This window comes from Mus caroli, unplaced genomic scaffold (assembly GCF_978045245.1).
Source record: "Mus caroli unplaced genomic scaffold, Mus_caroli_1 scaffold_18, whole genome shotgun sequence".
NCBI lineage: Eukaryota > Metazoa > Chordata > Mammalia > Rodentia > Muridae > Mus > Mus caroli.
In genome coordinates, this window is record NW_028227273.1 from 46391411 (window position 1) to 46461256 (window position 69846).

Genomic DNA, 69846 nt, shown 5'->3' on the forward strand with positions numbered 1-69846 from the left:
GCAGGCATTTTTCCTGGTTCCCAGACACTAGGCTCCTGACACGAGGCTGCATCCCTCCATAGATTTGTGGCCATTACTCACATAAGGGCAATGTCCCAAGCCTCCTCCACAGGTAGAGGACGTGACCTGTGGTCATGTAGCCTCAAGACACATCTCCATTTTAATGAGGTACCTAAAGGCCTGGAGGCTTAGCCAATAAACTCTCCTTTCCAGACACTCCTCCCTGTAAAAGGTATTTAACCTCATGCCCACCCCTGAGAAAGTGGGGTATGGTTTTATTTATCCACTTTCCACCATGACAATAAATGTCTTAAAACCATGGACTGCCTCTTTTTGTAGGGATCCACAGTGGGGAGCAATGGAACAGGCCATCTAATCTCCCACAGAAGGTCTCTCAGCGCTCCCAGCTACAGCTTCCACCAAGCCAAGCTAGGTGCCTACAAACCAAGGACTCTATCCCCGTGGGATCCAGCTGGAGGACCCTCTTTCCCCTTTGGCCCTGGGCTAGATCCAGCCTGTGGGTCCCATTCCATTCTCAACTCTTCTGTGGCTCCCAGCGGCACCTGGGTGCCCAAGAGCCTGAGCACCAGACAACCCTGGCCTCCTTGCAGGTTCAAGGACCCCAGAGCCAGTTCTGGCTGTTCCCAGAACCTCAGGCTGAGCTCCCCTACCCTTGGAGCAGTGTCCCACAGCTTCTCCATAGCCTGACACTCACCGGGCACCTGTGTGGGGTAAGTGCAGTCAAAACTCCCGTATCCCACCTCCCCAAGTACCCGAGCCCTGTGGTTGAGTGGACTCGGGACCCCTTAACCCTACAGTCAGGCCCTTACTAAACTATGTTAAGATAAACTTTAAATCATGAAAGGAAGGCAGGGCTGGAGAAATGGCTCAGTGGGCAAGGGTGAGGTCCTGAGTTCAGATCCCTCATACTCACATAAAAATGCTGCATCTGGAACCCCAGTGCTGGAAGCTACAGATAGGCAAACCCCTATATGGCCAGCCAGTCTACCCAAAGTAGGGAGCTTCAGGTTTAGTGAGAGACACTCTCTCAAGGTGATTAGGTAGACCATGATAGAACAGGACATCTGTGACTGTATGGGTGTTACATGGACGGACACACACACACACTCTGGAAGGCACAAAAATTAATTTCTGTTAATATGCTTGAAGTTCCTGTAAAGTAAAACAAAGATAGAATGGGAGAGTTGGAGGAAGACATGGTGCCTTGGATATGCTGTGACAGAAAGCTACTGTCAGGGAGAGAGAGAGAGAGAGAGAGAGAGAGAGAGAGAGAGAGAGAGAGAGAGAGAGAGAGAGAGAGGGCTGCTTAGCTACTTATCTTCAGCCTCCCAAACAGTTCCGTTGCCACTCAGCACAGACGAGCTGTCAAAATGATATCTCACCCCAACGCCTTCCTAGTGGGCCCCACACCCCAAAGCTCCAAAGAGCCCCCATCACAGATCATCCTTCTGCCTACAGTGGGGGCAGCTTAGGGTAACTCACCTGGTGGAAGCACTAACAGGGAGACCCTGTGCAGGGTCTGGGGTCCTGCAGCTCCCTCCACCACACAACCATACTCCCCTGTGTCCTCCTCCTGCAGGGTCACCATTTCCACCTGCAGGAGCCCCCCACCCAGGTCAGTGAGGAATATGCGCCCATTTCCCGGAGCTCTTCGGTCCACCGCTGAGGTCACTAGTGGGTGGCAGTCTTCCTGCAAGAACTGGCACCACAACTTGAGAGCCCTCACATCCTGGAGCCGGTAGTGGCACTGCACTAGAATGGATGACCCCACCGGTGCCTGTAACACCTCGGGATGACTGTCAGCTGAGCCTTGGTCTGCGGAAGGAAAAGATGTGGGAGTGAGGGTTGGATAGAAGCAAGCATGGTTCCTAGCCCACTCCCCCACATAGGGACTTGGGGATCCAGAGGGGGTAGCTATGGCATCTGTGATACTGGTGAAGGAGGCATGGCTACATCTGCACCTTACCTGCTAGTCCCAGGAGCAGCAGCAGCAGTAGCAGGTAGCAGTCCATGGCTGGGCAGTAGTAGGTTCTGAGGGTGGCCTCCTCTCTAAAACTGCAGGCCCCTGGGGGCAGGAAACATCTGTCTCATACAGTCACGTGGGCGCTCCAGCTATCCAGAGAGGCCGACAGTTACACTGGGAAATGTTACAGGGAACTTTTCCATAGATTTCTTGGCTCAAGGTTCAGAAGGCCCTGAGAGACGGGTAGGCAAGTGAGGGAGAGGTTGGAAGAAGCGGGTCTGATAACCCACCAAAGAGAATGGAGAGAGGACCCAGCAACCAGAGGGCAGGAGAATAAGGAGAGTTAATCTTCAGTCTTCTACACAGATCCAAAGAAAGAGCCAGGAGGGAGAAAATTAAGAGCTGTCCATGTGGCCCAGGGCCATCTGATTCTCAAGTCTTTATGGGTAATTCTCCCGTCCTGGCTCTACTTATACACATACCACCCCAGCTCCCAGGGGACCCCTCACTCCCTCACCACAACCTCTTCCCTAGAAACCCCTGGACCTGTCTTTGCCTGTGTCTTTCAAACCCACCCCCTCAGTTCCAGGAAGGATGATTTTTTCTTCAGAGGCTACAGACCATACTCTTTCCTCTTGCTGTTCTGCACCCACCCATCACCTGGCAGCAGGGATCTTCCCTTTCTTACGTGTTCTTCCTGTGTTCATAACTTTTCTTTCACATTGTTCATCTCTTAATCCATCAAGCTTCTAGTATCTGCATACTCTTCTTCCTTCCCTTCTAGGATCTTCATTTTTCTTTTGGAGATAGGGTCTCATGGAGCCCAGGCTAGCCTCAAAGTTGTTAGGTAGCCAAGGGTGACCTTGAACTTCTGGTCCGCTGACTCTACCTCCCGAGTGTGGGAATTTCAGACTTACATCTCCACCTGGGGTTGTGTGCTGCTGGAGATGGAACCCTGGGCTGTGTGCATGTGAGCGAGCCCTGTACCAATGGGGGATATAGCTCCAGCCCCTTTTCCACTCTCTCATTTTTAAAAAGAGATTTATTTACTTTTATTTCACATGTGTAATTGTTTTGCCTTTATGACATCAGGAGAAGGTGTCATATTCCTGGGAACTGGAGTTGCAGATAGTTGTAAACTGCCACGTGGGTGCCGAGACCTGAGCCTGGGTCCTCTGCGAGGGCAGCAAATGCTATTAACTATTGTGCCTTCTCTCTTTTACCCAATTTTCCTTGACAATTTTAATTTAGAAGTTCTCTTTCTTACTTTTCAAGTGTCATTATTTTTCTGCAAGCAGACTACTTTGGTGCCACAAATACTGTGTTGTCCATGAATATTTCTACCGTCCTACATGGTCCTGACAGTGCGTGCAAAGCCCTTGTGCTTTGGTATGGGCGGGCGTTGGATGTCCCGCAGGAGCTAGAGACTGAGAAACACCCAGAGAGACTTGTATCCTTTACTTTCCTCCCTAAGAACATTTATACTGCAGAATAATGGTGTCTGTCTGGGTCTGTCTCTGCCACTTTCTAAAGAGGAAGAAGTGTCAAGGAGCCAGTGTATTACTGACAAAATAATTCTGAGGGAGGGAAAGTTTATTGGGGTTCACCATCTTAGGGGATGCTGGCCTGTTATGACAGGCATGGCAATAGAAGCATGGGGTATCTGGCCACAGCATGGAGGCAGTCTGGAAGCAAAGGGTGAGTAGAAGCAGGGCCTGTCTGCTGTGACTCCTTCAGATTCCATATCCCTTTGCCCCCAGCACCACCTGAGTGTTTGTTTGTGAATGTGTGTGTGTGTTTGTGAATGTGTGTGTGTGTTTGTTTGTGAATGTGTGTGTGTATGTGTGTGTGTTATGCATTGGGGAGGTGGAGGTGTGCCTGAGGTCAGAAGAGGACTCCAGATCTCCTGGAGCTGGAGTTACAGGCAATTGTAAGCAGCCTAATCTGGGTACTGAGAACTAAACTCAGGTCCTCTATAAGAACACCAAGTGCTCGTAACCACTGAGCCTTTTCTGGTGTGAATGTCTGGCTCCCAGTTGGTGGATTGCAGAGGATATTGGCTTAGACACTGTTCTTTCGCTGTGAAGAGACACCGGGACCAAGGCAACTGTCCCAAAGGGAAGCATTTCACTGGGGGCTGGCTTACAGTTTAGAGTGTTAGTCCATGACCACCATGGCAGGAGACAGACAGTGTGACACTGGAGCTGGAACTGAAAGCTTTAGATCCCCATCAGCAGGCAGGAGAGAGAGAGAGAGAGAGAGAGAGAGAGAGAGAGAGAGAGAGAGAGAGAGAGAGAGAGAGAGAGAGAGAGAAGAAGGAGAAGGAGAAGGAGAAGGAGAAGGAGAAGGAGAAGGAGAAGGAGAAGGAGAAGGAGAAGGAGAAGGAGAAGGAGAAGAAGAAGAAGAAGAAGAAGAAGAAGAAGAAGGAGAAGAAGGAGAAGAAGGAGAAGAAGGAGAAGAAGGAGAAGAAGGAGAAGAGGGAGAAGAGGGAGAAGAAGGAGAAGAAGGAGAAGAAGGAGAAGAAGAAGAAGAAGAAGAAGAGGAAGAAGAAGAAGAAGAAGAAAGAAAGAAAGAAAGAAAGAAAGAAAGAAAGAAAGAAAGAAAGAAAGAAGAGGAGGAGGATGAGGAAGATGAGGATGAGAAGAAGAGGAGGAGGAGGAGGGAGGGGGAGGAGGAGGGGAGGAGGAGGAGAAGAAGAAGAAGAAGAAGAAGAAGAAGAAGAAGAAGAAGAAGAAGAAGAAGAAGAAGAAGAAGAAGAGGAAGAAGAAGAAGAAGAAGAAGAGGAAGAAGACGACGAAGACGAAGAGGAGGAGAAGGAGAAGAGGAAGAGGAAGAGGAAGAGGAAGAGGAAGAGGAAGAGGAAGAGGAAGAGGGAGCCGGGTGGTGGTGGCACACGCCTTTAATCCCAGCGCTCAGGAGGCAGAGGCAGGCGGATTTCTGAGTTCGAGGCCAGCCTGGTCTACAGAGTGAGTTCCAGGACAGCCAGGGCTACACAGAGAAACCCTGTCTCGAAAAACCAAAAAAAAAAAAAAAAAAGAAGAGGAAGAGGAAGAGGAAGAGGAAGAGGAGGAGGAGGAGGTAACACCACTCCTCTGACAAGGCCACACCTTCTACCCCCTCCCCAAACAGTTCACTCCCTGGTGACTAAGCATTCAAATATATGAGCCTATGTGGGCCATTCTCAGAGGGACAAGGAACTGTGGCCTTGTTGGAGAAAGTGTGTCACTGGGGGTGGGCTCTGAGATTTCAGAAGTCCATGCCAGGCCTAGTCTGTCTGTCTCTCTCTGTCTCTCTGCCCCCCACCCCACTTGCTTATAAACCACATGCTAAGTTCTCAGTTACTGCTCCCACCATGGTGATCAAGGAAGGACTAAGCCTCTGAAACTGTAGTAAGCCCCAATTAGATGCTTCCTTTGGTAAGTCGCCTTGGTCATGATGTCTCTTCACAGCAATAGGACAACAGCAACTAAGACACCATCTCTCCAGCCCCCGCTAAAAATAATTTTTAAGCCCCAGTGAAATAGTCAAGGGGAGAGTTGGTTGGCTCATTGCTTGTTTGCCCAATTTAGTTTTACAATCAACCAACTGTTTTGGGTTGAAGAACCTGATTACTACAAGTTGTCAAGAGGCGGAGATGAAACTGAAGCCCGTGAATGTATCTACCTTCCAGTTCATGGTGATTCTTAGCTCAAGGGAGGGCATACCAATGGTCACGCTAACCCAGAGGCGGGCATCTCAGACATGATAGGGTAGGTAAAGAGTGAAAAGCAAGCTTGAAGAGGAGGGCAGCCACCCTGCTCCAGTGCCAGGCAAATCTCAGAGAGCCTCTCGGGCCCACTTTATAGCCCTGTGCTCAAAGTGCAGGCAGCCAAAAGGGCTGAGTAGACTGGGCTGGATCTGGGAGGATGAGTCAACTGCCTTAGGCCACAACGAGTCAGAGAAGCCCAAAATGTACAGGCTGACCCAGAGCTACAGTCCAGGGTTAGCAGAGAAGCCCGAGTAGGTGTGACAAGGCAGGGATGGAACCCAGAAGGGCAATGTGGGAGTGAGGCTGGAGCATGCATACCATGAAGGACTTTTCCCATAATTCCAAGCTCATGTTAGATGGTAAAGCACACACATGTCACCATGGCCACAGGGATTCCTGGGTGTCTACTTCTGAGGCCTAATAGAAAGCTTGGGTCTGTGGCCAGCTTGATCCCTCCACACTCTGGTTCACCAGGGAGTTTCTACCCTGATCCCTCTAACTCTCGCCCAGGATGTTGGTGCATGTGTGTTGGTTGATTTTGACAGTCAACTTAACCCGATCTGGAATCCTCTGGCAAGACTGTCCCAAAGAGAGGTTGTCTAGATGACTTTGGTGTTGTGGGGGATTGTCTTTACAGTGAGCAGAGGTGGGAAGACCCAGCCTGAGTTTGGACTCTATTGTTTTCTGGAGTGGGCCTGGAACTGCACAAGGGAAGAAAGCTCAGTAAACATGGGCACATGAAGCAGGCAAAATAGATGCATTCGCTTCTCTCTACGTTCAACTGAAGATGTGATGTGTGTAGTTGCTTGAGTTTGCCTCAACTTCCCCAAATTGATGGACTGTAACTTGGAATTATAAGCGAAACAAGCCCTTTCCTCCCTCTGTTGCTTTTGGTCAAGGTGCTATATCACAGCATCAGAGATGAAAGGAACAGGGTTAAAGAGACTCACACAGGCCTGACTGTCCCCTTTGCCTCAAATTCTTTCTCTTCACAATTCCCTCATGTATTTGCTAACATCCTTTGCATGTCCCCTTTGTCCTGCTCAAAGTGGCACATCCCGTATCCTTTGCACCCGGATTTATTTTTAAGTTTCCCTCAACACATTTTGCCTTTGGATATAACCCACATTATTGTGTTTATTACTACGCACCAGCTCCTCTCCCTAGAGCAAGAGCTCCAAGGGCAGAGTCTATGCTGTATCTCTGGGGCTCAGATAATGCTCAAAACAACATGTCGAAATGCTCTTAGCCACAAACACACTAGCAGGATAGAGCTGGAGAGAGAGGTGCCATGAATGTGAAGGAAAACTTGATCTTCAGGCTCTACTAGAGATGAGGACTAAGCCCCCCTCATTCCCTGAGCCTCCATTTTCCTCTCAGTACTTCTAGGGCTGTGACATATCTGTTCCCAGCTCAGATACTGTGACTTAGTCTTTGCCATTTCTCCAGAGGGGAAGTTGCAGATGGAAGCACAGCTCTGGGAGGTGAAAGATGAGTCAGTGGCTTGCATGTCCCCGAGTAGCAGAAGTAGGGACAAGAGGACGAAGCCAGGAGCTGGGAGGGGGCAACTGTAACCCAAGGGTAACCAATGAAGACAGTCCTACCAGGGGAGGAATAGGAAGATGACCAGCTATCCCACACAAGGACTTGGTGATCAAATGTAGGGAAGGAAGGGAAGTGAGGATAGAAAGACTGGAGCCCATGAGACGGAAGGCATGGCACCCGAAATGGTTACTTTTAATTGTCATCACAACACAATCCAGAATCATCAAAGAAAGTCTCAAAGAAGGGTGAGTAGATGAAATTGACCTGTGGGCATGTCTAAGGGGGTTGTCTAGATTACATGCTGATTGCTGTGGAAAGACCTAGCCCACTGTGGGTAGCACCATTCCCTAGGCAGGGGCTCCTGGCCTATAAGTGGTAACAGTACAGAGAGGAGCTGAGCATAAGCAGGCAGGTCTGCATCTGTTCTTTTTCTGCTCTTGACTGTGGATGTGTTTTAGGTTCCTGCTGCCTTGACTTCCCTTCGGAGATGAGCTGTAATCTAGAATTATGAGTTAAAATAAACATTGTCTCACCTAAATTGGTTTTTTGTCACTATTTTATCACAGGCTATTTTATTACAGCAACAGAAATGAAGCTAAGATAATTTATTACCTTTCCCTCCTTTTCCTCATCCAGGCATATAATCTGACTCTGGGAATTATCTTAGTAGTAAGCTCTTGCGTAGCATGCACAAAACCATGAGTTTAGTCCCAGCCCTGAGAAAGAAGACCTTTATGAGGCACAGAACTGTGGGACAGTGGACTGTGCCAGGAAACTTGGTAAGGTAAAGCAGGTCTGGGACCCAGGCTCTCAGGTACCCCCCCTGCTCCCTTCTAGATTCCTGGCCCGGAGCATGTGTCTAAACTCTCCATGTTGGTCACGTAGCCAACATGTTTGGAGGTCTCCCTGCTAATGAGATACCTAGAGGCCCCGAGGGCTTAGCCAATAAGCTTTCCTTCCCAGATATTAATTGTAGCCTCCCCATCCTTGAAGCAGGCTGATTCAGACTTTGCTGCCACTGAATATGAGATCACCTGGGGTGTAGCCTATGAGATCACCTGGGGTGTAGACTTAGATGGCTATATTGTTATGTCAACTACTGCTGCTCTTCTCTGAGACTTTGCTACCTGCTGAGAGACCCTTGAGACATTCCCAAGACACACACATCCTATCCTGCATGTCACCTACAGGCTGGCTCCAGGCACCAAGAATGGATTGGCGGGGGGATGGGCCTCCCCCCTTTTAAGCACAGTCTCTTAGTAAACTCGTAGGCCTTGATCAGAGAAAACTTGTCTTGGCTTCATTATTTTCTCGCCGGCTAGTCTTTCTCTTTTTCAGCCCCAGCCTGCCTTCCAGGAATACCTGGTTCATGTAGGCCGTGGGCCGGCTTACTACTACTACAGATATTCCTTTCTGCAAAAGGTATTTAATCTCTGGTCCACCCTGAGGAGTTGGTATGCATCTATTTTCCACAACGAACAGTCAATAAACAGTATGGATAAACATGGACTGTCTCTTTCATTGAGAAGCACCATTGGGAGCACGGAGAAAGCCTTTGACTACAAAGACACTGCCTAAATCTTCCACAGAAGGCCTCTATGTGCTTCCAAACAACTGCTGCTAAGCTAAGGACTTTCACTGACATCTAAGCCAGAATTCCCTGTTCCCCCAGCCCCATGTTTATTGTTGTTCTCAGCCTGTGGGCCCCCAAGGGTCCCAGCCTCATCAAGGGCCCATGGACTCCCATTCCTTCATTCCCAACTCCTCTGTGGCACCTCAGTGGCGACTGGATTCCCAGGAGTCAGAGAACCCCAACTTCGACCTGCTACATCTCAGACTGCATTCTCCCACTCCCTGAGTGGTGTCTCAGCACTTCCCTAAAGCCCAAGGGGGTAGAACGGGGAGACACAGGCAAGCACTCCCTGGGTTTCACCTCCCCAGCAGCTGTACCCAACACCTCAGCAGTGGGGCAGAACATAGACCCACACAGAACCATCTAAAAGAGTAGGCAGTCCTGGGTTGGTGTGTGGAGAATGTTTAATGTCCAAAGTGCAGAAGTTGACAGACAACCATCCAGCTGTCTTCCCCACTCAATACAGATGTACACACCAGTATTCCTGCTCCCAGGATAGGTGGGCTTGAGGCAGAGGCAGCCTCTGAAGCAAAAGTAGCAGAAACAGAAGTCTTGCTGGAGGAGGGGAGAGCATGCAGGCTGGATTGACTCCTGGCTGGACTTAAGCTGTAGTTCTCCTCCCACTCAGAATTCTCTCACGTACCTCCGGGTCCTGCAACAGATACCTCTCAAGGCTCCCATCGCTCCCCCCATCCATGCCCAATGTCCCCCTTGGCTTGCCCCACTCACCAGTGAGGATCTGAAGTTGGTGCCCAGCATCTTGGCCACAGTCCAGCCCTCTGACCACAGGTGTTTCCGGCTTCTGCCTGCCCCTGGCCACAGCCCAGAGGATGCTGGCTGCAAGAAACTTGCTCAGGAGAACACAGGCCAGGAGGAGAAGAATGGAGGTGGGTGGGAAGGAGGTCTCTTGATTCCTTGGAAAGAGGAGGAAGATGGTAGGCTAGAGATGACCCACAGGATGAAACCTGCCTGTGGAGAAGGAATAGGGAGAATCCAGGAATTCCTAGGAGTTCGGGGAGGGGCTTCATGTGTCTCAGGGGACTCGGTTGTCAATTTTAGGATCTACTTCCCCAATGAGCTCTTCTGCATAGGATTCTGTGGTGATGTGGTTGGTGCACAGGTATGGGGCTGAACAAGTACTCAGGGGTTGTCCAACACACTTCTATATTTGTGCATCAGAATGGACCATCCAGAATAGATTCTGGTCCTTCCAAAGAAGTGGGGCTTCAGTTTTAAGCTAAAGTACTGAGATTTATTGCTGAATTTTAGGGACCTGTGGGATCCCTGAATGTACTTTTGTGAGTTGCTACAAAGGGCTCCAATTTCTCAATATCTAGCCCCAAAACATCAATATGCTAGTGGGTAGAAGGGGTACTTAGACAAGGCTATATCTTGTCCTTTGCTGATCTGTTTGCCCTGGGACCTCCATCCGCAGTCACTGCCAGGGGTCTAAGAAGGGACCACTACTGTACCTGGAGGTGCTGTGTTCCACTTGGGCACCCTCGAAACTCTCTGACTCCTCGGGGACCCAGAGATCTCCGGCATCTTGGTCATCTAGAGGGTCTGTGATAGACAAACATTGAGGTCACAGCCCTCTATCCATTTAGGCCACTGCTGGTGGTGGAGGGGAGAGACCCTGCATATGCAGTGAAATCCTCAGGGTTCCAGTCTTGTGTAAATCAGGTCATTAGCCTCTGGTCGATTCCCTATCCTTTGCTGTAGGTAGCCGGTAGCGGTAGTGGGGAGGGGAGGCAGAGGCAGGAGGGAGGACACCAGGGAGGGCTGGACATGTAGCTCAGTTGATAGAATGCTTGCCTACTGTGCATAAAGCCCTAGGTTTGATCCCTAACACAAGAGTCAGGAATGATGACACAGGGTTCCTGTGAACCTAGCACTTGGAAAAGATAGGAAGATCAGAAGTTCAAGGTCACCCTCTGCTAGAGATTGAGTTTGAGGCCAGGCTGGACTACATAAGACCCTGACTCATACATAAGAGGGGCTGCTGGGAGCACCTCCTTAACGGTGGCCAGGTTAGAACTCAGCCTAGTACCTGGCACCCGACTGGCATCAACTCTCACAGCAATTCTCATCTTATTGCTTGCCCATGAAGAGCGAATGAATATTGGGAGGCCTGAAAATCTTCTGCAAGTCAGGCATGGTGACCTCAGCACTAAGGAACTGAGACAAGAGGATGGAGAGTGCTCCATTAGCCTGTCCCAAAACAAAAGAAAACAACCCAAAACTTTACACTACTGGCACTACCACCAAACCATATGAAAATGTTATGTAAAGTATGGGGTATAGGGCTGGGTCAAGTCTATTGAACCAGACCCCAAGAAGTTATATCTCTTGGACCCCTCTTTAGGAGGGTGGTGGAGGTAGGGTTTATTAAAACCTACAGTCTCCCCACCTCAGACAAATACTGAGTCTAGATATTCAATTCCATTGTAGAGGCCACAGTGTGGGCAGAGACCCAGAGTCTGGAAGCAGCTTGCCTATGGGCCTCTGCTAGTCCTGTAGACTAGGCAGAAGTCTGGACTCCTTTTTAAGGGGCCTGCTCCTCTCTCCTCACCACAACTCAGTTCAGAGCATCCGAAAGACACCACCATTTCTCTTCAAATCTATTCTTCTGGGGTGCTTAGGATGGAGTCTGTATATGTTAGGTAACAGCCGTACCCCAGGATCTCCTTTGAGAGATGAGGCAAGGGAGGCTGGTAGAGAGACAGACAGCACATTGCCCGGTACAATCAAGAGGTGTTTTTTCTGCACCAGGTTAACGAGTGGATGGGTTGATCTACTACTCTTTAAGAACCACACACACAGTGCTCACATACTAATGGGATGCCAATTAGATTAGCTGGTTCAAGGACACAAGGCTGGGACTAACCCAGTGTCTTGATATAAACTAAAGAAAGATGCCCTTCCAGCAGATGGGACAGCTCTGTACTGGGCAGTATGGCGTGCCTTGAAGAGGGCACACTGGAGTTTAGCTCCCACGTACAGTGAGTGTGCTAGAGTCATGATACAGTGAGTATTCTAGGACCATGGGATCCATGCAGTATATTTTCCTAAGAGCAGGGAGATGGTGATAGCCCTTCACATATATGCCTGAACTTGGGTGCTGTAAAACAATTTCCTCTGAACTGAAACATGTCCTCATGGGGGGAGGAGAGAAGGCCAGGGGAGGAGAGAAGGCCATATAACTCAAAGAGTAAGGAAAGCATACAAGGCTCAGGTACCTCGTAGAACTTTATAGGATTTATACACATACCCCAAGATTATATCTGTCATTACAGTTGTCAGAAGAGGAGACTCTAACTAGGACCTGCAAGATGCTCAGGAGCTCCAAGGATGTAGGGAGCCCCAGGGATGCAGGGAGCCCCAGGGATACAAGGAGCCCTAGGGATGTGGGAAGCTCCAGGGAATGCAGGGAGCCCCAGGGATGCAGGGAGCCTCAGGGATGCAGGGAGCCCCAGGGATGCAGGGAGCCCCAGGGATGCAGGGAGCCCCAGGGATGCAGGGAGCCTCAGGGATGCAGGGAGCCCCAGGGAATGCAGGAAGCCCCAGGGATGCAGGGAGCCCCAGGGATGCGGGGAGCACAAAGGTTGCTGTTTTTTTTTTTTATTCATAATACATGCTGGGATGATGTTTCTTTTAGATGACACAGTTGTTTTTGAGTTACCTGTAAATAAACCATTGCCAGGCACCTACAAGTAGCCCCAGTATACTCACAAATTCACTAAGCTAGACCTGGACTGAATCATTTCTTATACCTATTTGTGATGGCTTATCTGGGATGGGCATTTATTTATGTCCCCCTGAAAAAGTCCCACAACAATAAGACCTGGCCCAAGGACCAGCCAAAGGTGCACCCAGCTACTGTGTACTCACCCTCTAGCACCTCCACCAGGACCTTCTGCAGGACCTCAGCCTCTCGCCCTCGGAGGCTCTGACACTGGTAAAGGCCAGCGTCACCGGCTTGGAGGTTCTTCAGAGTGATGGTGACGGTTCCAGCAAGGGTGTCATCTGCGATGACTGTGCTCCCATTCCGCTTCTTCAGGAAGGCCAGCAGCCACACACCGTGTGTGCTCACCACACGCTGGCATGGGCCCTCCTCACCCAGCTGCCGACACCAGGCCTTCCGTCTCCCCCAGTGCTTCAAGGCGTCATAAGTACATGACACCCTCAAGGACTGGCCAGCCATGCCCTGCAGCACCGTGGTGTTGAGGGCTTGGGACAGCGCTGCAGAGGAGACAGCCACTTGCTTGGAAGCAGTTCCAGGAGCACAGTGAGCACAGCGTGTGCATGGTTATGAGGATAAGCTCTGGTTCTTGGGTACCTTCCACTTTTTGTTGGAAACAGAATATCTCATGCGTGTGCAAGATGGTTAATGACTGACTCCCTGACGGGCTCTAGAATCATCTAGGGGCAAACCTGTGAGCTTGCCTGTGAGGGATTTTCTAGGTCAGGTTAGCCTATAGGAACATGAATGAGAGAATATCTGGACTCAGTTCTTTTGTGTAAGAAGATCCACCCTGACCTATGGGCAGTAACATTCGTGGGCCAAAATCCCTAGCTATGTCTAAAGGACAAAGAGAAACCAGAGGCTGCGTGTATCTCTCAGCTTCCTGACTGAGCGTGCAATGTACAGCTGCCTCTGGCCACCATGTGTCCCCTCCAGGATGGAGTGTATCCCCGATGCTACAAGCCAAAATGGACCCTTCCTTTGCTGAGCTGCTTTTGTTAAGATGTTTTCTCACAGCAACCAAACAATAACTAACACAGTATAGAAATTCACACCGTGGACCAAGCCGGCCTGTGTGCTCCTAGGGATCTGACTATCTCTGCCTCTCGTGTCTCTGTTCTTGGGAGACAGGCATGTGACACTGTAACTGGCTTTTCTCGTGCGTCCTGTGAATCCAGTCACAGATCCTCATGCTTGCAAGTCAAGTATCCTGCTGGCTAAGACGTGTCTTGCTCTTGAAATCCCTCTGGTTCTATTTAAGACATCTTCCGTCTGGTCTTATGGGAACAGGATGTCTATTTTGCCCTCTTCATCTCGGGAGAGCAAGGTTAATGGATCCTTGGAGCTCAAGCTGGTTCCCTGAGGGTTGGGATGGCCCCCTCCTTGATCCTACCTTACTGTCTGCTCCTCAGTCATCCATACTTAATGCCTCTTTCCTAAGTTTGAACTCAGCTTCCCTATTTCTGTGGCTCTGTTCCTCTTTTAAGAAGGACTTGTCTCAGGGCTATTTTGAGGGGAGACATGAGACTGCTATTTTGGGGATCCTTTTGGGGGTAGAGGACATGGCATTGGAGCACCCAAGTTATGGCCAGGGCAGGGGGACAAGGGTTCAGCCAAACTTTCTACCTCTTGCATCTTGTCTCCAGCTATTACTGAGATGGGAACATGAAAGGGGGAATTAGGGAGCTGATGGCCTGCCTTTCAGAGCTAGAGACCTCAGTCTGCCTAGAGACAGGCTAAGGTTCCCTACCTCTCCTTCCACTTCCAGCTGAGATGCTGCAGGGACAAGATGCAGGGCAGCCTCTTCTCCTACCTGGGTTTGTCCATGGCTTTGCAGGAACAGGAGGCACCCAGGCCACACTGGAACGAGTCAGTCCATTACAGGTGAGGATACACTGATAAAGCCTACAGCATCCTCAGCTCCCACAGAGCGCTGTGGTCGAATCTGGGAGGAGCTCCAGGAAGACGCAAATCCTAGTCTGCCTTTCTCTCTTCTCTCCCATTCTGCCCCTCCACTTATGGTTTAAGTGCTTCTTGAGTGTTTAAGGGCTCTTGGCAGTGTCTTAACGAGTCCCCTACCTCATAACTAGTGCCACTCTCACAGCTCCTTCAGTGATTAATTCCAGCTGCCCTTGTTACCCTTCCTATAGGTGAGTATTAATTTCGGGGAGGATGTGTGAAGAACATGAGCCAGTGGGGAAGAAAAGCAGAGTCAAAGCAGGACCCTGGAGTGTACCAGGACTCCAGCCTCCATTACAGTTCCCCCTCCATGCCACCCCGCCCCCACACCCCAGCCATCTGCTCAAGGAAGGTGAGGAAAAGGCAGTGTTGCTGAAGGCAGGTCCCTCCTGTGGTCCCACCTGTGATCAGCAGCAGGAGAAACTGGTGAAGAGGTCCCATGGCACCTTTCCTTTGCCAGCAGCCAGCCGGAGGGGACCTTGTGCAAGATCTTGATTTTCCCTTGAAGTGCAGAAAAGAGATGACCAAGCCAGTCAGGCTCAGCCCACAGGAACTGTGCTCCTGGATTGAGCAACAATCAGGACTAGGGTAGGCGCTGTGATTCAAGGAGGGAGAAGGGCATGAGGGAGGGAGGAAGGAAAGGAGGTTTCTACAGTAAAGGTCAGCTGCCTTCCCGCAAGGCTGGCATGGGTGGCCCTGCATTGCTGGCGCCAGGCAGTCTTTTAGGTTGTTCTATCTCCTTGCAGAGCCTCACTTGGGGGGTCATTACCCTGACGCTGTAGTCAGGGTTTCTGCCATCTCCACTGGTCCCAGCCTCCCCCAGAATGGAGGACAGCGGCTTCTTAGGAGGCTGGCATGCCACCAGAACACAACTCTATTGTGTAAGGCAGCAGGTAAGGATACTGATCAGTGCCAGAGTTCCCATTTGCTGTGTGTTCGCTCAGGCCTGTAACTTTTCTGTGCTTCATACCATGCATCTGTAAGGTGGGGCTATTGGTGATAAGCAAGTTTATCCCGGGGCTAAAGGTGGTTCCCTACAATCCAGGGTCCAGATACACAGAAGTCCTCAGCAAGGGTTAACTGTGTCTATTACCCCAATCAGCAGGGGATAGGGAAACAGCCAATCTCTGGTGTGTTTCAAGAATCACCTTCCCTGGGGAAATGTAAACAACATCTACTCCCCCCTCATAAGATCTCAGCCACAAACTAAAGTAAGATTCCACCAAGATTCACCCTGCCTTAGTCCATGTTCTATTGCTGTGAGTGAAGAGACACCATGACCAAGGCAACTGTTATAAAAGAAAGCATTTAACTGGGCCTGGCTTACAGTTTCAGAGGCTTAGTCCATTATCATCACGGCTGGCAGCATGACAACATGCAGGCAGGTGCTGGAGCAATAGCTGAGAGCTACATCCTAATCTGTAGGCAGAAAGGGAGAAGGAGAGAGAAAGAGAGAGCACTTTTGCTTGCCCCCCCCACCCCCAGTTTCCTCTGAAGAGCTGAGTGTCCCCTCAGTGCATACATGTCCACGCAGCCCAGTCTTAACTTCTGACCATCCAGTGACACGGTCTCAGCACTTCCTGGAGTTCTAGAGGACAGGGATTCCATGGATGAGGCTCCCCACAAGGGATGGTCCAGGCACAGGGTCCTGCATGTACCAAGGCACAAAGGTATCTAGCAAGTTAGGGGTGGAGCTCAGAAGATCTGAGGGCATCCCCAGCCTGGAAACGGAGCTGTGCCAGAGGTCATGAGCTAAGAAGCCAGGAGACTGGAGGTGCATTACCTGGCTCTTTCTGGTCTCTTTCTGGTCTCACTATCGTGTCTATTTATTCCTCTTTTATGGTCAGGGAGTACACCTGGGGTGGGAACTCTTAGGGAATAGAAGACAGAACTCTACAACAGGACAAACAATCTAATGCACAGAGTGGTCCTAAATCACTGGACAGGAACCATTCTTGGTGTGTGTGTGTGTGTGTGTGTGTGTGTGTGTGCTTGTGTGAGTTTGACGAAGTCAGAGGTGTCTTCCTCAGACACCATCTATTAAGATCTAGGTAAAATGTTAAGGCCTAGGTGGAATGTTAACATTTTATGCTGTTACTAATATTATAAGGAAACTTTCTCCTGTGTTGTTTCTGCTGTTACTAGGAAACTTTTTCATGTCTAAGTTGATTACATATTCTGTTACGTTTTGTGCCCTAGGAAAGCAGTCACGATAGTAGTCAGTATAACTGCTTTTTGTAGTTATTACCCATAATAAGCTTGGACCTGAACCACCCATCCAGCAGCACTTCCTGCACCTGTGTATAAGCTTTTATGATATTTGCATTCATAAGCTGCTCCTGGGACAGACCCCAACATCAGAGAGACACCTGCACCAGTATAAGAAACTATTCGGAATAAGACTTCCATTTTGACTAGGGGTCGAGTAAAGTTTAATTTCCCAAGACCTCCCTGGAAACTGACATCCTACTTGGCAGAAAGAGAAATGCACATGGGTAACAGACATCCTGGCTGGCAAGTTAAGACATGAATATTAGACAAGTCCCCTGCCACAGTTGAATACCCCAACCAATGGGAGCAAGATAAGTGTACAGCAAGGACATGTTCCAAAGGAAACCCCCTATTCCTAAATCCAGATAGGTGGCATAACTTGGCATAGATGTTGTTTGTTGATTTTAGGCTTAAAAACCCTATAAGATCTTAACTCAATGCCACAGTTGAGTTCCCGAGCCCGAATCTTGGCACTGATCAATCAGTCCTGGGGCATATGCTCAATGAACTATCCCTATCTAAACTGAAATAGGTCTGTTTGTGAGGCAACGCCTGGACACCAATACCATCTACCTCATCTTTTGAGGCAGAGTCTCTTACTTGGCATGAAATTCACCAACTGGGCTATACTGTCTGGTCAGTGAGCCCCAGGGATTCACCTATCTCTATCTATCACCTGCCCAGATCTAGGATTATATATACACACTACTACACCTGTGTCCTTTTTACTCCAGTGACTGCATCTAACCATAATTTTATATATAGTGGATACAAACTGATAATCCCGAGATTCACCAGAGAAAACCAATTCCACCATTTTCAGCCAGATTTGAAAAAAGTTATAGTAGATATTAAATACTGACCAAGAGATGGACTTTGGTCAGGACCATTTCCTGGAATTTCCCAGATAAATCCCCCAAGACAAGTGTTGCAGGGGTTTATAAGACCAAACCTACAGGCCACTGTACTTTCCCAAGGGGCGTTGTTATTTTCCAAAGAACTACAATTCCCAGCATTCCAAGAAGTTACTGGGTCCTTGGGCAGGTAGGGCTTATTGGTTAATTTTGAGCATTACACAATATATTTAATGATATATCATAACACAACATATTTAATGACCTAAGACTATGAGGACGAAATACTTTTTAGCCTATTAGCTATATAAAATACAGTTATTTTATGAGTTTTTCCATCAAGACCTATCCACCACTTGTTGCACATTTTGTGTTAGGTGTATCTGTCACCAAGTATCTTCCTATGAAACAATGAGAAAAACACACAATGTTTTCACCTGGCTCTTTTTTTTTTTCTTTTTTTCTTTTTTTGAAGATTTATTTATTTATTTATTTATTTATTTATTTATTTATTTATTATATGTGTGTACACTGTAGCTGTCTTCAGACACTCCAGAAGAGGGCATCAGATTTTGGTTACGGATGGTTGTAAGCCACCATGTGGTTGCTGGGATTTGAACACAGGACCTTTGGAAAAGCAGTCGGTGCTCTTAACTGCTGAGCCATCTCACCAGCCCTCTTTTTTTTTCTTTATGTCTGTCTGTCTGTATTTATTTATTTTTATTAGCTATTTTCTTTATTTACATTTCAAATGTTATCTCCTTTCCTGGTTTCCCCTCCAAAAGCCCATATCCCCCTCCCTCCTCCCCTTGCTCCCCAACCCACCCACTGCTGCTTCATGGCCCTGGCATTCCCTTATACTGGGGCATAGAACTGTCACAGGATCAAGGGCTTCTCCTCCCACTGATGACAGACTAGACTAGGCCATTCTCTGCTACTTATGCAGCTAGAGCCAACAATCTGAACTAACCCTCAGAATTCCCTGGGATTAAACCACCAACCGAAGAAAACACATGGTGGGCCTCACCTGGCTCTTTATGTGGGCTCTGGAGAGTGAACTCAGGTCCTCTCGCTTGCAAAGGAACTACTTCCTGACAGAGCCGTCTCCCAGCCCCCCACAATGCGTTAAGCCTTTTATAGGTTTAAGAAAACAGATACAAATTAGTTGGCCCCGACCGTTGGCAAGGACAGCTCCTCTGTCCCTATTTTTAATCTCCAGTTCCTGATACTTCTCATTTTTTTTCTTTAATCTTCCCTTGTATTTTGTTTGCTAAGGAAACCAGATAGTTTTTATCTTGCAGGGTTGTCTACAGTGTGTAGCCTGCTGATTCACCCCGGTGTTGCTTCCTTTTCTCCTCTGGCCTCTACATTTCCTTAAGTTGACTTAGCTGTGAGGAGAAGCTTTGTAAACAGTCATAAATGGTGCTAGGGTCCCAGGGGCCTCAACCAAGAGGCAGGGTGTTTTGTGTGTGTGTGTGTGTGTGTGACAGTAGCAGTTTTTGCTTAATTCATTAGGGGCTGTGGAGGTGTGTTGCTGTAGTTGATTAAAGCTACTCAAATGAGTTCCTTGCTACCGGCCCCAGTGCTCTGAATTCCCGAATGAAAGACACACACACACACACACACACACACACACACACACACACACAGAGCCTTCTATTTAATATGCCTTAAACAGTTCAATGACTGAGCTACTCCCACACTTCCACATTGCTAATGCCTCCCCTCCAATACTCCTAAGTTATTACTTCCTAAAATCTATAGTCCATCTTTGCTACCCTAGACCAAACGGGGGAGTGGGTGGAGGGAGTCCTGGGGCCATTCTCCCTAGGCTCTTACATGATTGGTGTGCTCTCTCTCCTGCAGCTCTCAAGCCTGGATCTCATTCCTTTCCCAGCATGGTGATTCTCCTTTCTCCTTGGTCCCCTTGCCTGTGATTCCTAAAGTCCTGCCTCTGTCTCTTTGCCTAGCCATTGGCCACTGGCAACTTTATTTTCAAATCAGAACCAACTGGGGACAGGGGCTTTCAGCATCTTACATTCAGATTCTTGTGCAATTTTGGGAACCCAAATAACGTAATGAAAGTGTTAGACCAAACCCACAAGAGAGGTGACTGTTCCTTCTTCACAGGTCACCCAACACTTCTGTGAGACACACTTGCTCAGAAAAGCAGGAGATGAGGGGCGGGTGAGATGGCTCAGTGGTTAAGGCAGCTGCTGTTCAAACCAGATGACCCAAGTTCATTCCTTGGGGCCCCACCCAAGGGAGCAAGGAGGTATAGAGTTGCCCTCTGACATCACATGTATGCCCACACATCACACACATACACATCAATGTGTGTATTAATAGTTAAGTAATTTTAATAATAAGTAATTTTTAAGTGACAAAAAAAGGTGAAGAGCAGTCTGTGCTGCACACCTGTGAGCCCACCATTGGGGACACATGGTGCCCTGCACACCCATGATCTCACCTCTGGGGAGGATGAGACACAGAACAGGCATCTCAAAATAAAAAGCAGGAGTGCTTCGTTCTCTCATTTATAAACCGTTTTCTTGTTGATTGGTTGTGTTTGGTTTCTACACAAGTGTACTGTTTTATTGGCAACTCTAGTTGCCAGTAATGTTTTATGTAGGTATAAAGCAACGAGGTAAATAAATGGATTTGATGCATTTAAGATTCAATCTATTTAAATAGACTTGATACATTAAATAGATTGATACATTTGATATATTTACATTTGATACATTTACATTGGAAACAGCTTAACTTTAAGATGCATAAATTTGCTGACCGCAAACTCATACAGATCTGCCTGCCTCTGTCTCTCAAGTGCTGGGATTAAAGGCACCACCTCGCCAGGCACTGTAGTTGTTGCTTTTGTTGCCATGGGAATCACTCAGTCTTTGACCCCTGGTTAGTTACTGAGTCCTTCCAGTTGATGTAAGCTCACCATCTTCCTAGTCATATGGCATGACAAGATGTCTCAGGCCTGGCTTCTTCACTTCTTGTTTAGACTTGGCTCAGTCCATTTCAGGCAACGCTGTTGCTATTTTTAGTGAAAATCAGTATTTTAATGCCAGCCCCGTGTCTTTGTTTCTTCTCCCATGGCTGTGATAAAATCCTCAGACTAAAGTGGCTTTAAAAGGAGATGATGCATTTGCCTTGCCATCCCAGCTTACAGTGCATCATGGTGGGAAGCCATGACATCAGAGGCTTGAGCATTACATCATCACAGCCATGGTCAAGGAGCAGAGAAAAACAATCCATGTTTTCTGGTGCTCAACTCCCTTTGCCTGTTTTCAGGATGGTTCTGTAAATGTAATTAGGATGTTCTCCCTCAGCCAGGTTCCAAGGCTCATCTCTCAGGCAATCCTAGAGTCGGTCAAGTTGACAGTTAGCATTATCATTTGTCATTGTAGAGGCCTGTGATCCCAACAGTTGTAAAGCCAAGGCAAGAAGATTGCTTTGAAGGACAGCCTGGGATATGTAGGGAGGACCTGACCCAATTTTTTTTTTAAATGTATTTCAAGAACACTGCAGTGTATGTGATCATCTGTAAAAGTATATTTTATTCTTCTGGTGTGACTGTCATCTTGGAGGCTTACTACCTCTGTCTGCTAACCTAGGCCTAGTCCTGGAAGCTTCAAATCTCCATACAATCTTATCTAGGCCTAGAAGGTTTTCAGCTCTGAGACTTACTGCTGAATAAGTGCATCCTTTCTAGCTCTTTCTGAACTCTGGCTGGCTGCTCAACTCAGCTAGCTGTTCTGGTTCAAACTCCTCTCCAAGTTGACTGATTTACTCTGACTTCTCTCTTGGCCTCTGGCTTTTTGCTCTGCTTGGCCTTGAACTAACTCTAGCAATATGTTCTAACTTTCTGGCTCCTTCTCATTCTCTGTCTCGTTCTGTCTTCACCTGTGTCAAGCTTGTTCTCTCTGCAACCTGTCTTTATAAAACTCTCCCAGTAAAACTGCCTTTGCTCTCTCTCTACACTGCCCCTCAAGTAGCTTCCCATTCCTCCCTCTTCTTGTGAGAATTGTGCAGATCCTATTCTGTTAAATCTTTCTCTGACTTGTCACTTTGTCTGCCACTCAATTAGACATCACTTGCAACATTGCTTCCATCTACAAACTAATTTTACCTTTATTGTTTGGGATAAAAAGTGTATACTAAAGACATGTCTGTATTCTAGCCAGAGGAATTAAAGGTGTTATTAAAGGCCGAGCCATGCTACAATTAAAAAGAGGTTTGTTTGTTTGTTTGCTTGTTTTTTCAGTAAACACAATCTCAGAGTTCTCAGTGTGATCAAATATCCTGCAACAATCATTAATTTAGTACAGCCAAGGATCACCTGAGAAGACAGTCTCAGTCAGGAGTTGTCTAGATCAGGTCGGTTGAGGGCATGCCAGTAGAAGAGTGTATGAGTTATGGTCTTCACTGTGTTAACTGATGTAGTAAGACCCAGCCCACCATGGGTGGCACCATTCCCTAGGTAGGGGATCCTGGACTAGATGAGTGAAGAGAGGTGGCTGAGCACAAGAAGCATGCATTTATTTATTCTCTCTGTGCCTTTCACCCTGGATGTGACTAGCTGTTTCAGGTTCCTACCTTCACTTCTCTGTGACAGCAGACTGTGACCTGGAATTGTTGTGTTTTGTTGTTGTTGTTGTTGTTTTCTCCTAAAGCTGCTTTTGTCAGTATCTTTTATCACAGCAACAGAAATGAAACTATGATGACCACAATCTGGATACTATGGGGCCTCATTGCTACTGGGCTAGTCACTGATTCTGGGCTTTTTTAAGTGGGTAGAGGCAAGAACTCTTCAATCCTTATTTTTCAAGATGGCACCTTATATAGACCAGGCTAACCCTAAACTTGATTTATACCTTAGGATAACTGTGATCTCCAGATCCTTCTGCCTTCCACATCCCTAGTACTGGGATTACAGGATTACATCTAGCCATTGACTAATTGTTTGTTAGACACTTTCAATAGAAAACTAAGATGAGGTCCATTGAGATGATTCAGCAGGGGTGAGGGCTCTTGATGCCCAAGTCTGAGAACTTGAGTTTAATCCCTAGAACCCCCATAAAGGTAGACAGAAAGAATCCATGCCACAAAGCTGTCACCTGATCTCTCTCTATGTCCAGATTGTGTCAACTGTGACCCCCCCACAATAATAAAGTAATTCATAGAAAAAAATTCTATGGAGTTCTATGGAAATTCAAATGGAGTTACCACCTTCATCTTATGTCTTTGTCTTTCTCCCACACAGAGAACCTTACCTCCAAACAGTAGTGATAGAGACTCAAATAACAACTCATTTGCTTTGTGTCACATAGGTGGCACAAAAGTCACAGCATAGTGACAGTAATGCCCCTGCCAACACTGTGTTCTCTGACGCTGTTATCACTTTAAGTGTTGCTTTATTCTTAGGGCTTATTACACCCAAGGAAGTAGACAAATGACTATGCAAAGTTGGTACTCAGTTCATGTGTTTCTTTGCCTTCTGCCCGCCTCCTTCCTCATTCTCCCTCCCCTTCCTCCCTTTCCTCTGCTTTTTACTCTCGCCCTGCATATTCTCTCTCTCTCCCTCTCTCTCCCCCTCTCTCCCTCCTCTCTCTTCCCCTCCTCTCCCTCCCCTGCTTCTTAATCTTTCTCCTGCATATTCTCCCCCTCTCTGCCTCTCTTTTATGAGTGTTTTTGTGACACTATGATGTAATAAAAATTCGTATTTGGTCTCTATATCAGGTTCTTGAGACAGAATCCCTAATGTCCTTGTAGATGTGAGTACTTTGTTCCATTTGGGGTTTTTCAATCTGGATTCCTGACTTTGATCTCCTGAGATAGCTGTAGTTGTCTGAATGGGGAACAGCTGACAGGAACACCTACATTTCCTAAGTGGTAGGAGCTCCTTGGTGGGCTCTGAGCTAGCGTCAAGATGGGGGCTAGTTGCCGGGGGGAACCAGGATAAGAGGGCTGGGAATTTCAGCTCTACTTTCAAATTTCAGGGAAGGATAGGGGCTGAAGATAAGTAGTCAACCATGGCCAATGATGTCATTGTGTCCTGGTGATGGTGAAGCTTCTGTGACGAGACAGAGTACAGAGAGCTTCTCAATGGATGAACATGTGGGGGTCCTTGGAGGTGGCATAGCCGGAAGACAAGGATGCTCTGCCGCCTAAAGGCTCTTTCTGTCCTGATGGAGGCATAATGCCTTCACAGAAAAGGGTTATTAGGGAATCTCTGCTTGACTGAACATAAAGACCAGGTTTCACGGCCAGCCTCAGTGGACTCCCCGCACGGTGGCGCTGTTTCCCCACATTGTCCTGTCTGTGCTGGGTCACAGTCCTCTTAGTGGCAAGAGATAAAGCCAAAGCCAAGGCCAGACTGACCTCTGTTAACCCCCAAATGTTCCTAAAGCTATTTTTAAAGTTATGGAACATCTACCCTAAAATTATCATTTGCTTCTGAATTTGAAAAGCAAGCAAGAATCATTCTTAAATTGGTTGCTGGAAATTGAGACTCAATTAAAGATTCAATTTAAGTCTTTTTAAGGGGAGATTTTAAAGCAGCAACTAAGAAAAATTAAAATTTGAAGACCTGTGTGTAGAAATTATAACTCAAGTTATGAGAACACTTACGAAGAAGCCAACACCCCCAGCACACATGAGTGCTGTCAATACTTAGGATAAAACCTCTCTTTGGGTTTCTTTTGTGTTTGTTTATTTTAACACAGTCTTTCCGTGTAGCCCAGGCTGTCCTAGAACTCACAGAGACCCTCTTGCTTCTGCTTCCAGAGTGCTGGGATTACAGGCGTGGTTCCCCACAGTCAGCTTGTTTAGTGTCCTAAAAAAAGAAAAAAAAAAAAAAAAAGGCTAGCCTACATCTTTTTGTTGTTGCTGTTGTTTTGTTTTGTTTTGTTTTGTTTTGTTTTGTTTTGTTTTGTTTTGTTTTGTTTTGTTTTTCAAGACAGGGTTTCTCTGTGTAGCCTTGGCTGTCCTGGAACTCACTCTGTAGACCAAGCTGGCCTCGAACTCAGAAATCCACCTGCCTCTGCCTCCCAAGTGCTGGGATTAAAGGCGTGCGTCACCACCGCCCAGCTAGCCTACATCTTTTAAATTCTTGTGTAACCAGAGCTGGCTACATACTGTGTTTTACAAGAAATGAAGTTTACTGGCTGCAGACTTGGCCCACAGACCTCTGATTCAATCCTCTATGTCCTCTCCTTTTCTTCACCTAGATGGAGACGGTTCCCCAGATGCTCTAGTTTCTCAAGGTGACAGACACCCTTGTGGGAAAGAACGTGGGTGCCTGAATGTCTGTGTGGAGCAGAGCCTCCTTGGTAACTGACACTGGAGCTGGGATGAGAAGCAAGCTCTTGTCCGGGTGGTGTGTTACCCCAGCTAGCTCACCTGCAGCTCAACAACAACGTGTCTCCTGTGGCTGTGGGAGCTTCTGCCTCTTTCATATTCTCTCCTCTCATTAACTCAACCAAAGGGCCAGAACTTCTCAGGCTACTTAGGGTCACCAAACCACCCTCACATTGATCTCTCTTTGGGGGCAAAATCTTTCCCAGCTCCTTCAAGATTTAGTGTCTTTCCAAGACCGGCCACCAGACTTCTCATCAGAGGTTACATCCCTGTGCTGGTTAGCGGTTTGTTAACTTGACAGAAGCTCTAAGACCATCTGGGAAGAGGAAAATTAATTGAGATAATGTTACCATAGGATTGGCCTGTCGGCAACACAGTGGGGCATTTTCCTGATTCATGATTGATATGGGGAGGCCACAGCTCATTGAGGGTGGTACCACCCCTGGGTAGGTGGTCTCCTTCTATCCATTGGGGAGCAGAGTGGGTGGTAACCAGGATTCCTCCATAGTTTCTGTTTCAGTTCCCGCCTTTAGGTTCCTTCCCTGACTTCCATCGTTAATGGCTCCTGATGAGGAAGTGAAAGCCAAATAAATCCCTTCTTCCCCAAAGGGCTCTTGGTCATGGTGTTTATCACTGTAATGGAACGCTAACCAGAACACCACTGCTGTGTTTCTCAAGTCCTTCTCCTCAGCATCCATGTCCCAAAGAAACTGACATCACTCCTCTGCCTCTTGCTTCATAACAGCCCCAAGCCTCTGCACCTCCCTGTGGCTTCACCTCTGTCCTCCACTGGGTGGTGACAGATCAGGTCTTCTCCTCGGAGCCCTCTCCCACTCCAAGTATAACCCCCACATGGACTCTTGCACTAACTTGCAGTAACTGTGTTTTAAAATGAATGTGAGTTGTTAATCCCACCAAACAAGATTACCCAGAGCCTTTGGTCAAATTCAGCAAGCTTGATTTTCTGTCAGCTTAACTCAACCAAAGGGCCAGAACTTTGGTTATCTCCCTAAAGTGGGGTTTGAGGAAATAGTATTGAACATATGAAAAAGTAGGGCTTATATAGCCCCCCAAAACCTGCAAGACTAGAGGGGGTTTAAGGGTTGGGGGATTTCCAGAGGAATTTTGGTAGAAACTTGGCTGAACATCTCAAAATTATTTCGTAGAACATCTTATCAGGATGGAGGTCAGGGTACAGGGTGCAGAACATGTCAAATTCCAGAAGATGGGTTAAGACCTGGTTAAATCCAGGTTTTACAGAAAATAGGAATGACTTTATAACAAGATGGCTTTTAATCTTAAAGTGGAGTCAGAATGGCCCATCATCCTCTTGGGTCTTATGTGTCCCTTTCAAATTCTTAATACGGAACGGCCATTTATGTCTGTTGTACGGCTGATAATGCCAGCAGACAGCAAGTGTCTTAGCTGTTGTTGAAAATGGTTATTAATTAACTCTATTCTTAACATGACACAGCCAGACCCCCAATAATGGAGAGTGAGTACTATCAATGTATTTAATCAGCTTAACACAATGACTAGGCGCTTATCCCTAATCTATTTTTATACACTTGACTGGTTAATTCCCAGCTGCGCTCCCCAAGTTACTTGCTGTTTGAGTCTGTCTCCCTGGGCTGCCTTCCTGCTCCATCAGCTGGTCCTCAGGATGCTCTTCTCATGGCTCATCTCCATTCACAGCGGCCTCCTCCTCTCTTCCTTTTCCTCCTCCCTCTTCTCTCTCATGGTCCTTGCCTGCAACCTCCAGCCTGTTAAGGAAATCACCGCCTACCTTCATTCTCCCTAGTAATCGGCTGTGGCCATTTTTATTTAACCACTCAGAGAAGATTGGCGAGCAAAGTTTAGACAACATTATTTGGTGTACGAGAAAATTTGCTCATTGGGATGGCACCCAGATCTTGGGGACCCGTGTTTAGCATTTGAATATGTTAGCAGCACCAGACCAACTCCCTATCCAGACCAACTCCCTATACTTAGCGTTTTTTATTTGTCAAGAGACAAAATTTGTATCATGGCTAGGGTCTCTTTAATTTGGTCTGATTGGTTAGCATAGAAAGAACACATTTTTCTTAAAGTCCTCTTCTTTGCTCTTTGTATAGAGTAGGCCAAGTACCTTATCATATTGCAGAACTATTTTAGCTAATGAATCTAGCTGTTGATAGACCTTGCTCTATTTGGTTTCAACAGGTACCACCACCCCCCTTTTTTAAACAATGAGAGAGCCTGGTATGCCAATACATACAGTCATTTTGTTCCCCTTGCGAAGAAGTTGCCTTTAGATCCTCCGTTGAGGATAAGGGGCAATGTATTCTCTTAACTACTTCCTGCTGAAGTTAGAACACCATCATCAGGGCCCAGGAAGGCTGAATCATTAGGCAAAGCCCAGAAAGGGGGTAGTTAGGGCGATGAGGTTTTCATCCGAAGCATCCGGCTCACTGTCCCAGAAGATACAGGGAACAATCACGTCAGATGGAATGGCTCACATTCCTTATCAGCAAGTGCAGGGCTTTCCAGTTTTGTAGGGCTGTGATGTAGCTCACCCTTGGGTCAGTTGGTAGTTCATAGCTGATTTCTGGATGCTGTTTATCAGCTGAGCGGAACTCCGCAGACACAGAGATAGACTAGGGATAGAAAAGAAAGTTAGGGAACTTGAATCTTACATTTGGAGATTTTCCTTTTGGCATAGGCATCAGGCAGAAATATTTATCTGGTCTCCAATTGCTCTGTGACCAGTGGAAGCAAGTTGGGGTTACCCTGAAGCATATATGAATCTTTAACTAAAAAAAGATAAAAGTTTTAGTAACGTTAGCGTTGCCATTGTTTGCAATTCGTACTGAAATCCACAATGTAGAAAGAGCAGCTAACAGGTGTCTGTGGTAGACTTGTGGCTTTGAGTCATAACAAAAGTTTTCGTTTGGGGTTAAAAAGTGTGAACATTTTTTTCTATACCCAGAGGACTGGATAGAGAAAGGACAGAAATGTTTTTGTTTTTAAATGATGAGAAATACCTTCAAATCTATATTTAGAAGACAATCCAAGGTAATTAAAGTCTTGAGCTTGTGACTGATAACAGTGGTCAGTGCTTTGCCACATTATCAGAACTCCATTGATCAATGTTAAAACTCCGAACCTTTGAAACCTTAGTGTGACCACAGCAGAGAGTAACACACTTGTATCATTAAATCATTGTTAGAACTTCATAATTTATTTAAGTTTTCCTATCCTCAGAACTTTATGTAACTTGTATTACTTTAGAAGAGTTTTCTTAGACCCTCAGAATTTACATAAATTTAAAACCGTTTTTATTCCAACAGGTTCCCAGGGTTCACAGGTGGTTGATTACTGCAAGGTCCTTTAAATAGAGGATTGTTAAAGAGTTTCTTCGGAAACCTGTCTATCCTTTTCCGTGAAGCCTGTTAGTCAGGCCAATTCTCTGTTGAATTTGCCTTTCTCATCAGAAGACCCAGTGGCTCTAGAAAGGCTAGATTCTTATATTCTACAAATGCAGACACCAGGCAGCTGTTGTTCCGTGAAGAACACTTAGCTGCCAACATCATCAGAGATCTAAGAAGATCTAAAATTACTAGAAATTAAGAAGGATAAACAATAGCGGGGAATATAATCCTAACGGCCTCTATATCAATAAAATGACAGAGACTTACTGTTACCTGTATGTCCCCAACTGTCTTCTTTAGAGACCTTAGGGCTGTGGCTAGGATCTGGCATTTCTATCTATTATACGAAGCGTTTCCCAATAACCATTTTAAATGTTGTATTCAGCAGATCTCTGGGAGGTTTTGAGAGCAGTCCACTAAGTCTACCAGATTTTAAATAAACTTTACTTGTTTTTAGTTATTTGCTTTAGGCTTAACCCTGAAAACATACCTGGGAGTCTAGATAAGGCTTATTCCTGTAAGTAAGTCACGCATCCTGCATGACTACAGTTCTCAACAAATTGAAGAAGTTTGTCGTTTATAACGTGACTGACTACCAAACTTAATGTGTTAATTTTCTTTTGTATAGCAAGTTCATGATTTTTTATAAGATTAGGACTCAAACTTAATCCTAAATTGATTAGCATTTTCGTTTCAACAGTATCCCGTAGAAACACCAAACTTGTAGTGCATGGTCTACACTGGGTGTGCTGTAGGCCCAGTAGAATTTAACTGGAAACGCAGTAGCCGTTGATACTTCAGCTACATCCAGCAGTAAGAGCCAGTCCTTAGCGATGCATAGCTTGCTACTGATAGCCAGCACACCAGCACCCGCACAGGGATTATCTGGGCTTTCATCCTCTCTTATAGTCCTGCAGACCCAGCAACAAGTTGGTGTCTGTCACCAAAGTCAGCATCCTCGTTTCGAGGCAAGACAGGCTTTAAGATGCTGTCTTTGTTCTAGAGCTTCCCGAGAGAGCAGAATTTAATGGGATTCCTTTAGGCTTACTTCTCTATGTAAAGTGTAAACTAGGATTGGCAAACAGCTTCCAAACGCTGACACCATTGCATACACTAGCAAGATTTTGCTGAAAGGACCCTGATATAGCTGTCTCTTGTGAGACTATGCCAGGGCCTAGCAAACACAGAAGTGGATGCTCACAGTCAGCTAGTGGATGGATCACAGGGCCCCCAATGGAGGAGCTGGAGAAAGTACCCAAGGAGCTAAAGGGACCTGCAACCCTATAGGTGGTACAACATTATGAACTAACCAGTACCCCGGAGCTCTTGACTCTAGCTGCATATGTATTAAAAGATGGCCTAGTCGGCTATCACTGGAAAGAGAGGCCCATTGGACACACAAACTTTATATGCCCCAGGACAGGGGAACGCCAGGGCAAAAAAAAAAAAAAAAAAAAAAATGGGAATGTGTGGGTAGGGAAATGGGGGAGATGGGGGAGGGTATGGGCGACTTTTGGGATAGCATTGGAAATGTAATTGAGGAAAATACGTAATAAAATATATTTAAAAAAAAAGGATTGGCAAACTTACTAGAAGACCTTTCGCTTATTTCAAATGACACAGCGTCTCTGGTTTGAGAAATGCAGATGCAATGAATGTGAGGACATTTAAGAAGAAACGTTTAAATCATCATTTCTCCTCTCTGCTGCTTTGGGTTTGGTCTGTTATACGCCATCTTCCTTCTGGTTGGTTTCAGAGCCCCTTCTAGCTGTGTTCATCAGGTTCCGTAGCTTAGGAGCCTGCTTCTAGGAGGACCTTCTCAGATAGCCATTGGCTCTTTTCCTGATGAAAACTGCTCACATATTTGTTGATATCTGAGGCTATCTAGAAATCATTTCATGTAACATTCCAGCAATGTCTTCTGGCAAAAGTCCCCCCACCTTTTTTTTTCATGAAAATAATAACGAGGAAGTAACGGTGGAGGGAGAATCTCGCTAGGCACAGTGACAGACTTCAGTTGGGTCTGTGTGTTTCATCATCTATCTTTGTGTCTATGGCTGTGGCCTAAGTCTTTAGGTCTTTTTAAAAATCTTTTATTTAGAATAATAAAGGTTTTTGCCATCTTCGTCTGTCTAAAACCCTGTCCGGATCCTATCTCATGTTATTAAACCTCTGCTGATTCTTCTAAATTATATTTTAATCAGAAGACTCAACTAGAGAAGCTGGTCCCTGCTGTCAGGGTGGCACCAAAATCTGATCAAAGAGATGAGAGGCACCATGTCAGGAGGTGGCCTGGGATCTCATTCATTTGCTCTCCCTCTCCCCCTCCCCCTCCCTCTCCCCCCTCTCCCTCTCCCTCCCTCTCCCCTCCCTCCCCCTCCCCCTCCCCCTCCCCCTCCCTCTCCCTCTCCCTTCCTCCTCCCGCTTCTCCCCTCTCTCCCTGAGACAGGGTTTCTTTCTGTAGCCCTAGCTGTCCTGGAATTCACTCTGTAAAACAGGCTAGCCTTGAACTCAGGGATCTGCCTGCCTCTGCCTCTGAGTGCCGCCAAATTGAAAGCATGCTTCAGCTCCTTGGAACATCTGCAAGATGCACACCGCCTCTGGAGGCAACATTCCCATCTACAGCCCAGAGTGAAGATCCAGCCTCAGAATTTGTGTTGGGGTCTTTTTGAGGCTCCCAATTGCTAATCCACCAAACAAGACTAAAACACAATACTCAGATTCTTTGGTCAAGTTAAGCAAGCTTTATTTTCTATCAGACAAAGTTAGCTCCCTCAAGTAGGGTTTGAGGAAATAGCATTGAACATAGGAAAATGTAGCCTTTTACACCCCCTAGCCCCCCTCCCCCCCAAAATACTAGAAAGACTAGAGGGTTTTCAAGGGTTGGAGGATTTCCAGAGAAATTTTGGTTACATAGGAACTTAGCTGAAAACCTCAAAATTATTTGGCAGAACACCTTATCAGGGTGGAAGTCAGGCTACAGGGTGTGGAACATGTCAAATTCCAGAAGACGGGTCAAGACCTGGTTAAATCTAAGTTTTACAGAAGACAGAAATGAAATTATTTTGACCTTGTAACAAGATGGCTCTTAATGTTCAGCTGGAATCGGGCTGGTCCATCAGAGTGTCTTAGTTAAGCATACAGAGGATGGAGTGAAGCCCACAGAGAGTGTGCACCTTACATGTGCCCCATCTGAGGGCTCCAGGCAGCTTGGTGGGCATCAGGGTTGCTGGCTGAGATGTGTGGACTTGAAAACAAGGAGTGCAGAGGAGGAGAAAGATGGCTCCAATCCAGGAGATGAAAAAGCCACACACAGGGTGAAGCGGGCTTTCACACTGATTCTCCTTCACACCAAGGTTTGTATATTTGACTTCACACTGTATTTGAATTGTTTTTTTTTTTCATTCCATGTCCACATTTAAATGTTGTTTTCTCTGTCTTATAAATATTGACATAGAAACTTGACACCCACACAGACTCTACAGTGGTTTTGCAGGTTTTGCGCCTCCCTATTTGGGAGAACTACATTATTTTCCAATCATGATTATTAGTACTCTTCACAATTCAAAAATGTGAAGGCAGGGCTCAGGATACAGCTTAGTGATTGAACACCTGCCTAATTAATGTGTGCATGGCCTTGGGTTGGGTTCCGCAGACCCACAGGGAAACAGCTCAGCCCTCAGAGAGAAGAGAGAAGAAGGGAAGAGAGTCAGAGAAAAGGGATGGGAAGGGAAGGAAGGGGAAGAGAACGGAGACTAGGACAAGACAGAGAAAGAGACAGTGTGCATCATTTATGTATACCTTTATGAATCTGGCATCTCCCTGTGTTTATAAATATATATTATAGAACCCAGCACTTTTAACAAAACAGACAAGTACCCTGGCACTGAACCACCTTTCCAGCCCTACATCTAATGGCTCCAGGGAGCTTGCTGGGTATCAGTGTTTCTCTGGCTGAGATGTGAGGTTTTTCTGAGTGCTATTGCTAGTGAAATTAAAAATATGGTGTTCCTCTAGCGTCCACTGTCTCACGAAGGCTTGTGAAGGCTCTGCAGGTTTAGTCTCCTGACATTGAAGTTGAAAATGGTTTGTCCTTTTTCCTCAATGAGAAGAAGTACACCATTTTATTATGGAGGGGACACGCTGAGATCAGAAGAGGACCTCTGGGAGTCTGTTCTATCCTTCCAGGAGGTGAGTTTCTAGGATCAAAGTCAGGCTGTCATGAGTAGTGGCAGGTAACTTTATGTGCTGCGACATCTTGCCTGGCCCCAGATTGTTAGTGAATGTTTGGTTTCAAACCTGGGATGAGGGACTGAGATGCATATTTTGTATATCAAAGCAGACTTGGCCTCCAGGCTCTTCCAAGATCCCTCAGTCCCTACCTGGCATACCCTGCCCCTAACCCTGAACTTCCCAGCTCAGTGGCTGGGCCCACCTTCCCTCAGAGGCTCTTCCCTGTATAATCCAGGCATTCTTGGCTTCTCCAGCTCTCTTTTCCTTCTCTCACTTTCTCTCTTTCCCCACCCCCCACCCCCACCATGGTGACTTTAGTGGCCTCAGTCCTTGGGGTTAGTGAACTTGCCTGAGAGCAAGTTCTCATTAAACCTGCCTTTAATATATTGTAATCTGGCTTGCATTGTCTCATTTCACTGGCGGAGAAATAGCCTATCAGTGAAGAGGGTTGGGGTTGGGGGTGCGGTGAGGAGAGGCTAACTGTGGACTTGGTTCTCTCCATCCACCTTGCTATAGATCTCTGGACTAAACTTGGGTGGTCAGGCCTGCCCTCTAAGCCACCTCAGCTCCACTCTATGAATTTGGAAGCCATGTCTGTTTAGCTTGGGCTAGTGGTCTCCTCCCAGCTATGTGCACTGTGGGGCCTGTCTTTGTTTATGCCGCTCATCCTGTAGCTGTTCCAGCATCTCTTTCAGTGCCAAAGTTTTCGATTTGAATCCAGTCAAATATGTGACTTTAAAAAAAAAACACTTATGGTTTATGCCTTTGCTGACTTGTGTAAGAAATCTTCTACTCTGAAATCATATGAACTTTAAAAGAAAACCTATCTATCTATCTATCTATCTATCTATCTATCTATCTATCTATCTTCTTCATTTTTTTTGTCTGTTTCTTTTTTGCCTTGTTTGTTTCTTTTTCTTCTTTGTTTGTTTCTTTTGCCCTGACTGTCCTGGAACTCACTCTGTAGACCAGGCTAGCCTCGAACTCAGAAATCCACCTGCCTCTGCCTCCCAAGTGCTGGGATTAAAGGCATGCGCCACCACTGTCCAGCCTATCTATCTATCTTGATTGGTTCTCACTATGTAGCCCTGGCTATCCTGGATCTCTATGTAGATCAGGCTAGCCTTAAATTCACAGAGGTCCACCTGCCTCTGCCTCCTAAGTGCTGGCATTAAAGGTATATGTCACTATGCCCAGATCATATAAATGCTTATATTTTTTTCCAAAAGTTTTATTGTTCATCTCTTTATATTTAGCTTCTGCTCCTTCTGGAATGTATTTCTGTGTAAAACATAAGGCAGGAATCTAATTTTATTTTATTTTTTCCCCAATATGGGAGAGTGGCTGCGTCAGCCTTTCCCCTGACTGGGAATGTCTGCTCAGTCAAAGCCCACACCTCCCACACAGCTCTAAGTGCCTCAGTCTGTTCTTAGCTCGGTAGCCTCAGCCAGTTTTCCATTCCAAATACAGCGGTAAACATGAACAGTTTGGGAGTGAGTTTTGGCTTCTGGCAGGGTAAGGCCATCTCATCTCTCCATAGCCTGTTCTCCCAAGTCATCTTTAGCTATGGTTTTGTTAAAAACCTCTGATGATTTGAGACGAGATCTAGCTATGCAGCCCTGGTTGACCTGGTTAAAGCGGAGCTGGGTTTGAGCTCACTGTGATCTTTCCTCTCAAGTGCTGGGATGAAAGGCACATATTGCCACCCCAGCCTTCGGTGTTGTTTTTCTTTTGTTGTTATTGCCATGGAATTACACAAAGGAATATCTCACTGAGGTGACCTGAGATGCCCCTGATGCATAAAGGAGAGGTTAGCTATCACCTGGGGTTCCCTGAGCAAGAGGGAGGGAGAGTGAAGACTGACCCTCAGGAACAGCTCACACACAAACACATGTTGGAACCTATGGGAGCCCAAAAGTCTAAGAAGTGTCTCTCCTCTGGGATGGCCAATACAAGGTCTAGAATCACCAAGGGAGCAAGCCCCTGTCCAGGCCTGTGAGTAACAATCTAGCTTAGGTTAATGAAAGTGGGAAGACTCACCCTGAAGGTAGGCAAACCGTAACCTAGGTTTGGGTCCTGGACTCCAAGAGGGGGGAACCTGTATGTATGTGCCACCTAGACACACACACACAGACACACACACTTAAATAAATAATAAATAAATAAATAAATAAATAAATAAATAAATAAATAAATAAGGAGAAAGGAAGTTGAGCACCAGCCATCACCACTGCCTGCTTACTGACTGAGGATGTAACATGGCGAGCTGCCTCCGGCTCCTGCTGCCGGGACTTTCCAGCTGTTGTGGAATGTACCCTCTGACTGTAAGTACAACTCACCCTTTGCTGATGTAAGTTCTTTTTTCTCATGGTACTTTATCACAGCAACAGGAAATGAGACGCCTCTTTTCTCCGCAGACACCCCTGGCACAGGGTGCTGGCTTGCTGCAGAGGCCTGAGCTAAGAAGAGGTAAGAACATGGTCTGGAGAGGCCTCGGAGCCTTCAGTGGTAGCGGTAGTGTAGAACCGGCCCAGTCTGGAGCCACTGATAAATTAGGGGTTGCTCACCTCCAACGTCTCAGCAGTGTAAGCTGCACTGTTGTCCTCTGTTGCATCCTGAGGCCTCTGTCGCTCGGGTCCTACTCCCCCGTCCTATCTGTCCCTAGTGTATCCCTATATCTAAGCCTTGATTTCCACTATCCCTTCAGATGTCTCCCCCAGCACATACACAAAGAGATCCGTGAGGGAGCAGGAACCAGAAGTGCAGTGGCAAAAACCAACATCATCGGCAATTTACTGTTTATTACCTGTGAGACCAAGTCTCCCCGTGCCTCAGTATATCTCCATCTGTAAAATGGAGGAATGCATGTAAATAGGAACGTTTAGGCTCTTCGTCCATATAGAGGCAAGGTACACATTATAAGTATTCCCAACTGCATCCTAGAATCAATCTCTCTTGTCCTCAAGCTTGAGTGTAGGTTCTGGGAGTCCTAAGTATCCATTGATACTGACCCAGCAAATACAGCTTAGTCAGCGCCAGGAGCTCCAGTCTGAAAAACCCTTTTGGGTTTTGACAGCTCATGAGAAGCCCAACCTTCAGGATGAGCCATAGCCAAGAAGAGCAATTCAAGGAATGTACAATAGAAAGCAGGCTTCCAGGAGACAGTGTTGACTGAAGCACGGCCCAAGACCACAGGTCAACTGAAATCAGGAGCAGAGACCGATAACCCAGGAGCAAGACGGAGTTGGGTGTGAGGCCAGAGGTGGTAAGCATCCTGTCTCCCTCAGGCAAATCTGCATCATAGGAGGAGGGCATGGGCAGGCAGGGTGAGGCAGAATGCTCAGGAACAGGGCCACACTCACAGCATTCCTTCCTTCTCTGTAGCTGCGTCTCCCCACTCCCCGGGGGTCTGCCTCATAGGGGCCCTGTCCCCCACAAGGGTCTGCCTCATAAGGGTGAGCAGTCCGCGTCCAGGAACCACATCTTCAGTGCTAGGACCCTGGAAGGAGCGTGTGGTCTTAGGTGGTGCAGGTAGACACAGTTTGCAGAGTGAATGCTAGTCCTCTAGAAGGCTGGGGAGCCCAGATGCATTCTGACAGAGATGTGTGGCTGGCTATGGTAAGGAAGTTCCTGCTTTTGACATGGTTGGAAATACCTCAGAAGGTCACTGCCTACATCTTAGTATTCATCCTAGCAAAGTCACCAGAGTTCCCTGAGCAGGATGGTTTTAGAAACAGGGGTCAGGCTGGTGTGGGAGGGATTGGGGGTTGGGCAGAATGTCGTAGTTCTGCCTAAAGTTCCTGAGGAACTTGTGCAACCCGCTTCAATTTCATGAACCAGGGGGGAAGGAAGTGATGGTCACACAAGGAAGGGAGGTTAAGGTCACTCAGAGGCGCCGACCCATCTCTCTTCCACACAGAATGTGTTAGCAGCATTGGTCCTAGGCCTCCAGAAGGGTGAGAACAGGGCTCCAGAGTCCTTCTCGATGGCACTTTCAGTCACCTTCCTTGAAGAAAGTGTGTCCTCTGTCGTCTGAGGCCATCTTAACTCTGTGTAGGAAGTTGCCCCTCCACAGAGACAGTAGCGTTGTACCTACATGCTCACTGCCCTGGGAGCTCAGCCCTCAGTTGCTGGTCTCCGTCTCTTGGTTAATCTGGCTTGGAGGACCCGAGTCTGTTTCTAGAGATGCTGGCATATTCCACAGTCAGAAGTGGGTCAGGAGAGGGCTTCGGGTAGGGCTGGGTGTTGCTGTAGATGGAGTCCTGAGGGTTTACATGGTTTAGGTGGATGAGAGAGGCATAGCAGATGGTCCCAGTGTCCTCACTGGAGTGGGCCTGCTGATTGAAGCTCTGAAAATCAAAGAAAAAAAATGTTTGTTGAAAGAATAGCTCGAGTGGTTAGTGGCCTGTGTGGAGTCAGCACTGGGTGGAGGGACACAGACAGAGTTTATGATGTTGAACATGGGCTGGAGAGATTGCTGGGTGGCTGAACACAGTGGCTACTCTTCCAGAGGACCTGGGTTTAGTTCCCAGCACCCATATGGGAGTGTCTGTTAACTCTAGTTCCAGGAGGTTTGACTCGAGTTTCTACACTCTAGACACTTGGTGTTCATACATACATGTGGGCAAAACACTCAGACCGACAAAATAAATAAATATTTTCTTTAAAAAGAGATGGGATGTGACGTTGGGCCGGTAGAGCCTCTGGGAAGATGGCTGGGAAAGTTACCTCCCTGTCACTGAGCTGAGAAGCACTGGCCTCCCTCCTAGGTTCCAGTTTTAAACTTCAGTCAAGCCTTGCTCCAGGTCCCTGGAAAACAAAGGTCCTTTGGGCGGGGACTAAGGAACCACTGATTTGCATATTTTTCAATGATAGGATGGAATGCAGGGTCTTGCTTATACTTGAACAAGGCAAAGACTCCCACTGAGCTACAGCCCCGACCTTGTATTTTTGAGACTGGGTCTCCTTATGTTGCTCCCACTGAGCTACAGCCCCGACCTTGTATTTTTGAGACTGGGTCTCCTTATGTTGCCCAGGCTGGCTTGAAATTGGAGTGCACGGTGACTCAGCCTCATAAGGCTTGGGGTTACCAGCATTTCCTGTGAACACACCCTCCCACACTCGCTCCTGGATACACACTCACACACACTCTAAGGTGGACATGGAATGAGGCTGTGTGTTCAGAGTCCAGGTGTTTTGCTGCTCCAATTTTGCTGCTTCTATTACTCTTCAAGAATCGTTTTAACGAGTTCTCTAAGGGAACCGTATGCATGTTTAAGCTTGACTAGGACTGAGTTAGACAGGGACTTGCTGGGTACGCATTTCATGGTGATTCTAGTGTTTTACAGACAGCTGGGTTAGATGACCTTGGAGCCTCCTAATTCTGGGGATCTCACATCTGTAGGTGAGATAGAATTACCCAAGCCACCTAGTTCTCAGGAGGACTTAGAGAACCATGGCTCATCAAGTGTTTTCCAGCACTGATTGGACCAATGGCAGCTGCTCTGTAGTCTGACTGGGCACCTAAGACACAGGAAAAGCTGTTTCCCATTGAGGTGATAGCCAACAGCTCTACCCATCTCTCTCTCTCTTTCTCTGATCTCTCTCTGTCTCTGTCTCTGTCTCTGTCTCTGTCTGTGTCCTCTCTCTCTTTCTCTTTCTCTTTCTCTCTCTCTCTCTCTCTCTCTCTCTCTCTCTCTCTCTTTCTCTCTCGGGTTTGGAAAACACAAGGAGAAGAAATGCATAAAAAGGAAGCACAGAAGCAGGTCACGAGTACATGAGCAGTCATGAGTGCATCTCACCACTTAGAGTAAAGAGAAACCGAGTGCAGGTCAAAGTTCACAAGCACAGATGTACACCAGAAAGCCAGGGTTCCCTAAGTCCTGGGGGAGAGTCATTTTTACTTACAGTGGTCTCCTCCTTCTGGCCTGAAAATTCTTCATAGATAGGGTGACATTGGTTCTGAACTGTGAGGAAACCAGCCAGGTTAGTAGAAGGACCTCCCATGTACCAACTTACCCACTTCCCATGGCAACCACAGGCTGGAAGAGAGGCCAGCGCCTGGCCGAAGGATAGGTTCTGCCTAGGGAGCCTCCAAGTACCCAGCACTGAGTAGTGTCCAGGGACTCTAAGAAGCCAGATAGCCTGGTTGCCCGTGATTAATCTGTACATTCCCGCTCAACTTCCTGATCAGTTTCCGGGCACTCCCTGAAGATTCCAGACTTAAACATCAGATTTAACTATAATCTGTTCACCGGTGCGATTATAGGTAGTAAGGGGTTGAATTTCAGGTTTCTTGTGTCCGGAGCCCTCAGTGTAAAGTACGGCATTTCCTGTGAACATACCCTCCCACCCTCGCTCCTGGACACACACTCACACATACTCCGAGATGAACACGGAATGCAAATGTGTATTCAGAATCCAGGAGTTTTGCTGGTCCTCTTTGTCTTCTAAAAAATGTCAACAGCAATTGACACTAAACTGATTGCACAACATTTAGAAAATATGCACATAGAATTTCAATTTTTTTCCTTTCTAAGGATTTTTTTTTTTGAGCTTAAAAAGAATGATGTTCACAAGCTCCAGGAGTATTCTGATCCACTCACACATTTAATCTTGTTGTCCATAGAACTATCTGGCAAGAGCAGCTACAAGCTACCTACTTGGAAAAAATATAGGGTATAACCTACTGACCTACTAATCTAACCCTCGCTCCTCGTGTTGTACACTGTGCCCTTTGAGCCATTTTTACATATTTACATATTTGCTACTTTGTATTTTTTAACCTACATACTTCTCTGCAATTCCTTCATATTGAAAAAAAACCCAAAATTTAAAGATGATAGCAACATGCATTATAATACCATTTAACCAGAAAGTCCTTTATATAAACTTATTAACAAGTTGCTAATCATAAAGTTGAAAAAAGTGGGGACTGGAGATATGGATCAATAGTTATGAGCGTGTATTGTTCTTCAGGATAACCCAGGTTATCTCAGCACTCACGGGGAGGTGGCTCACAACTCTCCTGTAACTCTGGCTCCAGGGGATCTGATAAGCATCAGGCACACACATGGTGCCCAGAAATGTGTGCAAGACAAACCTCCATACTCACAAAATAAAAGAATAAAAAATTAAGATGAAAAACGTGTATGAGCCAAAATCCTAGCACACCTTGTCGTAACCAAATGGATGGTTGTTGAGGTGCCCTAGGTAAGCCGACCTGAAAGCTGTGTGGGGCTGGTGTGTCATCGTCCCCATGTTGCCCACACCCCCTGACCCCTGGCCTGCCACCTTGTAATGGGCAAGGAAGCCACTTGGACACCTTGCCTTTCATATCAGTTTCCTTGTCGTCAAAACCAAACAGGACGGGCTCACCGTTCAGGGCCTTTCCTCGAGCTTTCCTCAGGTACAGGATCACAAGGATGACGAATGCGAGCAGTAGCAGAACAGCCACGACCACCCCAGCAACGATGGCCTTCCACATCGGGCTATCTGGAGAGCCTCTGAACAAGGGTTAGCCAGGTAAGGAGTTTCAGAGCCCAGCTCACCTCCTGCCAAAAAACCTTCCCCAGTCCCCACAGGTTCTCCCCCAACCCGGCCTCTTCTGAGGTCCCCTGCTCAGCAGGGCAAGGGACCACTCTCATATGCAGCAGACCTGCCTCCCAAGCCCTTCAGTCTCCAGAATAGGGTAATGTTGATAATGTCACAAGCCAGTGTTCCTTTTCCTGCTTCCATTGTTCCTGTCACTTAGCTCCCCTTGGGACTCTGAACTTGCTAGCTCCAGCCTCTTTCTTTCACAGGGCCCCTGTTCCCATCCTGTAGCTTTACCTCAGCCCTTCTCTGTGAGACAGTCAGCTCCCAGGAGCACCAAGGGACCCGACAAACAAATCTGCCAGCTAAATGCACTTCAATATGACCTACTTGGGGTCTAAAGAAACACCTGGAGGTAGACAAGACCTTCCACATCTGGTTGTCTCAGAGCAACCTCTAGGGAAGGTGTCTGAATGGCAAGGCCATAGAGAAAAAGGTAGTGTTCTCAGGGACATCTCTGCTCAACTCATCTCCAGTTTAATCTATTTAGGCAAGGAGTAGTCTGCAGGAGCCTAGGGCCCACCATCTTCACAGAGGCTGGGTTTGGAGAGAAGTAGGTGACAGAGGCCAAAGGCCCAGGGCTTGGAAACCCATCAGCAGGTAGGGTAAGATTCCAGGCCATGAAACCAAGAACAGAAGCTAGTGCCCTTTCTCCAGACTCAACACAGTTTTATGGCAAGAGCCCTGCTCATACTGAAGGGCAAGACAGGGCTGTAAGAACGGCAGAGGTAAAGACAGCATTGTAGTCACATGGGGGGATCCTTGCCACCCTCACCCCAGTCCACCCTCACTGTACTCCAGGAGATGGTGGTACTGAAGGGAGGATAGCTGTGTCCTTCAAAGTACATCTAGTAGTGTCTGGTGGCATTTTTAATGACCACAAGTGTGTTCAGAAAGACACTTGTGCCATTGGCCATTCAAGGCCAAGGACACTGCTAACTATCTTAAGAGATGCAGAACAGCCTCCTGTGACAAGGAATTTGGCAGCTGCAAATAGCGAGAGCCTGGGCTAGAGGCACAGGCCCATCACCCCAGATACAGGAAGCCGAAGCAGGAGGACCAAAAGTTCAAGGTCAGCTTGTGTGGTAGAGTGAATTAAAAGCCAGCTTGGGTGGACTTAAATGAGATCTCAGTTTCAAAATCAATAGCAGAAAGCTGAGAGTCAAAACTCCTGCCCCTGAGGTCTCAGGTTCAACCTGCATCATAGAATATAAGTAGAAGATAGATAGATAGATAGATAGATAGATAGATAGATAGATAGATAGATAGACAGATAGACAGATAGACAATAGATAGATAGATAGTTAGATAGATAGATAGATAGATAGATAGATAGATAGATAGATAGACAGATAGACAGATAGACAATAGATAGATAGATAGTTAGATAGATAGATAGATAGATAGACAGATAGACAGATAGACAATAGATAGATAGATAGTTAGATAGATAGATAGATAGATAGATAGATAGATAGATAGACAGATAGACAGATAGACAATAGATAGATAGATAGTTGGATAGATAGATAGATAGATAGATAGATAGATAGATAGAGACAAATATGGAAATACCATTGTGATTTCATTTCACAGATGAGAAAACTGAGCCTATATAAAATGGTCAGAAGTGACTATCTGACTCCGTCCATCCTGTGAGAGTTGGTATCTATCAGAGTGATAGTTGGAGAACTATAGTTAGGAGACTGGGAGGAAATCCAAGATGGGGGACAGGCCAGGGAGCCTGCAGTACCTGTCAGTGACGGGGCTGTGGGTAGAGGCCAGGGTTGTTGTCCTCCGGGTGGTTGTGGATGAAGCTGTAAGAGACCACAGTGAGTTCAGCATCTGTCTTCTCGCCTCCCCAACCCCCCCACTCTCCAGCCCTGGGAGAGAAGGAACCCTGGGGCCAGCAAACAAGGACTCAGAGTAGCATCATCCACTCCCCCTGCACAGAAAGCCAATGCTGTGTTGTGAATGGGGCAGGAGTTACTGTAAATGAAAACTCGAGGCCTCTTCTGTTTCCTGTGTTCTTTCATCTCAAGATTTTTAGTATTTTCAGTTCTGTGTATGTGGCAGGGGTGATATGTGCAGGTGAGTGCAGTCACCATGGAGACTAGATGCCCTGGAGCTGGAGCAGGCTTCAGTGAGCTACCAGATGAGGATCCTGGGAACCAAACGCAGGTCCTCTGTCAGAGCAGCACGCACCCTTAACCACTGAGCCATCTGACTAGCCCCCAGTGTTCTTTTGTAAAATGTGTCTTTGTACACATGTATCTGTATTGTTTGTGTGTTTGCGTGTGTACACGTGCCTGTAGAGGCTAAAGGATATTTTTAGCCATCTTGACTCAGGTGTAATCCACTTCATTTTTATTTTATTTAATTTTTGAGACTGGGTTTCTCACTAGCCTGGACCTTGCCAGTGAGCCTCAAGGTTCGTCCTGTCTCCACCTCTCCAGCGCTGGGGTTACAAGCACAAAGCTCTGTGACCAGCCTATCCTTTAATATACCTTTGGGGAATTGAATTAGGGTCCTCAGACTTGCATAGTTTCTTGGATGCTTGTTGCATCACTGTGATAGGACACCCTGTTCAGAGCGACACTGAGAGAAAGTGTACACAGTCCAGAGCCCAGCCCATCACAGCAAGGCGACAGAAGTCAAGGCTACGGGAGCTTGAAGCAGCTGGCTGCAGGTATATCCAGTGTCAAGGAGCAGAGAGCAATGGATGCGCTCAGCTTACATCCTCTTTTTTTTTATTGCATCCCATACCCCAAGCTTAGGGAATGGTGCTACCCACTTTTAAGATGGGTCTTCCCACCTCAAGCCGAGATAATCTTTCACAGCGGTGCTGAGAGACTTGTCTCCCTGATCATTCTAGGTTCTGACACTTTGACAACTAAAATTAAACTCCATACGTGGCAAGCATTTTATTGTCTGGATCGTCTCCCCAGCCCTGTGCCCACTGTGTTTGAAGATGTAGGAAGGTCAGCACCTACGGCCTCCACAGCATGAGATGTGCCTGGGCCAAAACTTTCAGAAAAACAGCCTCCAGGCACCCACCGAGCAAAAGTGTGGGGCATGTGCTACTGCAGCAGGAAAGCCCTGGGACTGGGATTGTGAACATATGGACATCATGTATGAATGCAGATAGCCCTAAGACACTGCAGTCTTCAGCATGAAATACACGGAAGACTCAAGATCAGCAGCAGTAGCCTCTGGACCACTGTCTGAGAGCTCAAGAGCTCTCGCTTGTCAAGGGCAGAATCCCGAAGAGAACTCACATCTGCCAGCCTCCCCGACGAAGCCTCAAGTCGGCCTCACTTTCTACCTGTCTCCTCTGAGTCCACATCTCTCAGTGCCCTGCCCATTGGCTATGAGATCTCTCCACCGCCCCTGGAGAGGGTTTGTGATGGGATTACAGGCAACAGGTGTTCAGGAATGGAAGGCTGTGAATGCATGGGGGAGCTCTAAGATCCAGCCAAAGAAACCGATTTCTGTTAGCAGCAATGAGGCAAAAGTGTTCAGAGAAACCAGTAAGAATCAGCCAGAGGCCAGCAAGCTTGGGGTTCTGTTGGCCACTGGCTTTAAGTGGCTGGTGGCCTTGGGGGAGGGGCCATTCTTCTCTACACCAGTTTTCAGCAACTAGAGCAGTGATTTTTTCAGCCTTCCTAATGCTGTGACACTAAGACAGTTCCTCATGCTGAGGTGACCCCTAGTTACAATTATTTTGTTGCTACTCTGTAACTGTAATTTTGTAACTATTATGAATCATAATGTAAATATGTGATATGAGACCCTGTAGGGCTCTTGACCCACAGGTTGAGATCGTCTCTACTAGAGGAAGCTGTTTCTTGAGTCCGCTTCAATTCTGGAGCCTTGCAACCCAGGAAGGCTGAGAGCCACATGGAAGGGGAAGCTCACCTTTTGACACCACCAGGTGGATAGTTCTGAGAAAAATTATCTTGGTATTTACAGCAATCCCACAGTGATAGATGCCCGAGTCACTCATCTTGAGCTCAGTCATGGTGACAGTGAAGTGGTTGAACTGAGAAGACTGCCAGATGGAGTATCTTAGCTTCTTGGCACCTTTGCTGATGAAGGGGTAACACAAGCTGTCTATTTGCTTACACCAGACCTTCTCACTGGAGTGGTAGAGCGCATCATACCAGCATGTCACAGAAACAGTCTGGCCCTCCATTGCTTGAAGTAACTCCAGGTTCTGTGTCCAGGAGCCTGGGAATACGTGCTTCATGTCAGAGAGCCCCCATCCTCTGCAGCAGCAGGAGGAGATGGGTTCCCTTCTCATGAAGAGACCCTCTGTGTGTCTATGTTCAGAACTTGTTGCAGCCAGTGGCTGGCCACAGCCCCCCATGTACTCTGCCCTCCCAAGCACAGAGCCCCATTGTGCACACACACCTCCTGCCTCCTGCCCTCTCCTCAACTTGGTTCCTTCCCTCTGTCCTTGTCCCTGTCCTCACCTGAGGCCAGGAGCAGCAGCAGCACTGGGGAGAGCAGGTATGTGGGCTCCCAGGACATCACAGAGTCCTCCTGAGCTGAGATGGGGAGCAAGAAAGGAGGGGCGCTCTGAAGAGAGGAGAGCCGTCCTGGGCAGGATTCAGGAGCCACCACAGCCAGTCCTGCAGGAGCTTCTGAGGAAGGCAGAGACCTCTGTGGATGAGAGAGAAACTGGGCAAGGCCTGTGCGGTCCTGTGGATCCTCCAGCTACAGGCTTCGCGTCTACGCCCTGCTCTGAACTAGATGAAGGCTCTCAGAGACTCTGATCTCCTGCCCCACAAGGCCAGGCCTGAGGAGGGCTGAGCATGCCCAGGAGGAAAGTGAAGTAAGAGAATGCTCATTTCTCCTCCCCTGCCAGTTCTCCCACTTCCTCTTTAGCTTACAGTCTCTGTTCTCCACCCAAGATGCACCCACGGAAGGCAGGTGACAGAGTTAGAGGCCATTTGGAGACCGGGCTAGAACTCTAAGCCCTCCTTGCCCTTAGGTCAGACCCTTCCTACCAGCCCACCTGCCCCATGTGGAGCAGAGGCCATGACAGGAAAAGACATGGGCATTTATTCTCAGGAATGGAGGAGCAAGGGGGTGGGCAGGAGCCTGGTCAAGGTAGGGGATGGGAAAGCTGGGCATGAAGGAAGACTTCAGAATGGGGGAAGGGAAACCGGAGCCCCAGGCCCTATGTTACCTCCCACACACAGCTTCCCAACATGCCATATTTACTGCTAAGAATTTGATGTATTGGGCTCGTGAGATGGCTCAGTGGGTAAGAGCACCCGACTGCTCTTCAGAAGGTCCGAAGTTCAAATCCCAGCAACCACATGGTGGCTCACAACCACCCTTAATGAGATATGATGCCCTCTTCTGGAGTGTCTGAAGACAGCTATAGTGTACTTACATATAATAAATAAATAAATCTTTTTTTTTAAAAAAAGAATTTGATGTATTTGTTAAACATTTCAAAAATAGTTGTCACAGGACAGCGAGATGCTTCAGTAGGTAAGGACAGGTGCTACCCAGACTGAGAACCTGAGTTTGAGCCCTGTGACCCACAGGCTAAAAGGGGAGTCCTGATTCCCAACAGCCGTGTGCTCGATTCCACACAGAAAAAAAAAACTTAAAGTAAATAAATATACATGTCATTACATGAGCTATGAAATACCAGTAGTTACAGGCTGTTCCCAGTTATCAGATAAGTAAGGAGAAAACCAGGCATGATGGTGCCTGACTATCAACCTAGAACTTAGGAGGCAGAGGCAGGAGGATGGAGAGATAATGTTTATCCTTGGCTACATAGCAAGTTCAATCAGGGATACATGAGGCCCTGTCTCAAATAAACAAATAAACAAAAATAAAATGTAAAAACCTGTAATAGTGGGGAAGCTTTAACTGGCAATGCAGTGCTTCAGGTAGGATGCCAGGTAGCAAGGGCTGAAGCCGATTGGCACAGGACTTGTGAAAGGCTCTGGGGAAGAAAGGGACAGAGGAATGAGTGTGGTGCAGGCACTGGGGACGTGCAGGTCACCCTGGGAGGAGGCCTGAGAAGTGGGAAAGCCTTTGATCAAGTTGGCAAAGGGATGCCAAGCCTTTAGATACCAGTATCAATCAGCCAGTGGCAAGACAGGGTGTCTAGGGGTGAGTTGGGCCTTGGCAGAGTGACATTCTGCAGCTGAAGGGCTAACTAGGTGACTCCTCACCACTCCCAGCATGAAGCAGGAAGTCCGAGGATGCAGAGGGCAGACTTGCAGCATCCTTCCCAGTGAACAGAGCAAGGCAGGCCTTCTGCAGCCACTGTGTAAACTCTATGGGAGAGTGCACAACTGTGGCCACAGGGTTACTTTACCTGTTCCTTGCACGTAAGACAACCAGCCCTTCGAGGGGTGGTCAGTCCCTACAGCCTTTGTGTCAGGAGACTGTTGCCTCTCCAAGGCAGGCAGCATCCCTGGCCTGTCTGGTACCCTAGCTGGTTATTCCCCTCCCAAACCTAACTATACATTGCTTCTGGCTCTGCTGGAGCTCAAGAAAAAAAAAAAAGGCAAGGAGAGGAAGGAGACTGGGCTGGGGTTTGAGAAAAGAGAAGCCTCGCAGGCTGCAGGAGCTGAGGAGATGGTGTCTACAGCACTCCTCTGTTTCCAGTATCCCTACCACTTGGGGCAGGATTAGAGAGAAAATCTCTCATGCATTGCTGGCTCACAGAACCCCACACACATGAGTGGGTGGGTATCATTTTCACACTCTCCTATCTAACTTCTCCTTCTCTGAAGACTTTCATGCACCCATCACTGGGGCCAGTCCCTGGCCTCCTCTGTCCACATAGCTCCTATAGCAGGCAGCCTTGCCAAGGTTCAGACTGTGCAGTGTCTGTACCCACATCTCTATAACCTCCTGCAGGTATCACCTACCTCCTGACAACAGCCCATGCTCTGAGCTACATAGAGAAAACTCCCCCATGAAACCACCTGACCATCCTGAGCTTGCAGCATCTCCAAGGCTCCTCTCCCTGAAGGACTCAAGCTTGTCCTGCCTCCTGGACCACGGCGTCTGACCCTGTGTGAGGGTCTAATGTGTAAGCAACTGCTCTGTGCCTTCTCTTCTTCAGTCACTGTCAGACTGAGGCCAGAGCTGGCTGACTTCCCTTCCCTGCCTACCCTGCCTCTCTAGATGTTGAGCTGTGCTCATGCAACTGACATGCACATGGCCTTGCCCTAGAAGGTGGTATCCAGGGCTTCTCTCCCTCTTCCTGTCCTGAAGGGGAAACAGTATCAGAGAGGGACAGTGACTCATTGTAGTCACACTGATGTGAAGGGCTACACTGGGGATTCGAACTCAGGCCTTGATCTCAGTACCATTGCATGTTAACTATTCACAAGGAGATGGCACTGAAGAGGCGACTGCAATGGTTTGAGTGAGATGTTCCCCATCGTCTCAGGCCTCTGAACACTTGGTACCCAGTTGGGAGAGCTGTTGGGACAGTTTAGGAGGAACCTTGCTGGAGGAAGTTTGCCATATGGGGTTGGCTTTGAGAGCTAAGTCCTTATCCTACTGTGGGCTCTCTCTCTGCTTCTTGCTTGTGGACCAAAATGTGAGCTTCCTGCTCCAGCCTGCTGCATGCTGCCATGCTTCTGTCAGTGGAGTCTCATCTCTTTAGGGACAGTAAGCCCAAATATGTTCTTCCTTTTATAAGTTGCCTTGGTCATGGTGTGACCTGGACCAGAGGGCTTCTGGGCAGGTTCCTGAGAGGGTCGACCAGGAATGATACAAATAAAGAAGATAGGAAAATGGGACCAGGAGGCCTTGCAGACGCTGATGGCTTATGCCAAGCAAATTTATTTACAAGAATAGCAGTTTTTATGTGGCTTGCCAAGGAAATGGGACAGAGTCAGCGGAAAGGTGCTGTACAATAGGATCAAGTCAGCAGAAGCCAATCAAACAACATTGCCTAAAATACAGGGTATCAAGTGTATCACAGACAGATTTTATAGTGGCATTGAGTCTAATAACCACAGCTTCTTGTGGGGAGGAGTTGGGTCCAAAGGTCATTTGGAAAAAAAAAAACCACAGCTTCCCCAAGGCCCTGGCCCCAGGTTACTACTGACTTTGCCAGGGGTATTCCTGGTGTTAAACAAGGGACTACATTCCTTCTCCATACATTAGAACTGCTGGAAGAGCCTTGGATCAGCTGGATCTCAACACTGGTGTTTTATCACAGCAACTGATAATCCAGCCATTATCACAGAAACCCAGCATCCCTGTGGTGAGGACAGAAGCAGGAGGAGAGGAGATCAAGGAAGTTGACAGGTACCTTTAACTGTCCACTTGACACAGCCTAGAGTCTCCTGAGGAGAGTCTCAATTGAGGGATCACCCTGATCAAACTGACCTGGGACATGTCCCTGAGGGATTGTCTCGGTTGTTAGTTGATATGGGAGGCTCCAGTCCACTGTGGGTGACACCATTCCCTGGGCAAGTGGTCCTGAGATGTATGCGAAAGCTAGCTAAGCAAGCTAGGCCAGCAGACAGCATTTCTTCATGGTCTCTGCTCCACCTCCTGCTTGAGCTCCTGTTCTGACTTCTTCAGTGATGGGCTGTGGTCTGGAAGCATAAGTCAAATGAGCCCTTTCCTCCATAGGCTGCTCTTCGTCATAATGGCTGGTTTTTGTTGTTATTGTTTTGAAAGAATTTTTTAAATTTTATGTGTATATGCATGTACCTGTAATAGTTTATATGTGTATATGTGTATACCTGTAATAGTTTATATGTGTATACATGTGTACCTGTAATGGTTTACATGTGTATATGTGTGTATCTGCAATAGTTTATATGTGTTTATGTGTGTACCTGTAATGGTTTATATGTGTATATGTGTGTACCTGTAATAGTTTAAATGTACCATGTGTATGCAGTGCCTGAGGAGGCCAGAAGGGCATCAGATGCCCTGGAACTGGAGTTACAGGATGAGCTCCCAATGTGGGTGCTGGAAACTGAGCCTGGGTCCTGGCAGGAGCTGTGAGCATGTTAAGCATGAGCCATCCTTGCAGCCTCTGGTCAGAGAGTGTTAGTTCCAGCAGCAGAAGGAACACTCAAACCCCACTCAGCTCCTAATGAGCAACAAGACAGGAAAGAACTCCAGGGAAGCACAAGACACTTGCAGGTCACACAGTGTTTATGTCATCCATTGCATCCCCAACCAATCTTTATAGGCAGGAATTATTATCCCCTTTCATAGGAGAGAGAAGTGAGGCCCAGACAGGGTTTGTGGCTTGGTCAGGATCACACAGGGACAGTGGCATCACTGGTCCTTATGCCTGACCTTTCCATCATGAAACAAGGCTGTGGGGGACAATGAAGTGACAGTGGAGATTCAGGGCCATGGGGGTGGGACTGTAGAACAGGCAGTGTGAGCTAATCCTCTCTAGTTAACCACTAGGGTAGTGACTCTATATAGATGCTCTCTAGCCAGAGGGGTGTGTGTGTGTCTGTCTGTGTGTGTTGTCTGTCTGTGTGTGTGTGTGTGTCTATCCATCCTTCCAGAACTTGTTTTGTCAGTTGTTCAGTCTGATCTTCCCTCTTGTGCTCTCGTCTGGAAGCAGAGAGGAAGATGCCTTCTCCCCTTCTGTCCCCTGACTTTACAACTTTGGCTCTTCCTCTTGCCTCAAAGCCATCCTGGAGTGCACACCAAGGCCCTAGCTGTGTCAGCCACCAGACTGTGATGTTTTCTGTCTTGTCAGGATGTCCCTGACTCAGGGCTGAGAGTGTAGATGCTGCACTTGGCCCAGAGACCTTTCCATGTTCTGTGAGCTAATGAGTATCCCTACTAAGGAGGCAGTTCAGCCCATAACCCACAGCCCTGCTCTACTCTGGACCAATGATCTAGATAGTAGAGGGCAAGTCTGAGCTGTCTGGACTCTCTTCTTTTTCTTCTTCTTCTTCTTCTTCTTCTTCTTCTTCTTCTTCTTCTTCTTCTTCTTCTTCTTCTTCTTCTTCTTCTTCTTTCTTCTTCTTCTCCTTCTCCTCCTCCTCCTCCTCCTCCTCTTCCTCTTCCTTCTCCTCTTCCTCCCAATCTTCCTCTTTTGCTTCCTCTCCCTTTCCCTCTCCCCCCTCTCCCCTCCCCCACTCCATGTGTGTATATGTGTGTCTGTGTGTCCAGGTGTCTTCCCATCTTTCTATCCTAGAATCTGATTTGTCATTCTCCCGCCCTGCTCCTCTCTCTCCTGCTGCTTTAAGCAGGGGAGCCCCGTTTGCTCTTTTCTCAGAAGCGGCATTGCTTTGGTCCATGGCTGACACCAGTGTCTGGAGGAGGGTGTCCTCTATGAGGCTGCAAGCACCCCATGGTTGAGTCTCTGCACTCAGTCTCCTCCATGAGTTCATCGTTGTAGCATGGGAGCAATAGGAGCAGGAAATCGAGTGGGGGAAACCCAGGTTCGCCCTTTGCACTTCTCTTGGGAGAGAATGGCCCTGTAACTTAAGGTTGTCACCGGCCTGAAGGGGTTGCCAGGCAGGAAACAAGTGGAAACATATATGACCTGTAGGCTCCCAGGACAGAAGGGACCAGCAGCCACAGTCAGGGAATATCAGAAGACACATGGCCTTCGTCAGCTCTGGGACCTCCTGCTACCAACTCCTCTTTGGCCCAGGTCTTCATCACTGCTCCTTCTCATCCAGAACAGAACTCTAGAAACCCTGGCTGCCTCGGGGTCTCCTGAGACCTGACTCTTGTCTCCAAACATATAGAGGCATTTGAAGGGAACAGAGGGAATATAAGGACACAGTGACCCTGGGTAAAGGGAAGGCAGCTCTACTGTCCTCCTGCCCCAGGGCCACTGCCTGGTCTTTGGTTCTCTTCTGGCCTTCTGAGCCCACTGGAAATGATTTCCCAGCTCACTGAGTTATCTTAGACCAAGCAGGCTTCCACGGTGTCTCTGGTCCTTCAGGAAGGTGTATCCAGGGTTTAGCATAGTTGCTGCCCAAGTTGTATCCTACAACACATAGGGAGATATGATGATTCAATGCCCCAATACACCTGGGTGACTCTGCCCCTCTCTGGACTCTGCTTGATTCCTTCATCCCCTTAAGAGACATGTAGGGCTATCCGTGCCTGGCCACAGTGCTCAGATACCCAGATCTTGGTCCTGGGAGGCCAGGGGTGGGCATACTCACTTCCCATGTGTCTCTTCTTCCAAAACCCATAGGCTACGACCAACACCACAGGTGCTGGAAGAAATGTCAACACCACCACCATCGCAGGGATGTAAGTCTCCTGGGACCTGAGGAGGAAGGACGGAAGGGAAGAGTTAGCCCCAGGTTCTCCACTGTGGCCACAGCTTTCTTTGGCAACATGAAGCACAGATCAGGCATACAGCCTCACAGTACACCCCTCCAGGTCGATGGCCTCTTTCTCTCCCTCTCTCCCTCTGTCTTATTGTCTGTCTGTCTTTCTCCCTGTCTCTCTGTGTCTGTCTGTCTCTGTCTGCCTGTCTCTCTGAGGATCAGATATGGGAAGAGAAAGGAGACATCAGAGTCCCAGGAAGTACATCACCGGGCATCACTTGATACCTCCCCTCCATTCATCAGAGAAGACAAGGACACTACAAAAAAAAAAGCCCCCTCGGGATTGAAGAGATGAAGGTTTTTGCCTCCGTGGTGACTGAGTCCTCTCGCCCACTTTGTCTTCTGTAGCAGAAGCACCCCCTTATGTGTCACTAGGGCCTGCACACTCCTTTGTCACTGAGCCCTTTATGCTTTGCCTTCCTGACTGAGAACAGGAGTTAGCATGTCACTGTCCCTTGGCCTTGAGTGAGCATCTGAGGAGCTGCCTGAGGGATGTTGTTCTTGTGTGCACAGCGGAGGTTGCCTCAAGCACGGTTCGCCAGCCCCCTTCCATTCTGTGTCCCCTTGGCCAGGCCCTCCCTTCTCTGCATCCATTGCCCTGACCCTCATCCCCATTGCTTTCTATCATGACCCTTCCCATCTCCCATAATCCCATTCAGCAACGGGCCACACTGAGTCCCTGGGAGGAGCAACAGAGATGGTTAGAAGTCAGAGTGACCTCTTTGGGTCTGTTGGGCTCTGGGTGCTGCGCTGGGGCCACACCTGATAAAATATCACATAACCTGTTGGGAGTTAACGAGTGGCACGTCCCCATGGTGGACAAGCTGCTACTCTGGTGTCCGGACATGGTGGAGGTGGTCACTGGATCAGCAGAGAAGGATCTTGCATTGCTAGGAGACAGGGTTGCCGGCTGGGACTCTGTGTTCCTCTCAGGCTCTGTAATGGTGCCAGTGGTATCGGTGAAACTGTAGCCTGTCACAGGGGTTGGTGCGGTGGTCCCTGAAGCCAAGGTGAGGAGTCCAGATGTGAACACGGTCACTTCAGATGTGAACACAGTCATGTCAGATGTGAAAGGAGCGTGAGGGTCTGAAATATGGACTTGGCTGGTCGTGACAAATCCATCCATGGGGGTGTTGGTAAGATGTGTGTGGGGAACGCTTCTCTCAGTTGTGAGGGCTGAGGGACCAGAGAGGAAGAAATATCAGATTAAGCCAGAGGCTTGCATGCAAGGGACAGGATCCCTAGCCCCCTCAGATATTGGGACAGTGGCAAGAGTCTGCCTCTCTGTGACTCTGGGCTTGGCTCCTGGTTGTCGGGCTTGCACTCTTTCAAGAGTGACATAAAGGGAGGGAGACTGTGAAACAATCTCTTTAGCCTACCCTACCAGGCTGCTCCCAGAGCACAGCTCCATCTTCCTTCCTAGCTCCCTGTCCTTTCCCAGGCTCTTCTCAATCACGAGCCTCAGAGAGATCCCCTTCTCGTATTACATATATAATATTACAGATAATAATATATGCAATATATAATATGCAATATGAAATATGTAATATGTGTGTTCATATGTGTGTGCATGTGCCTCAGTACACGTGTGGAGGTTAGAGGACAACTTGCAGGATGTCAGCTCTGTTGTCCCATCATATGGGTCTTGGGCTTGATGGCAGGTGCTCTGACCTACTCAGCCATATCATGGTCCTTTTTGAGTTTAAGAGATGTTTTTACAATATGATGTCGTATAAAGGAAGCTACCCCATAATTGTCAAACAGGAACTAGAACTGGGGTCAGAGAGGGACCAAGAGTCCCAAATTCTGGAGGAAAATGCAAACAGTCAAACACCTTCCTAGGGGTGCACTAAGACACACAGGAACAGATCCCACCCCTTCAGGGTCTCATCCCAACCCTTTAGTGCCAGAAGCAGCCAGGAGTCCAAACAGCATTTGAGAGCTGCAATCAGGAGCTCTTGATGCTCCATAGAAGCAAGACAGAGAAAGGCTTCCAACTCCTCTACTGGACACAGAACAGACATATTCCTGAAGCCATCAGACACTCTGCAGGGAGGCCTGAGCAGTTGCTCTGAGCAAGGGAAACCTGAACACCAATTTAGTGAGGCAAGAGATGGAGGAAGAGGCCAATTTATGACCATGACTCTCGTGGCAAGGACACCAGAAGAACCCTCCAAAGGGGCATTTTGGGAGACACGAGTTCAGACGTTCATATCATAGACTTTCAAAGCATTGGCAAGAAAGGACTCAGCCAGCAGAGGGGATTCCCACACCCTCTATAAGTCACACCACTATCGATCTTCCCTCTTTCCTGCTCAGCACACCAGTGTAGGAGAGGGAGAGTCAAGAAAGTGATCAAGAGGAAACCATCCTCACCTCCAAAAAGGAAGGAGCTGGTCCTGCTTCCCCATGCAGTTGCCCTGGGCTACAAGGCCTGGTCCTTGTAGGTGGAGAATATACTGCTGAGACTTACATGTTTCTTTCCATTTTTGTTTATTTAGTTGGGGGTGGGCACACACTTTCCTGGATTGAGTGTGAGGATCGAAGGAGAATTTTCCAGTCCTAGGGATCAAATTCAGATCACCAGGCTTGGCCTCAAGCATCCTTTCCCACTGACCCATCTCCCCACTGGCAGGAGATATATTTTTTTCTGGCAACTGAAAATATGTGCCGAGTCAAAACATCCCCAAGATTATCCCTAAGAAGCAGAAAATGAAGGCCTGAGAGGAGGTTTCAGTCAGTGTTGTGCTTACCATGGAAGCACCAATCCCCAGAGCCCAACATGGTAGCACATGCTTACAGTCCCCGTGCTGGGGAGACAGAGACAGGGGAATCCCTGAGGGTCACTGGATAGGCAGCCTAACCTAGTTGGCAAGTTCCAGGCTAGTGGCAGACTCTGTCTCAAAGAAAATAAGTACATAAAAGAATGGGTGGCACCCCTCAACAGAGGAATGGATACAGAAAATGTGGTACATTTACACAATGGAGTACTACTCAGCTATTAAAAAGAATGAATTTATGAAATTCCTAGGCAAATGGATGGACCTGGATCATCCTGAGTGAGGTAACCCAATCACAAAAGAACTCAAATGATATGTACTCACTGATAAGTGGATATTAGCCCAGAAACTTAGAATACCCAAGATATAAGATACAATTTGCTAAACGCATGAAACTCAAGAAGAATGAAGAACAAAGTGTGGACACTTTGCACCCTCTTAGAATTGGGAACAAAACACCCATGGAAGGAGTTACAGAGACAAAGTTTGGAGCTGAGACGAAAGGATGGACCATCTAGAGACTACAATATCCGGGGATCCATCCCATAATCAGCTTCCAAACGCTGACACCATTGCATACACTAGCAAGCGTTTGCTGCAATGACCCTGATATAGCTGTCTCTTGTGAGACTATGCTGGGGCCTAGCAAACACAGAAGTGGATGCTCACAGTCAGCTATTGGATGGATCACAGGGCCCCCGATGGAGGAGCTAGAGAAAGTACCCAAGGAGCTAAAGGGATATGCAATCCTATAGGTGGAACAACAATATGAACTAACCAGTACCCCTGGAGCTTGTGTCTCTAGCTGCATATGAATCAGAAGATGGCCTAGTCGGCCATCAGTGGAAAAAGAGGCCCATTGGTCGTGCAAACTTTATATGTCCCAGTACAGGGGAACGCCAGGGCCAAGAAGTGGGAGTGGGTGGGGGAGCGTGTGGGGGACTTTTGGGATAGCATTGGAAATGTAAATGAAATAAATACCCAATTAAAAAAAAAGAATGGGTGGCACCTGGGTATGACACCTGAGTTTGTTCACAGACCTCCATATACAGATGGGCACACATGTGCCCATGTACACACACATACCCGGACTGACACATACACACAAATGTGCACACAAAAACAATAATAAGAGAAATGATGGGAGAAATGATGATTAAAAAGTAAGTCCATTTCATGATGGCATCGCACCCCGATATGAGGACCCGGAGTCAAGTTCACCTGCTTCTTGGGTTGACATCTAACTAGAGAGCAAAGACATGAGACTTGGCCCCATAACTGGTACAGAAAGCTCTTGCTGGTTCAGACCAGGGAAGGTGGAGATGCACTCAGGTGAGAGGAACAGGCGAGGGCTGGTGGCTTTTCCCAGACACTTGACGGCTCCTCACCCTTTCCTGTCTTATAAACGTGGGTCCCCACATCTCCATTCCAACTCTTCTCCCTTATTTTTGTTCACAAGAGAGATTGCTCTGTCCCTTGATCAGTGACAAGCAGGTTTACTGGAACATGCTGAGAGAGACCTCATGTCATTTAGCCATCATCCCCAGCCCTAAGCAGTGACCTTTGAATGCCCCTGACTGTCTTTTAGAGACATTTTCAAGTGTACACTCCAGATCTTCCCCATCACTAACACTTAAACTGCTTGGGTCACCTCTCTCGCTGGGTCCTAGGAGGTGACTTCCCATGACCAAATGGCCCATGATTCCCCTCCTAAGGAGCTTGCTTTGTGGGTTCCTCTATTTGATAAATGTTACCATCTCCCAGCAAATGATGAGTCAGTATTCTCTTTCTATCTCCCATTTAAGCAAATCCTGCACTCACTCCAAAATATGCAGAAAGCTTGAAAAAGAATAGAATTGCATCCATCTACTACACACAAGCACGCATGCACACATGCACACACATGCACACGCACACACACATGCACACGCGCACACACACACACACACACACACACACACACACACACACACACACGCTGCCTAAATCCCACCTGTCCAAGGCACTGCTGTTTCCAGCCAGGCATCCACCTAGGTCTCATTGCCTCTTCTCACTCTCACCTTCTGTGCGCAGTGATTGTTGCCTTGCAGAGAAGGGGCTTGTGATGGTTTGTATATCCTTGGACCAGGGAGTGGCACCATCTGAAGGTGTGGCCTTGTTGGAATAGGTGTGAACTGGTTGGAATGGGTGTGTCACTGTGGGTGTGGGTATAAGATCCTCACCCTAGTTGTCTGGAAGTCAGTCTTGCACTAGCAGCCTTTGGATGAAGACATAGAACTCTCAGCTCCTCCTGTGCCATGCCTGCCTGGATACTGCCATGCTCCCACCTTGATGATAATGGACTGAACCTCTGAACCTGTAAGCCAGCCCCAATTAAATGTTTTTTTTTTTTTTTTATATAAGACTTGCCTTGGTCATGGTGTCTGTTCACAGCAGTAAAACCCTAACTAATACAGGGCTGAAGACATGGCTCAGTCAATAGTAAAGGGCTGGCCTTGAAACCATGAAGGCCTGGGCACATTGGTGTGTGCTTTTAACCTGGGCGTTGGTAAGCCAGCCTAGCCTACTTGGCATTCTCCAGGCCAGTGACAGACCCTGTCTCAAAAAACAGTGTGGGCAGATCTAAAGAATGCTATCTGAGTTTGGCCTCATACATAAATCTGCACGTACATACAGAGGCAGAGGCAGAGGCAGGGACAGATGAATAGACAGACAGACAGACAGACACACACACACACACATATGGGGCAGGGGGAAGGGGAGAGAGGGGAGGCAGGCAAAGAAAGATATAACACTTTTTTTTCTTCCTGTTGCAGATAGAATTAAACTCAGCTCCATATCATGGAATTCAGGACAATTCGACTCTCCAGAGCTTAAAGCCTAAATAAAAACAACACATTGGTCTGGTGTGGTCGCACACACCTTTAGCCCCAGCACTTGGGAGGCAGAGGAAGGTGGATCTCTGTGAGTTCAAGATCAACCTCGTCTACAGAGTGAGTGAGTTCTAGAACAGCCAGACTATATAGTGAGACCCTGTCCCAAAACCAACCAACCAACCAACCAACCAACCAACCAACCAACCAACCAACCAATACAGCCAATTACTCTAAAACTTACTGTCGTCCTTCCTTGTCTCCTAATCCTCTTCCCAAGCCCCAGTCTGAGTGGACCAGCCACACCAGTTCTCCTTGTGCAGGCCTTGGTTGTGTCTCACCTCAGGGCCCTTGCACATAAGGTTCTCCCAGCAATCGCTTGTCCAGGCCTATGTGGGAGAGCTGTCACTGGGGCCCTGCTGAATGCTTGCTATAGTCTTCTGATGCTCACTGCAGCAGCCGCATCCCTGACTCTGAGTAACTCTGCAGCTCATTATTGTTTTCTAAGGACATCTACTGTGCTGTACAACGATTTGTCTGGATTGACGTGTTCCTGTCTGGCAGGGCTGTGGCTGGTTTTGTTCGTTATTATATTCTCAAAGCCTGTATATAACAGTGCCCGGCACACCCTCCAAGCTCGGTGAGTATATGACATTCAGATAACTGTATAAAACGAAGTAGGGTCCCGAGTCCCAGCCTCGCTCTGCCCAAGGGCAAGGTCAGAGCCACACAGAGCTTGCCCAATCCCATTCTCTTTGTCTGTGAAACCGTGACAGGAGGATGTACACAGCACAGAACCATTGTTCCACGATCCCGCCCGTCCAAGCTCTGCGCAGGTCTGCTCACCTGGATACACTTCCAGTTGGAAACCCACCAAAGGGTAGAAATGCCCAGCCGTGTTACGCATACACCAGTATCGTCCGGAGTCCTGGACTCTGAGAGCTTCCATGGTGATACGGACTACCTTGACCTTGGCATCATCCCGCAGAGAGTAGCTGGGGCCCCTCACCCAGCTCCGGGTGAAGTTGTGGTCACACTTCTTCTTCTTGACTTTGCACCAAGACTTGGCCTCAACGAAGTTCCGGCGGTTCTTGTAGGAGCACTGCACAGACAGGGTCTCCCCTTCGCGCCGCCACACTTTCCTGTACAGGTTCTCATTGGAGTGACCTGGGGAGACAGGACTTTTCTGACCAAGGTCGACCGAGAAAGAAGACATCTTGAAAATGGAAGCTGGGGGTGAAAGGAGAGAGGGATGCTGCTCTGATTTCCCTGGAGCTCAGTGTGAGGCAAGAGCATAGCCGGACCCTTTGAGAATCTGTCACAGAGAAACACAGCACCTCCAACCCCCGGAAGGACTGCTCTGAGTCTGATGGAAGAGGCCCCCAGTTCAATGAGGGACACACTCCTAACACAAGAGCTCCACCAGACATAGTCTTGTTCCTCTGGATATTTTCCGCTCTTCAGGGATGCCCAGGATTTCAAGATCGATCCAGACCCTGCCTTCAGGGAGACAGATGCAGACACAACAGCTCATCGAGCTCTGGAACCAGAGAGCACAAACTACAGAGGCCATGAGAAGGTCCCAGTATCCGGAAAAATGATGAAGAACTATTTCTCCCAATAGTAGTCTCCCTCCTCTTCCTCTCCTCCCTGGACACTCTCTTCTTTACATCTTGTTTGGGGTTGTGGGGAACACCATGCCTCGTATCTCGAGCAGGGTAGGTAGGCAAGCACCCTAACCACTGAGCCACACCCCTGCCCCTATTGGATACCTTTTAAGTAGCACTCTCCATGGTCCTTAATTTTTAAATACCCTATATTAACACACAGAGTAAGCACGCCGCACACACTTAAGCCCCATGGATGAGCCAGCCAACAGATACAGTGTTCACTGTTCATCCAACTTTTTGTCATCGGGACTTGACTCTGACATCTGTAGATGCACCAGGCAAGTCATGGCTGTGCCAGGATGCTTGGGGCCTGTGGATCACAGGCTGGCCATGGATGGTAGAGTCTCTATACCTAGGAGTGAGATGTGGCCCAAACCTGTAACAGCATGAAGGAGACTGAGATAGGGGGATCCTGAGTTTAAGACTAGCCTGGGATACCTAGTGAGTTCAGGCTAGCCTGGAAACAAAATCCCATCTCTAATCTGTACCTGTAACACCAGGGATGGGTTTGGGGGGGGCAGGGAAGGGGGAAGGGGATGGACTGGAGTGCATACACGTGTGTGTATAACAGAGAGAGAGAGACAGAGAGACAGAGAGAGACAGAGAGACAGAGAGACAGAGAGAGACAGAGAGACAGAGAGACAGAGAGAGAGAGACAGAGAGAGAGACAGAGAGAAGAGAGAATGAATATGAATGAAGACATGAATGAGTTCTGTGCTCTTCATAATCCGGTCTGTTGAAGAAAGCAGAGCAGGGCAATTCAAGAGATGGAGGAAGGGAGAGGGTACAGTCAAGACCCAGAAGCCACCTGCCCTTGTTTCCAACAGCTTGTAGCTGAAGCTCTAAGGTCTGTTCCTCCCTTGCCAAGTAAACAGAACAGAACAGGCCTCGAATTCACCTCAGCTCAGCCCAGGGTTTCGAGACCCTTCTCCCTGCAGAGTGGCAGAGACCTGGAAGAAGCCTTTTAGGGTCCCGGGTTCGTTTGTGCCCGTATTTTCTGTCATTTGGTGAAGGGAGGGTTTGCCAGAATAGAACAGGAAGTGGTAAGCGGTTGCCTCGGCAGTCAGGAAGGTCGAAACCAGTGAGCCCCTTGCAGAGTAGCCTCTGGTTGGGAAGGGCCTTTGGGGATTGGTTCCCTTCCAGTCAGAGCTGAGGGACCGGATGTGGCATCAGCATTCCGAGAAAAACGAAATTTAAAGTGTGCAGACTTGATACAAGAACTCATCCTGGCACCAGTCAGACAAAGGCCAAACAGAGGTCATTTCTGTGAGAAAAATTAAATGCTCATTCTTCGTTACAAGGGAACCCACTAGATGAAGGCCAATATAGAGGATGACATCTTAGCCTGTCTAAGCTCTGCCTGGGGCCAGATATTAGCAGGGGACATTCTCACTGGTCTCTGGTAAAGACCTGCGGGTCAGCCCACCCTCCTTCCCCAACCCACAAAACATTAAGATAGTGGAGCAAGAAAAGGTAGCGTGGGGTAGACAGGGGGAAGTAGTTTTTCTCTTCTACCACCCCCACCCCTGCCTCTCACCTGAGACACAGCCCTGTAGCCACAGCAGCAGCAACAGCAACAGCAGGAACGTAAGAGGCCATGGCTCCATCCAGATGCAATGTCACAGTCAGCCCGGGGATCGAGGGGCAGGACCCACACTGATCCCAGGCATGCCACCTGACCTCCCAGGGTTGGATGGTCAGGCTCTGAAAAACCACCGTTGCCTGTTTGGGGAAGTGAGCCCCTGTGGCACACAATGCCCCCAGTGGAGCCTATCACAATTGTGGGGAGAGAAAGTGAGGGCGAGGGCGGGAGCTGTCTGTTTCCGCCCTCTTCCTCAGAACTTCAGGCAGGTGTGGCTGCTCCACCCTGTCTTGGGGCCCCTGGGCCAGAGAAAACTCCAGAGCCCCACAATGTCTGTGATTCTCTGCAGAAAACTGGATCCATCTGGGGTGTCTCCTCATTCAGAGCGGCTGGTCCTCCACTGGGGGAACTGGAGGAGAGGCTTGTGGATCGTTCTGTGGAGACTTCATGGGATCTTCTGGGTTCTGAGATTCAGGAGCAGGTGCTCTCTGGCAGGCCTTGACATACTCCTTCAGAAGGAAGGTCTTTAGTCTGGTATAATGGATTCCTTCAGTCACCCTGACCCTCCTCTGTCCAGGCTAGTCACTTCAGTCACTCCTGCTCACTATTGCAAATAACCTCTCAGGGACTCACGTGCCGGCTTATTTTTGTCATGGGGGAAACAAGATGCAAATTTTAAAATTCTCTCTCTCTCTCTCTCTCTCTCTCTCTCTCTCTCTCTCTCACACACACACACACACACACACACACACACACACACAGCCTCTTTCTCTCCCCTCTCCCCTCTCCTCCCCTCTCCCTCTCCCCTCTCCCTCTCCCCTCTCCCTCTCCCCCTCCCGCTCCCTCTTCCTCTCCTCCTCCCCCTCCCCTCTCCCCTCTCCCCTCTCCCCTCTCCCCTCTCCCTCTCCCTCTCCCTCTCCCTCTCCCTCTCCCTCTCCCTCTCCCTCTCCCTCTCCCTCTCCCTCTCCCTCTCCCGTATTTCCCTGGCTCTGTTCCTCCTGGTCCTAAGTCACCCAGCAATTTTCTCTAGCCTTCCACTGCTCCAAGGCTTCCAGGCTTCTTGAAGTGAGGTTAACCTTCCCCTCCCCCACCTCCTCTCAAATGACCCCGCCCTCAGAGCCCCTCCCTCCCCTTGTTCTGCAGGCTTAGGCCACCTTGGAGCACACAGTTCTGTCTCTTCAACTTCCTCCCCTCAACCATATCTCTCTTCTACAGCCACCCGGCTCTAGCTGAAATGACCCAGCATTTGGCCCAAGACTCCACCCATCCCTCTCTCTCCAAAGAATCAAAAGACTCGACTGATGTCCAACAGCTGTGCAACCTGCTCTTGTGGATCATGGAGGCTCAGGGGACTCCGTGATTATATGGGATCCCTCTACTTGTTTAGGACACTGAACAAAACATCCTGCCATTGGCACAGCCGAAGTCTTAACACGAACTTGAACTCCCAAATCCCAGACCAAAGGAATTGTAGTTTTGCTCTCTTCAAATTTCTCACATTTTAAACTCATTCATTCATTCATTCATTCATTCATTCATTCATTAGTTCTTACAGCATGCTTGCTCTGCATGGCCCTGAACACTATGGGGAAAGGATGAAAGGACTCTGATGTGACATTCAAAGGGACACTGAGACACATTATCTTTTGAGGGAGAGACATGTATTTAATATTGTGAACAGAAGTTCCTGGAAAGATCTGCACCTGATGCTGAACCTTCTAGGAGGCTGACTGACTGACTAGAATGTCAGTTGACACATTTAGGACTCTGTTTTCTGTTTGTGAAGCCCACGCTGCTCCAAGCTGCCCCCACCTTGGCTGCTCAGCCAAGATGAATTGTACCCTAAACTGCACTCCCAAACCCATGAAGTCCACTGGCAAGATGGCTCAGCAGGTAAGGGAGCTTTTGATAAGCCAAAGGACCTGAGTTCCATCCTCAGAGTCCCAGGGTTTGGTTTCAGACCCCGGAACAAACAACTGAGGTGCACGTCTTATATACCAAAGCAGACCTGGCCTCCAGGTTCTCCCAGCATCCCTCAGTCCCTCCTTGGAACAACCCCACCCTCTACCCAGACCTTACCAGCCCAGGGGCTGGGCTGCCCTTCCCCAACAGGCACTTCCCTATATAATCCAGACCTTTTAGTCTCTTTGCCGCCCCCTTTTCTCCTCTCTTCTCTTTCTCTTCCCCCTCCCTTCATTTCCCTTCCTATGGCTACTTCCCGGGCCTCTTTCCTTAAGACCAATGAACTTGCACACCCAAGAGCAGCTTCCCAGTAAACCTGCTTTTATGCACTCTAATCTGGCTTGAATTGGTTTGTTTCACCAGTGGAGAAATAACTTATCACACATGATGGAAGGAAAGAACTGAGTCCAGGGAGGTGTGCTCTGTCTGTCTGTCTGTCTGTCTGTCTCTCTCTCTCACACACACACACTCATGCACACACAGACACACATGTGCACACACACTTGCATACACACTTGGATGAGGTCACCCTGAGGAAAGGTTAGCTTTGCAAAATTCAATTCAATGAACAACGAGAAAGAATGTACCACATCGGTACGCCTATTGCTATCTGGTCAAATAGACTGTATTCTTATTATAATGATGTCATTAGTTTTCATTCTCATTGTTTAGAGACAAGATTTCATCTACCCCAGGATTAAACCCTCTGTGTTGACAAGGATGATCTTATACTTTAAACAATAAGATTTTTTTTTTTCCAGGTGTGATGGTGAGCCCAAGGACAGCCTGGACTACATAGTGAAAATCTATCTAAAAAAACAAACAAACAAACAAACAATTTCTGTAGGTTCTGGTTTTTAAATATTTTTATTTGATGTCTGTGAGTGTTTTGCCTGCATGTATGTATGCACACCACATATGTGCCTGGTTTCTGTGGAGGTTAGAAGATGGCTTTAGATCCCCTGGGACTGGAGTTACAGATACATGTGAGCTGGCAATGGAACCCAGATCCTCTATTGAGTCAACTTTCTAACCCTTTAGCTTCTTCTTCTTTTTTTTTTAAAAGACTGCTTCAGTGACCATGGAGAGTTTGCAAAGAAGACAGTCCATAGCCCAGTTTTCTTAGCCCTTATGGAGGGGCTGGAGAGATAGCTTGGCGACCATGAGCACTTTTTCTTCTTGCAGAGGACCTGGACTTGGTTCCCAGCACTCACGAGGCAACTTACAACCATCTTAACTCCGGTTTCAGGGAATCTGGCTCCCTCTTTCTGGCTTCTGAAGGCAGTAGGCACACGGATGGTGCACATACATGTATGATGACAAAACAACCAAACACACACACACACACACAAATAAATAAATTTTTCTAAAAACTGCATGAAAACATTAACAGATTAAAACAAGGTTAAAATTTTGGGGTCACCTCGCCTGTACTCTCAGACAATTATCACTCTTATTCAGCTCCCAAGTAAATTCTGTATTGTACTCTTTGAGGTAAGCATTGTATTACCATACAGGCAGACAGCAGCCTCAGAGGACAGCTCAGAGGAAGTGGGAGGTTCCAAGTCCCATGCATGGTTGGCGGTACCCTCTTGCAACTGAGCTGTCTCTTGAGTCAGCTTCTAGTATGGGGGCAGCACAAATCTACAAAACAAGCCACTTTAACTCTGAAAAACAAACAACTTGGTTTCAGACACTTGTCAGTTCAACCAAAATGGAGGAGCTGCACAAAATGGCATGGCCCTGGCTAACTGACTCTTCAAGCCTCCCCCACTCACTGAAGACAAGTTGTTTCATTCATTCACACTTGTCCAACACTCTTTCCCAGGACTCACACCCCTGAGTTCAGGGACTCTCTCCCCTTCCCAACACACCTCTTCCCTCCCTTCCATGAAAGCAGTGGCTTCAGGCATGGGGGTTCACACTCACCCCTGTGAGGAGTTTGTCAGCTGAAATCAGGCACCTCTTAGGGACTACCCTAAGTGTGACCAGCGTAGAGTGAGACATGGTAACTCCTGCTGATGGACTAACTGGCAGTTATGAGCCATTCAGCTCGGGTGCTGAGAACCAAACTCTGGTCCCCTGCAAGAAAACAGTACACCTTCTTAACTGCTGAGCTGTCTCTCAAGCTCCTACTTTTTTCTTCTCTCCAGGTTGGTCTTGTGCACTGTGTATTCAGATGCTGAGTTCTATGCCCCAAGACAAGGCTGCAGTCTGGACATGGCATTGTATAGACCAGTGTTCTACAGAGAATGCTCCCCAGTAATCTCTGATCAGGTAATAGAAGGTTAGAACCTGTGCCTGGGCAGGAGAGAGAGGAAGGCAGAGCTTGAGACTGAGTAGGTGTCTTTAGTTAGGGTTTTACTGCTGTGAGCAGACACCATGACCAAGGCAACTCTTATAAGGTCAACATTTAATTGGGGCTGGCTTACAGGTTCAGAGGTTCAGTCCATTATCACCAAGGTAGGAGCATGGTAGCACCCAGGCAGGCATGGTGCAGGAGGAGCTGAGAGTTCTACATCTTCATCTGAAGCTGCTAGCAAAATACTGGCTTCCAAGCAGCTAGGATGAGGGTCTTACAGCCCACAACCACTGTGACACACCTACTCCAACAAGGCCACACCTCCAAATAGTGCCACTCCCTGGGCCAAGCCTATTGGAACCCTGACAGTAGGGGGTGTCTCAAGTAGAGGAGAAGGATTTAGGAGAGAGAAGAAGGTTGCCATGAGAGCGGATGGACCATGAGCATGTGGCCAAGAGAAGTTGGCCCTGGGACACACATGGAGCAGAGCTAGTCAGGCGAGACTAAAACAGCAAGTAACGCAGGCATATAGCTGGATGTACGTTAGAATAGCTCAGACTACCCCCTGTACAGTGCCAGCAGTTTATAAATAAAATACCAGGTTTCTGTGTCCTTTATTTGGGAGCTATACAGGCTAGAGTGGGGCAGTGTGGTCCTTTGAATATACTTGGCCCAGGGAGTGGCACTATTAGGAGGTGTGGCCTTGTTGGAGGAAGAGTGTCACTGTGAGGGTGGGTTTTGAGACCCTTGTCCACTCAGTTCCTCCCCAGTCATGCCTGCCTGGGCACTACCATGCTCCTGCCTTGGTGATTATGGACTGAACCTCTGTGTGGGAAGCCACATGTGCCGTTGCAGAGTGGCACAGGCTTCTGCTGGCCACCACGCATACATAGGCAGAAAAGTTTTTTTTGCCAAGATGAGGTTTTGAGAATTAACCAAAGTTGACCAATCAGATGAGAGAAAAGTTGACCAATCAGATGAGAGAAAAGTTAACCAATCAGATGAGAGAGAAGTTAACCAATCAGGTGAGAGAGAAATTAACCAATCAGATGTAGGCATGCAAATGAGGTGGTAAGCATCAACCAAGCACAACCAATCGGGGTGTGAGACACGCCTCTCCTAGGCCTATATAAAGCAGCACCAGTGCTGGGCTCGGGGGTCTATTTACCTCTACAATCAAGCTCTCCCAATAAACGTGTATAGAGGGATCCTGTTGCAGCGTTGTTCTTGCTGGTCGAGTCGGACGCACACAAGACCTCTGAACCTGTAAGCCAGCCATAATTAAATGTTGTCCTTATAAGAGTTGCCTTGGTCATGGTGCCTCTTCATAGCAATGGAACCCTAATTAAGACAGGTGGAACCCCCCCAAAAAACACTTCTACACTTTACATTTATTTTTTACTTTATACTTAAGTAAAATTTGCCCTCTTCAATGTGCAATCCAGAGGCCTTTGTATCTACTAATGTAATTGAATTCTGCCACTTCCCCCAAACTTCCCCATAGTGCTTAGTAGTTTCTCAGCCCCTGGCAAACCCTGATGTAGTGGGCATTCTTCTTACAGTTTTTCTTTTAGAAAGTGAAAATTATATAGGATTTTGTGTCTGTGTTTTTTGTTGTTGTTGTTGTTGTTGTTGGTGGTGGTGGTGGTGGTGGTGTTAGTGAAATCCTATATATAATTGTAGTGATTTATATTTTTGGCTATATCAAAGAAATCTTTGCTTAACCTAAGCTCACAGACTTTTAATCATTTTATAAGATATAATCCACATACTGTAAAATCAACCCATTAAAAATATATATTTCTGGGAGCTAGAGATATAGCTCAGCTGTAGAGTGCTTGCCTTCTATGTGTGAAACCTTGGCTTTCAATCCCCAGCACTGCATAAAAGGGCATGGTGATACACCAACCAATGTAATCCCAGAACTCGGGACAACAGGCCTAGATTCAAATTCATCCTCAGCTACACAGGAAGTCTGAGGCTATCTTGGGATATACGAGATCCTGTCTAAATAAAATGTATAAGCCTGATATCTTCAGGGACTTCTGGCAAGATGGTTTCCTGGATTTCTAGACAGGCTTCTCTCATGCAAAGAACGATGAAAGCAAAAACAAATAAAAAACAAAACAACAACAAAAACCCCAAGTAGGTGCTGCCTAAAGCACTGGGAGTGGCAGGGCGTGATGGCTCAGTGTCATGCTTACCACCCAAGCATTAGGACCTGAGTTGGTATCCCTATGTAAAAGCTGAGTGTAAAATCATGAAGTTGTCATCATAGCAGGGATGAGAGGAGACAGGTAGATCCCTGCAGCCCATTGTACAACCAACCTAACCATGTTAGTGAGTTCTAGGTTCTGCAACAGACCCTGTCTCAAAACAAGGTGGATAGCCATTGAAAAGCTTATGAAACTTTGACTTCTGCCCTCACCCACATACGTGCACCTGCATTCATATGAGCACACACCCAAATGAACACATATAACACACACACACAGAGTCAGAGACACAGAGAGACAGAGACAGAGGGACAGAGACAGAGACAGACACTGGAGGAACGACTCCAGAGCATCAAACAGAGAAAAACCACAAAGACCCAAGATGACCTCGCCTAGAACAAAAGGAGGTGGGGGATTTCTGGAGAGATGTCTCAGTGGATAAGAGAACTGGTTGCTTATCCAGATGACCTGGGTTCAGTTCCCAGCACCAGCATGGTGACTCACAATTGTCTGTAACTCCTTGTGCCCTCTTCTAGTTTCTGCAGACAACTAATATGCAAACAGTGCACAGGTGCAGAGGCAGACATCCAGGCAGAACATTTTACACATACAATAAAAATTAAAAAAAAAAAGAAGTGAAACACTTTGCATGCCTGTTCTGAGGCTTCAGATCTTCTAGGAAACAACAAAGTCTTCCCATGACAGGGAAAGGTAAGCTAGATGATGTCATCAACCTCAGAAGATACCACAGACAATAGAAGATTTTGCTATTGGAGAATCCTACAGCCCTCAAGGACCTTGAACCCAGTATAAGGGCCATATACTTCTTGCATTGCTACAAGGTAAGGAGTTCAACCCTCTAGCCAGGTCAACATTACATGGTACCATTGTCAGGCTGTAGTATATCCTGATGGCATGTTCCACACTACCTGCACCAATGTTCTGGGTTCCCTAATGAAAGACACACACACACACACACACACACACACACACACACACAGCCTTTATATTTTAATATGCCTTAATTAGCACAATAGCTGGACCACTTCTTAAACTCTATGCACTTAATCCTCCTCCTGCTGAGAATCCCAAATCATCACTTCCTAAACTCTATATTCTACCTTGGCTGCCCTGGACCCAGTTGGGCAGCCCTTTGGACCAAGCTCTCTTGGTTCCACCATGGCAGCTATGCCTCCCTTCCCTTCTCAGGCATGACATCTCCTCTCCTCCACCTCTCCTGGGCATGGCAGATCTCATCTCCTCCTCTTCCTTTCTATCCCAAGCCCTGGAAACTTCAAGTCTTGCCTCTGTCTGTTCTGCCCAGCCATTGGCTGCTGGCATCTTTATTTACCAATCAGAACCAACTGCAAACAATTTTGGGGACACAAATTAACATAAGACTACAGCAGCATTAGGCCAAACCCACTACAAATAAGTTCAGTAATCCATCCCCGTACATCTAATTTCTTATAATATTACTCTATCCCCCGTTTTTCTTTTCGACCCCCTTCCCTTTACCTAAGAAAGAAAGGATAGAGAAGAGGAAAGAAAAGATAGAATTCCCCAAATCTAAGCTCTCTATTTAGTTTCCTCTATGTCTAAAATTATGGCCAATTCAAAATTATCCCTTAAAATGACAACCTATCTATAATTTATAAAATAGCCATAACCAGACACCCAAACCCAAGGAATCGGTATGACAACTCTCCACAACTTCTTCCTCTCCCCCCTGCCCTTTCTCTCAGGAAAGGGTAGGAAAATTGGACAAAACTGGTTAGACTTAAGAAAGCTAGCTTGAGCATTTGTTATCCAGTCTCTGTATGCTTCGCAAGTTCAGGGCTTAACTGAAGTTCTGACTGAATCTGTCTGAAAGGTTGGATAAACGGAGGTCATCAGGAATCTGGAACTCTTCCTGAAGCTGTTCTGGTGAGGCAGGATCAAGCCGGGAGCTGGAACACTAAGCATCACTAAGGATGAATCTTGTCAGAGCTGCGTCTCGGTTTAAAGGAAAGTGAAACACTCTTTGTTCCTGTCCAGATGCCTTACTGGGATCTTCCAGGAAACGACAGAGTCTTCCCATGACAGGGAAAGGTAAGCTGGGTGACATCATCAACCTCAGAAGACACCACAGGCAGTGGAAGAGTTGGCTATTGGAGAATCCTGCAGCCCTCAAGGACCTCGAACCCAGTTTAAGGGCCACATACTTCTAGCATTGCTACAAGGTAAGGAATTCAACCTTCTAGCCAGGCCAACATTACATGGTACCTTTGTAAGACCAAACCTACTTTTAAAAACAACAAACAAACAAACAAACAAAAAAACCAAACCAAACCAAACCAAAACAGGGTCTCATATGTCTCTCTGACTGTCCAGAACTTACTACATAGGCCAGGCTGGCTTGGAGCTTACAGAGATCTGTCTCCCAAGTGCTGGAATTAAAGGTGTGAGCCACCCAGCCTGGCATTGAACCCATTCTTGGTCTCACACTTACTGCCATAGGCACTACACCACATCCTGTACCCACTAGGGTGACTGCATCAATGAGGGATCCCCAAAATTTGAAAAGCACCCATATCTTCTGTATCAACATCACCCTGCCTGTGTAGGCCTGCCAGAGTAGCTCTGCCCCGCCACAGGACCCACTGATAGCCATGAATGCTCTGTGTCTACCTTAGAGCCCCCCGAGCCTGCCTTGCCAGTGTCACTGATGTGGATCCTAGCTGAAGAAGCCATAGGGCAACACTACCATGCCCACTCAACCAAAATCCTAAGATCCATCTCC

The 69846-nt window shown here is 47.6% G+C and overlaps 4 protein-coding genes across 6 annotated transcripts in view; all 4 read right to left on the reverse strand.

Annotated features, from left to right (window-relative positions):
• The window catches only part of Treml1 (triggering receptor expressed on myeloid cells like 1), a 7359-nt gene extending 5326 nt beyond the window's left edge, over positions 1 to 2033 (reverse strand). For both annotated transcript variants that reach the window (XM_021149752.2, XM_021149751.2), the window contains exons 1-2: positions 1988 to 2033; positions 1504 to 1836 (exon numbers count right to left, since the gene is read on the reverse strand). In XM_021149752.2, coding sequence (XP_021005411.1) covers positions 1504 to 1836; positions 1988 to 2033 — 379 coding nt within the window. The remainder of the gene's footprint in view (positions 1 to 1503; positions 1837 to 1987) is intronic.
• A 7276-nt stretch (positions 2034 to 9309) lies between these two features.
• Trem2 (triggering receptor expressed on myeloid cells 2) lies at positions 9310 to 15176 on the reverse strand. Of its 2 annotated transcripts, none has more exons than XM_021149763.2 (5): positions 15016 to 15176; positions 12802 to 13152; positions 10383 to 10473; positions 9640 to 9879; positions 9310 to 9562 (listed from the first exon to the last, which is right to left on the reverse strand). In XM_021149763.2, the coding sequence occupies exons 1-5, from the start codon at positions 15053 to 15055 to the stop codon at positions 9535 to 9537; spliced, it is 750 nt and encodes a 249-aa protein (XP_021005422.1). In that variant the 5' UTR covers positions 15056 to 15176; the 3' UTR covers positions 9310 to 9534. The 2 variants fall into 2 exon arrangements, with proteins under 2 accessions (XP_021005422.1, XP_021005423.1); XM_021149764.2 differs by having other exon boundaries at positions 9640 to 9824; positions 15016 to 15173.
• Positions 15177 to 35536: 20360 nt separating this feature from the next.
• On the reverse strand, positions 35537 to 45080 carry LOC110284186 (uncharacterized). Its single transcript, XM_021149873.3, has 6 exons — positions 44822 to 45080; positions 44265 to 44576; positions 42100 to 42163; positions 40131 to 40258; positions 38661 to 38719; positions 35537 to 37102 (listed from the first exon to the last, which is right to left on the reverse strand). Exons 1-6 carry the CDS (start codon positions 44877 to 44879, stop codon positions 36902 to 36904), a joined length of 822 nt encoding a protein of 273 aa, XP_021005532.1. The 5' UTR covers positions 44880 to 45080; the 3' UTR covers positions 35537 to 36901.
• Positions 45081 to 50493: 5413 nt separating this feature from the next.
• On the reverse strand, positions 50494 to 60609 carry Treml2 (triggering receptor expressed on myeloid cells like 2). The gene is made up of 5 exons (XM_029471665.2): positions 60540 to 60609; positions 58179 to 58499; positions 52462 to 52678; positions 51509 to 51615; positions 50494 to 51327 (listed from the first exon to the last, which is right to left on the reverse strand). The coding sequence occupies exons 1-5, from the start codon at positions 60607 to 60609 to the stop codon at positions 51230 to 51232; spliced, it is 813 nt and encodes a 270-aa protein (XP_029327525.1). The 3' UTR covers positions 50494 to 51229.
• Between the last annotated feature and the right edge of the window lie 9237 nt (positions 60610 to 69846).

What these genes read in the sequence shown, in the direction of transcription:
- Trem2 (XM_021149763.2), bottom strand. Translation starts at nt 15,055, where the DNA reads ATGGGACCTCTTCACCAGTTTCTCCTGCTGCTGATCACAG. An exon ending in CCTGGTGGAGGTGCTAGAGG is followed by an intron (nt 10,474 to 12,801) that starts GTGAGTACACAG and finishes TGTCTATCACAG; the next exon opens with ACCCTCTAGATGACCAAGAT. An exon ending in GTGGAACACAGCACCTCCAG is followed by an intron (nt 9,880 to 10,382) that starts GTACAGTAGTGG and finishes CCTTCTCCACAG; the next exon opens with GCAGGTTTCATCCTGTGGGT.
- LOC110284186 (XM_021149873.3), bottom strand. Translation starts at nt 44,879, where the DNA reads ATGTCCTGGGAGCCCACATACCTGCTCTCCCCAGTGCTGCTGCTGCTC. An exon ending in CCACCTGGTGGTGTCAAAAG is followed by an intron (nt 42,164 to 44,264) that starts GTGAGCTTCCCC and finishes GGTCTCTTACAG; the next exon opens with CTTCATCCACAACCACCCGG. An exon ending in TCGAGGAAAGGCCCTGAACG is followed by an intron (nt 38,720 to 40,130) that starts GTGAGCCCGTCC and finishes GTTTCCTCACAG; the next exon opens with TTCAGAACCAATGTCACCCT.
- Treml2 (XM_029471665.2), bottom strand. Translation starts at nt 60,609, where the DNA reads ATGGAGCCATGGCCTCTTACGTTCCTGCTGTTGCTGTTGCTGCTGCTG. An exon ending in GCTACAGGGCTGTGTCTCAG is followed by an intron (nt 58,500 to 60,539) that starts GTGAGAGGCAGG and finishes CTGTCTCCCCAG; the next exon opens with GTCACTCCAATGAGAACCTG. An exon ending in CACTCGTTAACTCCCAACAG is followed by an intron (nt 51,616 to 52,461) that starts GTTATGTGATAT and finishes CTTCCTCCTCAG; the next exon opens with GTCCCAGGAGACTTACATCC.